The sequence below is a fragment of the Panthera pardus genome, unplaced genomic scaffold (assembly GCF_024362965.1).
Source record: "Panthera pardus isolate Hobbes unplaced genomic scaffold, ASM2436296v1 HiC_scaffold_19, whole genome shotgun sequence".
NCBI classification, from domain to species: Eukaryota; Metazoa; Chordata; class Mammalia; order Carnivora; family Felidae; genus Panthera; species Panthera pardus.
Window position 1 is genome coordinate 23321445 of NW_026526754.1, and position 69055 is coordinate 23390499.

Consider the following 69055-nt stretch of genomic DNA (forward strand, 5'->3'; position numbering starts at 1 on the left):
GCGCGTGAGCGAGCCTCGCACAAGAAAGTCATTCAATGTCATTTTCAAAGGAGAAGAAAGCATGGAAGGAAACACACACACACACACACACACACACACACACACACACTTCTTAACAGAGAGAACTTGGTTTGTGCAGGAGCCATGATTCTGAGGCCCCGGAGGACACAGTTGGAGCTTTGTGCTTGGGACTCCTCGCCGGAGCAGCCGGCCGGCTGGACAGTAAACACGCTTCTGATGAAATAACTGTTTTGGGCAGGGATTCTCTCGCCGTGAGTAACGGGCGGTGTGCTTCCAAGAGTGTGTCAGGCTGAGCGCCTTCGTCACGTGGGACGGGAGACCCTCCCAGCAATGGAACAACCCGAACAGTAGCGAGGAGGCCAGCGCTGGCGGGGGGTGGGGGTGGGGGTCCCCCTCTCGGACTCAACCCGCGGTTCGTCCAAGCCGGTGCCTCGGGCCCACCTGAGGCCAACGCGTGGCCTCAGCCAGCGGCACGTGGATGCCTGGCCTGGTGGCACCATTTCTCCTTTCCACCCGGAGTTGTTCCCGGTGAAACGCTGTGCAGCCAGAGACACTCGCACCCCTGACGCACGCTGCTTTTAGAATAAACCACCCGCATGTTTCTATTGATCAGCCAACTAAAGTCACCTCTCGCAACACCACGGACTAGGGACTCCATGTGACCACATCTGTCGAACGTCTCTCTGCGCCCCCAGCCCAGCCCGGAGCCACCAGGAAAGCCTGGATCCCAGAGCCACCGCGGGATCGAATGCCCGTAAAGCACCTGGCGTGCGTGTCGTGAAGAGGGTGGGGTGGGTGATGCCCCAGAGAGAGGCAGGCCAGTCACGTCAAGCAGGGTCACGGCATCCGGTGTCACAGGCGCCTGGTCTCTGGCATGCCCAGGCAGAACCCCCATTTCCTGGGGGAGACGGCGCAGGGCCAGGGGCAGGAGACGGGGGGGGGGGGGGGCAGGACACGGCCTGCCAGCACCAGCTCAGCGTCACCGAACTGTCCAAAGCTTCTCGCCACGCCTGCAAACACCTCCGGAGGTAGCCGTGATGCCCAGAGGCCAAGAGAGGCTGTGGCACCCCTCCCCTTCCCAAGGCCTAAGACCACAGGGACCCCAGGACTCCCTGCGGTCTCTGGACAGTGCAGAAGAAGGGGGGTTAGCACCCCAGAGCAGTGGGGAGGTCGCCCTAAGAAGGCAGGGACAGGGGTCTGGTTGTGTGTGTGTGTGTGTGTGTGTGTCTGTGTGTGGCAGGGGGATCTACTCCAGCCCCAACACAGCCCGTACCTATCTGGCAGGAGCTCCCAGAACCGCTGGCTGGGATGTTCGGGGAAGGATGGAGGCTGGTATTCTTACAGCCCAGGAAGGTGGGCCTGGGGGGAGGGGGGCAGGAGTATCTGCAGCCTCTTTCCTCTAACACACACCGGCCCTGCCTGGAGGGGCCCGTTAGCCCTGTCATTAGTTTTCCCCCACCTCGGGGGCCACGGGCAGGCATCTAGACCGGGGGGCTTTTGTCATTTGTCCAAATATTTGTAGCGTGTGGGCCATGCGGTCACTGTCCAGAAGGCTGAATTTGGGGTGGTTCTGGACCAAACAATCTCCCTCCCCCCAGCACTGCCGAGCTGAGCGTCCCTGGTGGGTCTGGGAGCTCCTGGGGACATCCGGAGGCTGGGGAGGAGAGGCAGGGAGTGAGACAGGCGCGGGCTCCTCCTCTTACGCGCTGCTTCACGCTGGGGACCCTGCCGCTGCTCCTCTACCGGCTACCCGGCTACCCGCAGCCACCCCCCACCCCAGGCAGGCAGCGCTCTAAGGGGAGGGCCCTGGGGCCGAGCAAGCTGGTGGCACCGCTGGGGACGGCCTGAGCCCCACCGTCTCGGTCTGTCTCCAGTCTCCTCCTCAAAGGGCTTTCCTTCACCATCCAGACCAGCAGCTCAGAGGCCTCTATCATCGTGACGTTGCCTCTGGCTGCCACGTACTGAACTCTTCCCCAGATCAGGAGCTGGGCTGCAGCCTTCATGTTAATACCGGATTTAATGTTCCGGAGTCTCCTGGAAGGGGGTCCGACTTCTCCTCTGTGTTACAGATGAGGCTACTGCGGTGCACAGAGGTTAGGTAACCCACCCAAGGCTGCACAGCAGAAGCAGAGCCACTCTGGAAGCCGAACGTGCCGCACCCGCCATGCTCCAGAACACTCCCCGGCCCGGCTGCACGCTACCCGCCCCCCCCCCCCCAAGAGGCTGCCATTGGCTTTCAGGGGGCAGACCAACGGGCTGGGGGCTCAGAACTGGAAGCCTAGACCGGACACGGTGGCTACTGAGCGCCCCTCGTTGCCGAGAAGCAACATTCCTCCCCAGTGGTGCCCTTCTGGGCCTCGGGAAGTAGCGCGGAGGCCACACGGGTGCCAGGCCGGGAGCGGGGGTGCAGGCGAAGCCGGAAAGGGCCTGGAAACCCGGCTCGTCCTGCCTGGGGTCGCCGGGAAGCCTGAGCCTGTACTTAGTTCTCCCTGCTAAATAACAGCTCTGGTTTCTGCTAAAAGGATTCATTCCCAGAGCACAATAATTTTCATCTCCTCCTTGCTACAACCCGTAGTTTATGGCTAAATATACGCCATAATGAGCCGCTGGCCTGATAGTGTCGTTAAGGAGATATTTGACCTCAGGTTTAATTGCAGGATGGAATAAACGGCTAGGCCCGCCAGCTCGCAGGCAAGTTCAGGGCTCCGCATGCATCTGGCATCTGCTAGCCCGGAGGACAGCCCTGGAGAAAGTGATGCGGGCGGAGAAAGCGGCTCCTGAGCCCCCCGCCCCCCCCTCCGGGGCCCTGGGCCGGACAGCGGTGGGTGCCTCGGGGCTGCCTCTGGGCCGTCTGCTTGCTTGAATGAACCAGGGCGACCGTGGACCCCTGAGAACAACAGTCCACACGAGACTAGCACCCCCTCTTTTCACCTGATCCCCTGCTTTCCAAAGCCCCTCGAGACAAAAGCTGCCCCCACCCCCGCGGGCAGAACGCAAGGCCAGCTGGCTGGGCGCTGGGCTTGAGATGCTCCTCACCACCAAGCTCCACAGACTAAACACGGGTTTGAAGTGTCCCCAACACAACCCTCCCGCATCTGTCGGGCTGGCTCGGGCTGGCGAGGCACGAGGGGAGCTGGGAATGAGGACGCTGGCACCTGCAGAGAGCGCGTGAGAGCTCGCTGGTGCTGGGGAGGAGCAGGGCCACGGGGAGGAGGGACTCTGCAGCGCCTGTGAGCCCAGCACCTTCTTGGAGAAAAGCGTGGCCTGGCGGGAGCTTGTGACCCCGCCCTCAGCCTGGAGGACAGGGGTGGACTGGGGCTGCAGAAGCTGAGGGTGCTGTGCCCCCTCGCGCCGGTCTCTCCTCTCGGAGTTTTCCCTCCGCTGCACAGTGTCAAGGCTACAAAACCCGTCCAGGGAACGTCATCCGAGCGCAGGGGTTTGACGAACGGCAAGTCTTTGCAAGAATGGGCCAGGTCTGTTCAGAACGGGGGTACCACTAACTGCAACTGAGGCTAGGTTTGTTGGGTCTGCTGGTTCTTACCTGGGAGGGAGTGACAGCTACGGGCTGCTACCCCCAGATGCACCCACACACCTAGTTGGCACCTGCCACCCGATCCTTTGATCCCTAGTTAAGAACACCCCCCCCCCCCCAGCTTGAACGACTCCCATTTCCTTTGTCCTTCCGGACCTACACACAGATACAACCTCCCAGCCCCTTTCTGGGGGTCGGCATGGAACCCCGAGGTGGCAGATGAGAGAGGGGGGCACAGTGTCCTTCAACACCCGTCCTCCACACATGGCACACGACCTAAAACGGGGAAGTAGGATGAATCACCCCAAGAGGAACTCTCCTGGCGGAGGGACAACTAGCTCACGGGCAGACGTCACTTCTCAGGTAGTTACCCCTAGTTTTCCTCTTCCCTTACAGACTGGCGTTTCTTGGGTTCCCTGGACTCCTTACTGCTTGGGGGCCAGGCGGATCACCACGTCAAGTCGGGGCGGGGTGGGGGGTGGGGGAGCCCGGGCTCCAAAGCGTTACTGAGTAAAGCATCCGCTTTGCGGTGATGGGGAGACAGACAGACGACAGACGGGGAACCCGGTGCTGGTGGGCCCAGCTCACCAGAAAGGAAGCGCAGGCTGGTGTGTTCCCCGGACCTCCACCCGAAACTGAATCCAGGAACTGCAGTGACGGGAAGGGTGGGGAGCAGCGTCCTCACAAGCACCGGGTGCTGAGAAGCCGAGAAGCGTGGGGAAAACCAAAATCTCCCCTGTCCGCGTCCTCTCGGGAAGTACGAAACAAGGCCTGAAACTGTCCACTGTTTCACTTTGCCGGTGGAGTTTCCACAAGGAAGCACGGGGGCACAGTGCCCCCTCAGCCCCGCTGGCCTCCCCTCCAGGTTAGGTGCCCTGGGGACTGCAGCTGGCCAGCTGGCTGGCGCTCTCTCCTGCTCGGTCTTCTCCCAGTTCTCACTGAGCTAACCGGAGGCACCGAGGCCTTTCCCAACCTTCCCAACCTGCGTGGGAGCAGCTGGCCCTGACAGGCAAAGTGTCCCGGGACGGGGGGACCTGCGGCTCACGGACAGCACGACAGCTTCTCCCCAGAAGGAAGTCCCGGGCCAGGAAGCAAACGGAAAAAGTTGGGGCGAGTTATGTTACTTTTCAAATAAAGAGGAGGCGAGGGAAAGCCGGGCGCTGCTGGGAGAAGGGGGCTGAATTTATCACCCCCCCCCCAGTGTCCCACAGGGGTCAGGTGGGTGCTTTTCTTAAAAAGGCACCGCAGGACTTAAATTAGGGTTCTCCTCACCCAAAAACCTGATTGTGCTACTGCAGATTGGGGGAGCGAATGATTGCAAACGGAGAGTTCCCGATGGGGAGGGGGGGAGGACGGGGGGGGGGGGGGGGGGGGGGGGCTCTGCGGGGGGCGGAAGGGGCCCGAGCTTGCCCTTTGATTGGGCCTGGGACTGGGGCACCGCAAGAGCCCGCGGCCCGCAGCGCGATCGGCGGGCTGTTTGTAATCCCATCCTGTTTTCATTAACATAAACACCACTTGAACAAAAATATACACGGCCACCTACTTCGCCAGGAGAGGCAGCCCCAGCGCCCACCGACCCACACTTGCTGCCCCCCCAGCGGCGCGCCCCGGGCACCTGGGTCTACGCAGTCCACGCTGTGTGGGGCTGGCCCAGGCCGCCTTTGGATGGCTTTGAAGCCTCAGGCCCCCCACAGTTCAGCCTGTCACCCCCGCCGGGCCGGCCGGAGCCCCGCAGAGGTGCTGAGCTGTCGATTCAGCCTCGGGGCAAATTGGTTCCTCTTTACCTGCCGCCCCGCCCGCGAGCCGCCCTAAGTGCAGCCGGAGGTGGTCGCACGCGGCCCAGGCAGTGAGTTGAACTGAGCTGGAACCCGCGTGGTGGTGGCTCAGCTAGATGCCAGGCGGGGTGCAGGAAGGAGCTGGGGGTCCGGGGAACACGCTGCCTGGGACCTCCGTCCTGGGCTTGGAGGCCTCCTGCAGGGGTAGGCTTTGGCGGAGAAAGAGCAACAGTAGGGGTGGGGTCTCTGCCGTCCACAGAAGTGGCAGCTGTCTTGGTGCCCCAGCCTCCCGGGCTGCGTCCACACAGTCCCGGCCTGGGTTCCAGGCACCCCCCCCCCCAACCTCGCACACGCACGTGTGCATGTACGTGTTCCTTGGGCCTCTGCGGGATCTCCTCCCAAAGCACAGCTTCCCAGAGTCTGGGCGGTGGGGGGGGGGGGGGGGTCCTAGGTCTGCACTTTGCCCTCTTCTCCCGCCCCCCCCCACCATTTCCACTCTGCTCCCAGACGGCAATCAGCCTGGCTCCCCATGATCAGCTCCAGGCCTGTCTAGTCGGGCAGAGGCAGGTGGAGCCCAGAGCCAGTTTGCCGGGTAATGCCAGCTGCAAACAAGGTGGCCAGAACGGTCCACGTAGCAGACCTTCTGATGTCCTTTTCCTCCTTACTTATGAACAGTCTTCGGTACCCGCTATTTTCCACCACCCTATAAACGCGTCCTGGGCAATCCTCAGTTTAAGTGCACTTCCCGGTTTTGCAGGAGGAAAACCCCCCCATCCGGGACACCCCAGCTGCGCGGACCTTGGTTCCAGTCTAGGCGTCCCCCTCTAGCGGCGACCTAGGTTGCGTCCAGAGTCCAGCGCTGAGACCCTTCCCCTCCGCCCCTCTCCCTTCTTACACCCCAGCGGCCGCAGGATCCGGGACTGGCCAGTCCCACCGCGGCCAAAGCGGGGCGCCAGGCTCTGAGATGTGCACGCGTAATTGGTTTCCAGAAGGCGCCCCTCCACGAGTGCGAATGAATCCTCGGCGTGCCCCTGCGCCCCAGGCCCCCAGTCTCTCCCCTCAGAGGTGCGCGCGCGCGGGGGAGAAGCCTGAATCCGCCCCCGCCGGGCCAAGCGAGTGAGAAAGCCAGGCTCACTGCTCCCCAGACCCCTCCCGACCGTAGCGTTTCCAATTTGCAACTCCAGCGTCCCCAACCCAGCGCCCAGGCACGCACCCCCTCCCCCGGGATGGTCGGAGTAAAATAAACACCGCGATCACGCAAGCAGAACCCGTCATCAGCCCAAACCAAGGTTAAAATAATTGCTTCGTTGCAGAAGGAGAGCGGCAGGAAGCAGCCCGGTCTGCCCAGGACCCTCCCGCCGCCGGGGCCCCGGTGGACGCGGAGCCGCCTCTCCGGCTGCCAGCCAGGACGCGGAGTGGGGACGCACCCAGAGCCCCGTGGGGGCCCAGGGCCGCGCGAGAGACACGCGCTCCCTGCTCGCTGTGCCGCGGGTGCAGCGCCTCGGCCGAACGCCAGCCCCCGAGAGTTCTTTTCTGGGAGGCGACGTGAAGAATGCTGGAGTCAGACTCGCCAAAGCGGAGTGAGTCTGGGCTGCTTCAAAGGAGAGAGACAGAGCGAGAGGGAGGGGGAATGAGGTTAGGGGCAGGTAGGTGTCGGTGAAGGGCTTCAGAAAATGCTCCTTCGCAAAAACCCGGAGAAAAACGTGGGCACGGTGGGCGGTGGGGTTGTCAGGACACTTATTACTGGTCTCTTTTAAAAAGAGCGATTTTGATTCCTAATTGAGTTAGCTTTCATGGAAGCTGTGCCTGCCCCCCCCCCACGTGGACCTAACTCGTTCGCAAACTTTCACAGCAACAAGGGCGGTGGGAGAAGTGAGATAAAAGCGTCGACTTTGACCTTGGGAATATAACAAAACGTTTAAAATATTTTCAGATTTACGCTTTTAAAAACAGCAGAGCTTAAGACCTCTTCCCATGTCAGGAACAGAATCTTTGCAGGTAATTGCGAATTAGTAAAACACACACACACACACACACACACACACACACACACACACACACACAGGGAAAGATTAATCGGTGCCTGGGTAGAGAAAGGAGGTGCATAATGGAAGCCCAGACCCCCACGGAACACCCTGAGCGCCAGCACTGTTCAAAGATTTGGAGTATTTCAGGCATTGAGAAAATCTGTTTCAGAATAAAAGCACTCGAAGCTTTGACTGGCTACTTTGTGGTTTTTTTCTTTTCCTCCGTTGGATTTTTAAACCCTGTAGGGTAACAGCTGCCCCTTGGGAACAAGCTCAGGGCGCTGAGAGGCCAGAAGCAGTAACAGTCAAGAGGAACAGTCAAGCGTATTTCGGGTGAAGGAGCTCTGCAGGCGGGCGCGGGAGGCAGGAGAAGCCGACGCTGGAGGAGGGCAGCGCTCTGGAATCTCCCCTGGGAAAGATCTGGTGCCTGGGCCGGTCGGGACCCCACTCAGAGGAATCCCCTGGAGGTCCGCTCCTGGGGGGAGGGACCCCTTGGCGTCCCAAGAGCTGAGCCGGGGCCGCTCCCTTGCCAGCCTCGCCCCAAGTCCTCTGCCCGGACTTCGTGCCTGCACACCCTGGAGGAAGCGGTCTAGGGGCTAAACGGGCCCCTACGGCCAGCAAGACGGCCGCCCTGGCAGGGCGCTCAGACCGGGCGCCCTCGGTGCCGGGAAGCGGGGGTGGGGGGGCCGCTGCAGGAGGCAAGGGGGTTTGCCCCCTCCTGCACTCCCAGGTTTGCCTGGGGGTGGGGGCGGTTACAGGGCAGGGATCCCAAGGCGGGAGGCTGTTATTTTGCTGTTTGGGGTGGTGGAAAGTGGGGGTGGTGACGGTCTCCCCTCTTCTTCCAGATTGGCCCATGGAGCCCAAAGTTGGGACCCCACACGTGCCCTCAGGGGAGGGAGGGAGGGGTCCTTTAATCAATGCCACATTTACGGAGCCCTCACTGTTTGCCTGTGCTGTGCCTTGCTTTCCTGTCTGTGAGATGGGCTCCACGGCCGCATCTCCTCAGCACAGCGCTGGTAAACAGTAGGTGCTCAGCGGTTTCTCTGCTCTTCCCACTGAGTCTCCCCTGGGGGGAGATACCTTATTCTCACCATCATGCAAATGTAGAAGGGGGCCGGAGAAGTTAAGAAACCCCCCTGAGGTCACACCGCGGGCTGGCTCGGCAGGGAGGCGGGGCTGCTACCCAGATCTCCAGCCACCGGGTGGCCGCACCCTGAGGGCAGGGAGCCCCTGAGGGGCCTGCTGACTGCAGAGGGTGCTGGCGGTGTGGGGAGGGACCCCCCTGAGACCTCATCACCGCTGTGGATCAGAAAATCGGCCCCCAGCCGTCAAAGGGCCAGAGGCAGCTCCCCTCCAACCCGACGCTCTTCTCCCCAAGTGGGTGCCAGGATCCCGTGCACACTGCCCGGCGGGGCCCGTTTCAGTGATGGCAAAACGGAGCCGGCAGGAGGAGGAACCCGTCCAGCCACGTGGGCTCACTCCCTACTTTGTGTCCACTCCACCAAGTCTCTGGTTCTGTCCAGCCACGTCCCTAGGCTGGGGCCCCACAGCCTTTGGGGACCTCCACGATAAGGGGACAAGGAATCTCGACCCCCTACTTCCCAAACACCAGGGAGGAGGGAGCAGGGGTGCTCCCACTAATAACGACCATGGATCTAATCTTCTCAACTGCTGTCCCTGGTCCTGCTCTGCAGGTGAGGAAGCCCTAAGCACAGAGACGAAGGCCACCAGCACCCTCATCACACAGCAGCGGACCCAAGTCTCAATCTGGCACGACTCGTACTCCCAACAGCTCTCTCTGCCTTGGTTCTCATTCAGGGGGCCCCTCACCTCACCCCCAGACCCCACAAGGGCCCTTCCAGGCTTTCTCATCTGGTCCTCAGCCAGCTCTGTGGATGGGCACTGACCTCATCCCCTTTCAACACGAAAACAGACACTGAGGCACCCAGAGATTAAATCATTTGCGGAGGTTGTCTGTTCTGTTCACCTGCGGCCGACTCCAAACGGCCCCAGGGACCCCAAAAGGGCCCCCCAAACGACCCTCCCCACTGTCCTGGGAAAGCCCCATTCCAGGGCTAAAGGGAATGAGGTCTGTGACCCGCTCCCAGGAAAACCGGACGACGCAGAGAAACTTCCATGCCCAGTGGCCACTGACCGAGTGCAGGAGAGAAGGGGAAGGGTGCCCCAGCCTCTCGCCCTCCCTCCCTCCCCATCTCTGTCCCTCTTACACAACACTCCTCACTGCCTTCTGCGGCTCCCTGCCTGACCACCACCCCCCCCCCAAGGCCCAGGGCCACTGTGTTCTAGATGCCCCCCTCCCTAAGCAGAATCTGTCCGTCCACCTGAGTTCTGTTTCTCTCTCTCAACCTTGGCTTTGCTCTCAGTCTGTTCCTGTCTCTCTCCGCGTGTGAACCGATTCTCCCGCAATCGGAATGTCTCTTGAAGTCTTGCTCTGTGTCTCTGACTCCAGGTGTCTCTGGGTTCTGACGACCACATGTCCTCGGGCCCTTCTCTGAGGAGAGGAGGGTGTCCATGTGTCCCGGGCAACTGCACCTCCCTGCTCTACGTGCCGAGGCCAGGCTGCCCGGCACCCCACGCGGCTCTGACTGCCCCGGGGACCCTTCGTGCAGGCAGCAGGCCCAGGAGAGCCCTGTGCCTTCCACGCGCGCCCACGCACAGACCTCTCCAGGGTCCCCGTGCCAGCAGAGTTACAACCCGGCTGGGACAAAAGGACCCGGCCAGACCGCGGGGGGGATGCATTCGTGGAAGGAGGGCGTCACCTCCGTTTTCTCAGCAAGCCTGGGCTGCGGGCCGAGCCCTCAGGCTGGTGAAGCCCCTTCCCCCGTCCCTCCCTTCCAGGCGGTGCCGCTGCTGGGCCCATTTTGTCGTCTCCCTAAAAATAACGCTTGTCTCCACCACTGCCGACGCCCCGAGTGGGGACGCACAGAGCACCAGCAGCTGTGGTGGAAGCCGACAGGCAGGCACGTTCTGAGGGCTCTCTGGCGGCTTTCTGGGAGCAGACGGGGCTGCTTTGGATTAAGGAGCACATCTGAGCACTGTCTCCCTTCGTCTCCCCACCTGGCCTGGCCCCCAGCGCCTCGACCTCATTCTTCTGACGCCCCCTTCCCCACTGGCTGTGCTGCGTGGTGTCTTAGCACTCCCTAAATCCCGAGAAAATACAAAATACCTGGCCCTTGAAATTTAATTTATATTCTCCTCTGGGGTGTCTGTCTGTCTGTCTGTCTGGTTTTGGAAACTCGCACAGAATTCATTTGCGTCCTCCCACCGCACTGCCCCTCCCGTCTCAGGAGGACCGAGCTCTGCCGGGAGCCAAACCCCTTCCTCTCTGCTGCACCGTCTGGCTTCGGTCTGCCCCCTTCCGTGTGGGTCCTCTGTTGGAAAACTAAGCCTGGGAGGCACCCCATCCCCCTCCCGCGGGTGCGCACACACACACACACACACACACACACACACACACACGCACGCCCGTACGCGTGGGAAGGAGCATCTTCGCCCCGTCTTGCTGAGCACGGCTGCCCGGCAGCCAGGGAGGCCTCTGTGGGGAGACCAGAGCTGCCGGCAGGCCAGGCATCCTGAACAGAAGCCCCAGGACGCTCCGCGACCCGGGAGCGGTCTCTGCTTCGGGGCGCAGCCTGCACTGCTGATGCCAGAGAACCCCCAACAATCTCGCAGGGAACAGAGCCGCCAATTCCTGGGCGTCAGTGTTGTCAAATACCTCACTGAGGGACGTCATGGAAAACGCGCGCTCTGGGCTCAAGTGCCCACACTGGGGCAAGCTCAAGGCCGTGGCCCCAAGCCTCAGACTGTTTTCTTCTTCTTCTCTTGACCAAAACGTGAGCGTGGGGGGGGGGGGGCCTCTGTGTGTCCCCACTCAGGGGGAAAACTACCCGCCAGGAGAGTTGGGTGTGCCGACCCTCCCCACGGCTGCTCCCCCGGCACGGCCCTGGTGGTCCCCGTGGGTGGGGCTCCCAGGCCCCAGCTGAGTGGAGGCCAGAGGGCACTGCCACTCTCTCCTCCTCACCTTGGGGTCACCTAGAACGACGCGTCTCGGAGGCGGGGCCCGGAATCAGGCTGGCTGCTCACCTGAGAGCAACACAGGGCGCTGGCGGGTTTGGAGTTTGGACGCGCAGAGATGGGAACAGGTAGGGGAGAGCACCCCAGAATGCGGTGAGCACTGCGATCAGATCAGCTTTCCCGGTGGCCCCAGCACGCCCGGGGAACCGGGGCTCCCGTGATTCAGGGCCCCCCTTCCAGGGCTCCTTCCACACGGCCCTGAGCCCACAGCCTCTCCGTGACCAACACAGAGGCACCTTGTCCCCACACCTCCGTCTGCCCACCCTTGCCAGGACGACGGCACAGAAAAGTCACTCTGTGGTCAGAAGAATAATGCAGGAGGGTCACTTCGCTGCCCTGGGACCTGAGCCGAAAAGAGACTCCCCTTCCAGAGTTACGGCTTTGCTTTGCGAGCTAGCGACTGGCCCGGGCACACAGGCCTTGTGGTCACTGCAGCTTCGTTCTGTGCGTGAGCTCTCGCTCGGACCCCGCCACGTCCTTCCGTTCACGCTGCCTGGGTCTCCCGGGCACGTGCCACACCAACCCCTCTCCCACGATGGTCTGGACACGTTTTACGTGTTCGCGTCCACGACCCATGAGACCATACACACACCCCGCAGCAGTCTGTGAAATTCTGTATCGCAGGGTCCAGAGAGCCTACAAAATTCCATTAGATTGTGTGCACGCCCCGGACTGGTGTGTGTGTGTGTGTGTGTGTGTGTGTGTGTGTGTAACGTGCTGTGTCATACACATCTTGTAATCGTCTGTGTGCGGAACGGCTCACGGCGTAGTCGAATACTCTATGCGCGTAACGAGCGCCGCTGACTGAAGCTTACGGCCCTCGTTAGTGGGGAGCGACTGTACCACACTCACATCCTGTGACGTTGAGACGGGAAACAAGTCACACGTGCAGCCCTCACCCTGTTCTGTGCACACAGACCTTGTGCCATACACCTGCCTGGCACCACAGTGCCCACAGGACACGTCTCCGTGGGCCTCCTCTTACCCTACTCCCTCTCGATGTCTCGCGGGTTTTTTTTTTCCCTTTTTCAGTCAACTCTGTGCCCAACGTGGGGCTCCAACTCGCGACCCCGAGATCAAGAGCCACGTACTCCACCGGCTGAGGCAGCCAGATGCCCCTACTTCCTGTGGGGTTTTTTTTGCCTCCTGGACAATATCCTGCATATTGGCCTGCTACGTGTGCACATCCAGCATCTGCGGAGAAATAGCCCACGTATTTTGGGCACAAATCATCCTATAAGGCAGGGAAGGGGGGGGGGTGCCTCTCTCCTGGCCCTCACATTTCTCCCCACAGTCCCCAACCCCAGGGCCACATTTTCACCCACATACCCCACCACTGCCCCCTCGGGCCTCCCTACTGACTCTCCCAGGCCAGGCAGCTTTCCTGACTGCCCAGCGCCCACCTCAGGCCTGGGGTCCAGCCTGCCCTACCTTGTGTCACCTTTGGACATCATCCGGAAGGGGTTCGAGGGAGCAGGGATGAGGGAGGCTGGGGGGGGGGGGCACGCTAATGCAGAGCAGGGGTAGTGGGGGACAGGGCGGCTGCCCTCTCAGTGGGTGGTCGGCTGCCGCCTTAGCCCCTGCCCCCTCCCGCTCAGCAGGCCCGGCACAATCCGAGCTGGATCTGGTTCCCTGCTCGGGTTACGGCGCACTCTCACCCCCCGGGCGGCTTCACTTAGCAATTAGCCAGTAAAAATACCTTGGGCTTGGGGAGTGGGAGACAGCACAGGCGTGTCTGTTTTTACACTCCCCCCCCCCCAATTTAGGATTCCTGGGGCCAAAGCTGGGGTGCAGATTTGATTTGGGATGGAGGGGGTGTCTTTCTGGATCTTTAAGCTAACTAAGAGCAAAATGCTGCACTCACCCCTGTATTTCCTCCGCCTGTCCCATGGGCCCTGGGGGTTCTGTTTCTGTCTCTACGACAGCCTATGTCTATGACTGCCCAATGCACACCACAGCCCTGAGAAATAGCGGCCATTATTTGTACCCCTTTTTAGATGAAAAACCTACACCTCATGATGATTACATCTAATAATACTGTTTCACATTTGAAAACGATATGCAACATACTTGAACGTTGCTAAGAAAGTATATCTTAAATGCTCTCACCACACAAAAGAAATGGTAACTATGTGACAGAATAGACGCAGCCCCCCCCATCATTTTGCAACACATAAATGTATCAAATCAACACATTGTACACTTTAACTTTACACAATGTTATGTGTCAGTTACAGCTTAATAAAGCCATTAAAAACCAACTGATCAACCAACAACTACCTCCCCCCAGAAAAAACTAAGGCATAAATAGTTCAGGCAACATCCCTACATGGTGAATGCTGGATTGGAATGTGGCCCACGATCATCCCCGGTGCACAGGCAGAGAGAGGGTCTCTCCGCCTTTCCCGCTGCAGACCCTTGCCCTGTGGCCTGGGGCTTAATTCCTGGTTCTGCGGTCAGACCTGGATTTGCAGCTGGGCTCTGCAGGATGACCCAGGACTCAGAATAACCTGGCGGGATGGGGGGGGGGGGGACCTCTCTAAAGGGAGGGATAACGTGGAGCTGGTAGCGGCTTCTGTGAAGGTTAAACAGGTACCTTTGAGGCATTTAAGCTGGGTCCTGGGTTCATGGGTGGGAGGTCGTGGGTTCATGGATAGGCTCCAGGTGTTTGGTGGGACCTTGAACATCATTCTATGAATGTCACTGGTATGTGCCTTTTGGAATGGGGGAGGGTGGACAGGATACAGTTTTCAGTAGTTTGTCAAAGGGATTCACAGCCCTTAGAAAGGTTAAGAACATCCAAGGGGGTGTTTATAAGGTTGGGATCAGCACCTGGAGAGAGCCAGCGGTTGAGAAGTCCTGATGTTATCACTGTGTCGGTGACAGCTGCTACTCTCTTGTCATCACCAGATTCCCAACTGGTCCCTGGGCCTGTGCGCCTGGGAAGCAGGGGCCGTGGGGCCACAGAAGCATTTCTAAATTCATTGTCTCCACTCTCGGCCTGCACTGAGGCGGCTGCGGGAGGCTCAAATGCAGTGATGGTCTGTCTTGGAGGGTAGAGAGAAAAGATGGAGAGGCGTTCTCCTGGCAGCGCTGGCTGATCCAGGCCAGGGCCTTACTGGGCCTCGGTTTCCCCACCCCAAGGCGCAAGGTCAAGCGAGGCTTCTCGGGCCAACGTAAGAGTCGAGAGGCTAGTCTCCGGGGCATACAGAAAAACCTTCCTTGCTATGGATGTGGTTTTCCCTACAACTGGAGGGTCCCCTCCAAATTACAGAGCTGGGGGCTCATTTCATCTGCCCTCTTTCTCACACCCCCACCTTTGCCTCCCTCCTGGGTGGAGATTAGGGAGAGCCTCCATCTGCAACATTCCTGAGGATCCCGCCACAGGCCCCCTCTCCCTGGGCAAGGTAACCGCTGCGCTTTCCCTGCAGAGTCCAGTTTGCTGTCAGAGTCTGAGGGGTAAGTGGAGGCCAGGTGGGGCCCCAACTCCACACTTCCTCCCCGGGAAGGCATAAGCTCCCCTACCCCAAAACACCCCCAGAGCCCCCGGAGGAGCCAGTGAAAGATCTTGATTTGCAGGAGGGGGGAAATGATTGGCGGGGTCGGCCAAAGATGGCATCTGCAGCCCCCTCCCAACTGGAGAGCACCCGGGAGGGAAGGGGCTAGTGGAAAAAGTGTCCCCCCGACTTCAAGTTCTATAGACCCCCCTCTTTGAAGGCGCCCCATCAGCAAAACAGAGGCGTTACTATCGCTTTCTGGGAGCCGCTGGGTTCGCGCTGGCTGCACCCCTAGCTGGCTGGGGAGTGTGACAGCCTCCCCCACCGGTCTCTCTGCTGAAAGCCAGATGTTCTCCCAGCAGCTGGCGGTAGTGACCCCTTCTTGGGAACTTCCCTCCCCGCACCGCTAGGGCCTCCTAGCCTGCGGCTGCTGTTTGGTCCAAAAAAAAAAAAAAAAAGAAAAGAAAAAGAAAGAAAAAGAAAAAAAAAAGAAAAAGAGAAAAAAAAGAAAAGGAAAGAAAAGAAGAAAAGAAATTTGATGGAGAGAGGGCCAGAGAGAACTAAGAACGCGTGTGCACGCTAATGGAGGAGCTGCGCGAGCCACTGCGGGTGGACACGCGGCTGGCTGTGCGTGGGCAAATGCGCAGCGTAGGGGTGTGTGCACTCAACGGGAAGCGTGTCCTCTGCGGTGGGCAGGCCTGTGCGTTGGTGCGAGGGTTGGGGCGCCCGAGCTGTGCGAGGGGTGTTGGATGCCCAGATGTACCGGAGGCTGTGCGGGATGCTCAGGGTACCCGTGGCCTGTGGATGTCGGCTGGGCTGAGTTCAGCGGGGGTGGGTCTGCCTGTGCGCGCCCACCTGCGCGGAGGTACAACCACACACAACGTGGTCACGTCCCCCACACCCTTCCCCTAGGCCGGGGAGCCGGGCGGAGACGCAGCACGGAGAAGGGGACTCTCTCCTCTCCCGCGAGCGCCACTCGGCCTGGGAAGGCGGCGACCGCGGGGCACGCTACGCCTGCGAGCCCCCAGCTCCTCGCACGGAGGTGCCAGGCGCCCCGAAGGCGACGAGGAGGCGTCTACGGCCGAGGCTGAAGGCGTCTGAGCGAGGAGGGGGGGGGACAGCGGGGGACAAGGAAGCCAGAGGAACCCGAGAGGACGGCGGGCTTTGAAAAGCGCCGCGGGGCGGGCGCACTCCGAGCCCGGCATCTGTCTTTGGCCCCAGCTCCCGCCGAGGCGAGGCATCCAGGCTCCTGGCGACGACCCGCGAAAAAACACCCCTCACCTCCCTCCTCTCGGCCCAGGGCCCCGGCCGGAGAGGCTGGGCTCGGCGCCCCGCAGTCAGCGCGCGAACAGCACTCACCTGGGTCCCCGCTTGCCGTGTGCTGCGCCCAGCTCCTGCGCGGTCCCAGGCTCGGCGCCACTGTTCCCCACACCCCCCCTCCGCCCCCGGCCGCCCCCACCAGCCCCAGCCCCCACCCCGGGACTGCGAGGGACAGCGTGCGTGCGTGCGAGCCCCGTGCGGCGGACAGCCTGGCGCGAGAGGGCCGCCAGGGCCTGTGCTCCCCGCCCGCGCGCAGGCTGCCTTCCGGAACCTGGCCTGGCGCGCAGTGTCAGAGGCCCCGCGGCGGCGGCAGGCCGACCCACAGGGGCATTAGGCCAACTCCCCCCCGCGCACGCGGAATTCTCTATTATTATTAAAGAATCCCCAGAACGTGTTTACGTTGAGCCGTATAAACTTCCTGCCAGGGCCTTTACCATCTACGAGAAATCGGAACCTGTTCTTGGAAAGCGGGGAACACCGACGCTGCGGGGCCAACCAGGCGGATTTTCACTGTGTGCGTGTGTGGGAGGGGGACCCCTAGGAAGCATGTGGGTTCAGACTGGAACTTGGCTAGCGTACACGTGAGCGAGAGTAGGTGCGAATTTCAAGCCCCGTGGGCCTGGTGTGTGTGCGCGCGCGAGCGAGCGCGTTACTTGGGTGCGCACATGCCTGAGCAAGGTGTGCGTGAGCGGGCGCTCACGAATGGGTGTGAGTTTGCACGTCCGGAATTCTCATTTCCAGGGTTTGCACATGCACCAGTGTATGCACGCGTGTGCCTGAGTGCGTGGATGAGAAATGAGCGGGGCCGCTTTTTCGGAAAGCCTGTGCGGTTTTGGTCCCCGCAGGCCCGGCAGCTCTCACTCGCTCCGGCCGGGCCGCGGCGCCTGAGACAAAGCGGCCGCGACCCGCCCTGCGCTTTCGTTTTCCGCGGCTGCCCGCCTGCTCGCGCGCTTCTGGGCGAGTCCAAAAAGTCCCGGGCGCAGCGCAGTCCTTCCCGGGGCGGGGAGAGCGGGTAGGCGGGCCCTCACGGGAACGGACGCCCGCTGGCCGCGGGGACCCGTGGCTGAGCCGGCTGCGTCCGCGGTGGCCACGGCCTGGTGCCCGCTGCCGCCGCCGCCGCAGTCTGCGATCTGCCGCCGGGCTGTACGCGTCGGGAAAGGCCCCGGGTGCCCGTGCCTCGGGGCCGGGAAGGCGGGGGGTGGGGGGGTGGGGGGGGGTGGGGGGGGGGCTGCGCGCAGCGGGGCCGAGCCGCGGGGCCGAGGGCGCATTAACACTTGCTCGCCAGGTTGGTGGAGGCGGGGCGGTTCTGCCGGCGGCCCCCGGGCGGCGAGGGTGGGGGCCCTTTAAGCGCCCACCAACGCGGGGCTCGGAGGGGGGCAGGGAGGGGAGGGAACTCCTGGAGGGTCTCGGTCCGGCCCGCGGGACGCCGCGGAGAGAAGACGCAGTGAGGGCGGCCTGGCTGGAGCCGTGGAGCCGAGCGCCACGGGTGGCGGGGCCCGGGAGCTGCTCCCCGCGGGGGCGCACGGCCGCAGGCCCCCGGAGGTGGTGCCTCCCCCCAAAACACGGGCTGGGAGGGGGCTTCCTCGCGGCCTCTGCCGGGGCTGCGGCAAAGAGGCTGCCCTCAGCCTCCGCTCGGCTCCTTCCCTAGTGGGAGGGCGAGAGGGAAAGAGGGAGGAGAGAGAGGGGGGGAGGAGGGAGCTGGAGAGAGGGGGGCCCCGCGCCAACCGCCGGCGGATCCAGCCGCTCCTCGGGGAGGACGGGCGGGCGGCCGGGGGAGGGCGCGCCGAGGCCCGCTCCGGAGCAGTGGCCGCGGATGACGGCAGAGGCGCAGCCAGCCCCGCGCGCGCAGCCCCCTCCCCCTCGCCCTCCTCCCCCCCCTCCTCTTCCTCCTCCTCCTCCTCCTCCTCCTCCCGGCTCGTCGGCGGCGCAGAGCAGCGGCGGCAGCGGCGGCGGCGGCAGCAGCAGCCACCCGATGTCTTCGGCGCCCGAGAAGCAGCAGCCACCGCACGGCGGCGGCGGCGGCGGCGGCGGCGGGGGCGGCGGCGGCGGCGGCGGCGCGGCCATGGACCCCGCGTCGTCCGGCCCGTCCAAGGCCAAGAAGACCAACGCCGGCATCCGGCGCCCCGAGAAGCCGCCCTACTCGTACATCGCGCTCATCGTCATGGCCATCCAGAGCTCGCCCACCAAGCGCCTGACGCTCAGCGAGATCTACCAGTTCCTGCAGAGTCGCTTCCCCTTCTTCCGCGGCTCCTACCAGGGCTGGAAGAACTCGGTGCGCCACAACCTCTCGCTCAACGAGTGCTTCATCAAGCTGCCCAAGGGCCTGGGGCGGCCCGGCAAGGGCCACTACTGGACCATCGACCCGGCCAGCGAGTTCATGTTCGAGGAGGGCTCCTTTCGGCGGCGGCCGCGCGGCTTCCGAAGGAAATGCCAGGCGCTCAAACCCATGTACAGCATGATGAACGGGCTGGGCTTCAACCACCTCCCGGACACCTACGGCTTCCAGAGCTCCGCGGGCGGCCTCTCGTGCCCGCCCAACAGCCTGGCGCTGGAGGGCGGCCTGGGCATGATGAACGGCCACTTGCCGGGCAACGTGGACGGCATGGCCTTGCCCAGCCACTCGGTGCCACACCTGCCCGCCAACGGCGGCCACTCGTACATGGGCAGCTGTGGCGGTGCCGCGGCCGGTGAGTACCCGCACCACGACAGCTCCGTGCCGGCCTCCCCGCTGCTGCCTGCGGCCGCCGGCGGGGTCATGGAGCCGCACGCGGTCTACTCGGGCTCCACGGCCGCCTGGCCGCCCTCAGCCTCTGCCGCGCTCAACAGCGGCGCCTCCTACATCAAGCAGCAGCCCCTGTCCCCCTGCAACCCCACGGCCAACCCCTTGTCCGGCAGCCTCTCCACGCACTCCCTGGACCAGCCGTATCTACACCAGAACAGTCACAACGCCCCAGCCGAGCTGCAAGGTGAGTGGGGGGACCAGGGCTGTCCCGGTCCCGGGGGCCTCCGACATCCTTTCAGCGCGCTGCTCCCGAGAGCCGGCGCCCAAACCGCCGACCGCCCCGGGCGAGAACTCTCGGCCACTTCCGTGGGGTGCCGGCCCCGGTGCTTGGGGGAGGCAGCGGCTGGCCAAGCTACGTCTTGGCCGGACCTCCCCCACTTTGAGGGGTGAGCGCGGGGGGGAGGGCAATTTGGGCCACGATAATTGTTGCTTCTCATTTTCGGTTCCAACTCCCCGCTGCTGGTAGCCCCCCAGTCTGGCCAAGTAGGCCCCTTCCTCGCCAAAAAAGACTCAGACCCCGATGTTTTACATCCCTTTGGGTCCTCAGCCCCCTCACACACCTCAGCAAGTTCCCAGGATATGGAGCGGGAGCCCGGCCCTGGCCGCCTGGCTCCGTAGTCCCCACCGGAAAGCTGCCTGGGCCGAGAGGGAGAGTTAGGCCCCAAGCTGCCTGGGCCGGGTGTTCAGAGGCCCAGCACGCTGGGCTCCTGGGGAACCAGGCCTGGCCTTGGGAATGTCGGGTTGGGGCACATTTTGTGGTGACAGAGGCACACAGGGGCTGTGGCCAGGCCCAGACCAAGAGTTAGAGGTGCAGGCCCCACAGACTCTTTGTTTCAGAGCTCTGGGCTTTCTGTTCCCCAGATACCCTCCTCCTCACCCCTCCAAGGAGGACGCCTCCAAGGAGGAACAGTTTCCCGCCCGGCACCCTCCTCCGGCACCCGCCAGCCTCCCTGGGTCTGGTTCTGGAAAGGGCTCGGAAGAGCTACGCGGGGCCTGTTAGGGCTCAGCTGTCAGCCACCCAAGGGAGGCAGGAGCCAGCCTGGAGGTTGGAGGGCCACCCCTCGGCGGGGATCGCCCTGCTTCAGACTCCGGGCTCTGGCTGCCTCTCTTCACCCCGAGGCAGGGGGCAGGGGGCCCTTCTCCAAGGGGCTCTTCCCCTGGAGAAGCCTCCCGTCGTGTACCAGGGCCTCGCAGCCTTTGGGGTTGGGAGGCGGGTGCCCCAGCACCGGGCACAGGCCTTGGGCTGGCCCTGGAGGTGGAGGCCAGGCTGTCCTTGCGGTCTCCTGGCCCGCGGCGGCCCCCTCACCCCTTCCCCTGTGGCCTCAGGAAGCCCCAGCCCCGGACTCGGTGACGGAGGCGGAGGAGGCCCAGGCCTCCGGCACCCAGGAAGCAGTGGTTGTCCCTGGGGTCCTGGGATCTTCTGCTGGAGCACAGAGCCCGGCCCGAACCCCCGGGGCCGCCTGGACCCGCCTGAGGCCAGAGCTCTGGGACTCTGGCACCTCGGTGGGGCGTAGGGAGGCAGTGGGCCCCTGCGCCCGGGCCTGGAGGCGGCCTTCTCCTCCTGGAGCCCTGGGCCCCATCCTAACGCTGTGTTCCCTGCTCTCCTGTCCCTCCTCTGCAGGCATCCCGAGGTATCACTCCCAGTCGCCTGGCATGTGTGACCGCAAGGAGTTCGTCTTCTCCTTCAACACCATGGCGCCCTCGTCCATGCACTCGGCCGGCAGCGGCTCCTATTACCACCAGCAGGTCACCTACCAAGACATCAAGCCCTGCGTGATGTGAGACCACAGCCCGCGGGGCCCTCTGGGCACGGGCGGCCTGGCACGGGGACCCGGAACCCGTCGCAGAAACTGCTCTATTCTTGAGGTATAACCGTAGGCAGAAGACAAGGGTCTGACCCCTACCCACCCGGATTATTTGGAAAGGAGTCCCCAAGGCAAAGACCCAGCTCAGCGGTGGTCGGCACCTCCTCCACCCACTCCCTCAAAAAATTAACAAATGGTGGCTGAGGGGCCTGGTCTGACCGCAGCTGTTGGTAAATAAAAATCTATTTTTGAACCAGTTGAAGCCGGCTGAGAAGGTGCTGTGCTGGGGGAAACCCTCGACACCCAAACAAGAAAGCAGCTGAGGTCTCTCCCCGCCTTCCCTCCAGCGGCGAAGGTGGGGGAAGGCTTTCGGAAGAAAGGCAAACGTGTGAGACCATCATTATCAAATACTTTTATATTTTGGTTGAGTATTTATCTTTTTACTTTTACTTTTTTTTTTTTTTTTTTTTTTTTTGGAAAGAATGTCTTGGAACACACAAGTCTCCTCTCAGAGCCGTGTTTCCAGGGGTGGGGGTGGGGGGCAAGAAATCACGTCTCCCTCCCCATCTCAGAAGCCCTCTGGCGACCGCAGGTGGACCTTGGTGCGGACTTGCATTTCTGAAGCCACTGTTCTTCGTACAAAAGGAAACCAGAAGGAGCCCGATGCAGGGCTCGGCCCGTCCCCTCCGCCCTCCTCTGCCTTCTCTACAGTCCTTTTGGTTTTGTCTCGAGTTGCATTTCGACTTTTTCGGCGGGGGTTTTTCTCACGAGACCCGACTGTCTCCTGATCTCTACGATCTCTACTGTACTGCCTGCCCGGTGGGAGCGCGAGGGGAGCCCGGCACGGCGCGGGGGCAGGGAAGGCCGGTGAGCGCACAGATTCAGGATCGCGGTGACACAGGAAGGTTAAGGCACTTTTTAAACTATAGCAAAAGGCTCATTCTGTTATTTATTCTTCTCTTTTCCCTGATAATCGAAACACCGCATAGGCTCCTCCGTTTATCAGTATTAATGGTGTAACTTTGTTGGCAATATTTGCCGCATAGAATTTTTTTTTTTTTTTTAGAGATCCATTGTAAATTTGAAACAAAGTCCGATCTGTGTAAAAACAAATTTCCATATGTTTATATAAATATATATATAAAATGAAGGACTACCCCTCCTTTTTTTTTTTTTTTTTTTTTTAGTATTATGGCTGCTGGGGTGCAGCATTTGTGACCGTATTTTAAATTTCCTTCTGCACTGTAGAAAATGACAATTTGAGGATGTTTTGCCTTTTGTGTATTTTTTTCCTAAAAAAAGAACAAAAATAAAAATGTGTAACATTTGTACATGGCCTTTAACATTGTATCAACCAGAAATAAAATCGCATGAGTATTTTATCGGGATTGGGATTGTAGAATATCTTCCAAACCCCAAAATCTACACAGAAACCAGCCTGGAACCTCTAGACTTATTTTGTATTTAAAATATGGGGGATTCTGAATACTTTTCCCCCCTTTTCTCTCTCTCTCTCTCTTCTATTCCTCCTCTTTCCATCCTTCACTTCACATTGAAATGAAATCTGGACACGAGGAACTATTTTTCTTGGCCTCTGTTTTTAAGAAGAGCCTCTCCGCTCTAAATGTCATTTCTCGTTTTAAAGAAATAATCAAATGTTGAAAGAAAAACTGTACTCTTTCTTCTTCCCCCAGGGAAAACCATACATATATATAAGTAGATCTGTGATATGCTGGGTTTTGTTTTTTCACCTTTTTTTGCCACCAATGAGAGTTTTACTTCGAGTGTCAGACTTTAATGTTCCCATAGTCAGGCTGTTCTAAATTGTGAGACAACTTTAAGGCTTTTCGTAGGGCTTTTGTTGTTGTTTTTGTCTTGTTTGGTGTTCTACACTTGGTTTTCCCCAACTGAGAAGTGAGTAAAATTTAAGCCAGAAAAGGGCCATTGCTGGGAGAGCAAGGTGACAAACATTTCCATTCGCGAACATTCCCCCTCGAGTCACTGGGGGGTGGGGAACACTGTTTAAAAACCTGTGTCTCCAGCCGACCACCCTCTTTCCACTGCCGTCCCTGCCCACCTAAGAAAACAAACACAATAAAGTCCCGTTGTCGGGCGGCCATGCCAGGACCCACCGCAGTTTCTGCGCGTCGTGGGGTCGCGAGCCTCTGAACCTGGTTCTTCTCAAATTTGACATTTTGGACGTGAGGGTAATTTCTCCAGTGCTCGGTTACATCAAAATTATCAAACTCGCCCAGGCGATTAATGTCCCAAACGAACCGCTGTCTATAAAATGAGATAAAGGGTACAGGAAAAGGCCGGCGACTTCACCCTGGGGCTCTGGTGGGCCGAAGCGTCGGGGGTCGGGGGTCTCCCCCGGCGGCACAGCCCTCTGTCTCCAGCACGCGCCTGGCCCTGCGCTGCGGGAGTGGGTGCCCAGCGAGCAGAGAAGGCACGGTCCTCCTGGGCTGGAGGCCACTGGGGCAGCCACCGGTGCCTGAGAAAACGAGGCCGGGCCGGAGAAAATCCCCCGGGCCTCCAGCGCAGGAATGTTGGGCTGCGTTCACATCCAGGCAACTTCCGCAGGCAAGAGCGGGTCTCGTCCTCCCTCCCGCGCCGCGCGCCGTGGAGACTGCGCCCCAATTAGGACCAAGGCTCCGGGAAGCGGGGCTGATTAGGAGAAACCCAATGCCAGCCCAGCCAGCGAGCTCCCCAGTCTCCGGCCGTGTCTCCAGCCTCCGCGCCCACTCATTCGGTCCCTTGGTGCGCCAGAGACCTCGTGCGCGCCGGCTGTGCTTGGCTTTGGCGCCTCTGGGCCAGAGGCCGGGGCGGAGGTGAGCCCCGCTTCCTGCTCACCTCCCCGAGGACACCTGTGTCTCTACAGGCCCTCCCAGCGCTCCCACGCCCCGGGCTGGCTGCGGGGGAGGCACGCAGAGGGGACTGTGCAGGAAAACCGGCCAGGGAGCCCCAGGATGGGGCCTGGCCTCTGTCTCCCAGTCTGACCAGGGGCCTGGGGGTGAGAGAAAAGCCTTCCCAGCGAGGAGAGCTGGGCCCAGAAAGGGCCCGAACACTGCAGCGAAACTGTCTCCAGACCCATGTTCGAGACTGCACACCGCCCTGCTGCTACAGGTGACTCACGGAACGGGCTTGCTTGGCATCTGTCCCCCCTGCCCCCGCAGGGCCCATTTCAGCCCCGATGTGCACAGGGGCCACGGAGCTCCCACGTGCACCCCCACAAAAGCGTGCGTAGGCAGGTTACAATCTTAAACTGCAAAGGCGTTTCTGAGCCTGGTGTCAAACCACCCCCGCTGCGCATGTAAACAGCCTCCTGGGTAGAATTAATCCAGACGACCCTGAAGCATACCTCAGGGGGGCGGTCCTGGACCCTAAGTGCATGAATTCCCCCCAATATTAAAACACCTGGACGTGGGGAGGGGGCAGGGATTACGCCATAATGTTTCTGTTTGTGGGTCACACATCGCAGGGACTCCAGGGTTCTGCTGGGGGTGGGGGGGCTGGCGTCCTGGGCGCGCCCAACAGCCTCCTGGCGGCCCGGTCCCAGGCAGCAGGAAACTGCAGACCCAGCCGGGCAGGCGTCACCCCATCCCTGGAGCTCGCCTCTGATCCACATCTGGCCCCCGGCCTGAAGGCACTCAGGTACGCGCTTCTGATGGGGGAAGGTGCCTGGCCCACCAAAGCCCATCTGTCCCAGTTTTCTCTTCCCTTTGGGGCTGGACAGCTGGGGACAAGGAGGGGGTGATCCACAAGGGCCTGGCTCCCCAGGCTTCCAGGCTCCCAACAGCCATCAGGCATCCCAGAGGGAGCGGACAGAGAGAGCTAGAGTCCCTGTTCTGCCACCATCTAACCCGGGCAAGGTGCATCGCCTCTGAGCCTCAGTTTCCTTATCTGTCCTCACGACCCATGAAGGGCAGTGGTTGATGAGATGATGGTCCTCGGGAGCAAACGGACTGACCTCGCTCTGTGGTGCCCAGACGGGAGTGACCACGAGCCCCACGCGTGGCTCGCCCTGCTTCCTAGAGAACCCGGGGGGCAGGTGGGGGTGGGTGCCACTCAAGATGCAAGAGTCCGTACTTCACGGGCCCTCTGCTCAGGGGTTCCCACTGAGCACCCCGTTCGGGAACCGCTGAGCTCCCCATCTTCCAGCATGCGCCCCAGGACGGACTGTCCGCCCTTCCCACGGAGGACCTCCTAACCTCCAGGCCAGAAGACCCCCAAGCCCTGCGACTGCATTTCTGATGGAGACTCTGAGTGTGGAGCCGCCCTCATCAGAAACACTTGGGGTGTCTGCTGAAACCACGGGTCGGCGGGGGGCGGGCTGACACCCACTCGATTCGACTCTCTGGAGGCAGGACCCAGGATTTTCACAGATTTCCAGGGGGTCCTGGCGAGTGCCGAGTCTCAGAGTCTCCTCTAGTGTCTCTGGGCTCCTGAGAAAAGCCTCGGTGAGGTCGGCTCAGAGTGGCCTCTGCTGCCCCCTCCTGCCCCGAGAAGGCAGCGGCTCTGAGCCCCAGCAGCGGGGAGGGCCGAGGGCCGACGCCCGACGGCGGGAAGCGGAGCCCAGGCAAGCAAGCCCCCTTCCCACACGCGCCTGGTCCTTCTTGGGGTTGGAGGTCCTAGGACGACTCCTGCCTTGCACAGCAGAAACCGGTCAGGGGGCTTGCTCCAGACCCCGCTGACAAGAGCTGGAATCTGGACTCAGACGCAAAGCCCACGTCCCTAAAGCACCGTGCTCCATGGCTCCCGGGCACCCACTTTCCTCCAGCCCCCAGCCTGGTGCACAGGGGCGAGTTGAAGTGTGGTCCGTAAGCAGCCTCTGCTGGGGTCTCGGGACACCCCGTGCCCGGCGCTGGGGGTGTGGGTCATGCGGATGGGGTGGGGGGAGACTGGCCCAGCAGCACCAGCTCACGTCTCTGACATCCAACTCCCTTCTGGTGTAACAGACTTGGATCTCATGGGTTTCCACCCCACACCCCCCACGGCAGCCCCCTTCACTTCCCTGGCCCCCTGCGCTTCTCCGCTCTGCTTCTGGAATCTTCTGGGCTGTTTCAAGGAGGGAGGTCTTTGCTGGCCGTCTCCGGCAGACAAGCCTTGCCCATTCATGAAGGGACACGGCTGGATTTCAGGACTGAGGCAAACCACAGGCCTTTCCCAACGTTGACACGTGTGCTCCAGGGATGGGGACGTCTACAGGTGTGACAGGAAGACCACCACAGACACTGGGCACCTGCGTGTGTCTGCCCTCGCCTGGGGCTAGATTCAGTGGCACCTACACCCCGGTCATCACGGGTCCGCAGCACCAGGACCCTTGGGGTTGTGTCGACATCCTGAGGAGATGCCACCAAGGCCGGGGCACCCCTGGGCCCCGAGCGGAGGCAGGAAGCCCCCACTGTGAGCACAGTCGGCGAGGGGCCCGCTCCAACTCTCAGAGTGTAGGCTTTCTGCGTGGTTGTGCAGCGAAGGTGTAGGCCATACCCGGTAGCCTCGGGACAGTGGTCTGGGGAGAGACAGTGACAAGCCTCTCCCAGCATCTTATTAAAACTACCACGCCATGGCGGGTGCAGGGACCACGTGTCCTCCCGTGTCTGGGGCTTATGGCCACAGAGAAGCGAGCCAGGTCCTCAGATACCCTCTGAAAAAGGGTAAAGACGCTTCTGTATTGGGAAATCCCCCCAAAGCAAGCCACGCAGCAGCACACGTCTCTGGGCCCTGCTGCAACCCCACGTGGTCACGGCTCGCGTGCAGCAGGGAGGGCTGGGCCATCTGTGTCCGAACGGCCGGAGGCCTGGTGAGGGGGATCCGGTTAGCTTTCCAGGGGTCTTCGCCAGGGTGCCTTCCCCGGGGGGAGGGTCAGGGGACCCTCCTCGGAGAGGAGAGGCGGCCGCCGGCCCCAGGAAGCGACCCCTGACCGTTTCTCCACGGGGCGGCAGCGCCACCTGCCGTTCACCGCGCAGAGTCTGTGTTGGGACAGCAGCCGGCCTCCCGACAAACCCACGGAAAACCGATGCCACCGGATCGTGGGCAGCAGACGTGCCCCCATGAACCCGATTTCGAGGAGTCAGGCCCTTTGATCTGTGTTAAGGGGGACCTGGCTTTGGGGAGGAAAGGGCCAAACTAAACCAAGGAGGTCTCTTCCTAATCACAGGAGTTGTTTAAAACCAACCAACCTTGGAAAGGTAAAAAGAGGGAGCCAACGCCGCCTCAAACCCTACCCCGAAGCAGCTGTGCCGGTCCCGAGAGAGGGCCCTGTACGCACAGACCCCAGGGCTCCTGAGAAGCAGATGGCGAAGGCTGTGGCTGAGAGGGCGGGAGTCAGAGGGCCTGAGTTCAAGTCCCGACGCTCCCTCTTCCCGTGAGTGCCGGCAGGCGCTTCTGCTCCCCGTGCCTCAGCCTCCCCACCCGTGTGGCGGGGGGTGCTGGTAGGAGCACGTCTCTCGAAGCCCTGGTGGGCAGCTTAGGTGAACTAAAGGCCGTGCAGAGCTTCCGGTGACGGAGAGGGAAGGCGCGTCACCTGAGAAGGCACAGCTGCGCCACGTCAGAGCTGCACTCGCCGCCAATCCCGTGTGCCCGGCTTCACCCCCACACGCCTCAACCATGAAGTCATCTCTCTGGGGTCCCCACGAGCCACCGTGGCTTGCAGTCCCCCCCGGGGCCCTGCTGGTGGCCAAAAGGGGATCCAGCTGCGTGTCCCCAGGGGACGCGTCCGGCCTCGCCCTGTCTCCCCGACCCGGGAACGGGGAGCCTAAGGGTACACGCCTCGTGGGGTCCTTCCGAGGGCTGAACAAGTTAACCCGCCCTCTGAGGAGGGGAGGCGTGTGTGGTTTGCTCAGAACCCGGCACTTGGGGCCTGAGTTTATTGCTTCCAAACCATCCACAGTGCAAAGCGTCCACGTTACATGGTCACAGGTCAGCTCCCATTTTAACCTTTGTGATTTAGGGACACCGAAAACAAAGGGCTCCATCCACAGGAAGGAATCCTGGCCCGCCAGAGGCACGGGAGGGTGCGCCCGTCTGCAAGGCCGTCCAGGCGGTCTCTGGTGAGAATCCAGACGACGACAGGGACCGGCCAAGTGGCCGGGGCCCACGGGGGCCGGGGGGTCCGGAGGGGCTTTGCCGCACACCAGCAACGGGCCGCCGCTGCCCCCTCGCCTACCAATGCCGCGAGGCACGGGCGACTCCGGGCAGCAGAGGCCGCGCTGGCTCGGCGCCCATCACACCAGGGGCTCGCCACGGGTGGGGGGAGCTGCTTAGTGACGCGCAGATGGGCTCCGAGGGCAGCAGGAAGTCTGGACACGGAGGCACGGCACCCGGGCCCGCACGCTTCCGGACTGAGCAGGCCTCCGACATGCCGCGGGGAGATCACACCTCCCCCGTTCCCCTTCCGGAAAACGCCTCGGGTGACCAAACGAAGGCGGGCCACAGGCACGGAAGACGCACAGAGGGCGCTGGCATAGTCTGTGATCAGTGCCTAAGACTCCACCTCACGATCCGACCAGCGGGGGGCTGAGGGCAGGTGGATTCCGGTCTGTGAACAGGGGCCCCCCCAGAAGCGGTAGGGAGGACTTAGTGAAATTCGGCATTCGCTTATCCACGCATGTAACTTGTGTTTACAGATTTTACCTTCGATGACACGTGTGAATACGTAGAATCTATATACGAATATCACAATACGAACATTATACAACTGACTACTCCGAACAGCAGATAACCCTCCAAACTTGAAGCGGCAAAAATCCCCCGTCTCGCTCCCGCCTGCGATTTGGGCAGGGCTCAGCAGAGCGCCCGTCTCTGCCCCAGGAGACGACAGCTGAGCCGGCGCATCTGGGGCCGGGGGACCCCCTTCCAAGGTGGTGCACCCGCACGGCTGGTGAGGGGGTGAGGTCAGTTCCTCTACGTGTGGGCCTCGCCCTGGTCAGCCGGGGACTTCCTCACCGCATGGTGGCTGGGCCCCGACAGCCGGTGTCGGCCTCCTCCTGCAAGCTGGCAGTCACTCCTGCCACAGCCTATTAACCACGCTGTCCCAAAGCCTGGACTCAAGGGACAGACACAACGGACACTTCTCTCAATAGGAGGAGTGTCGGAAAAACTCGGGGCCACATTTTACAACTTTCACAGCATTTAAAACAGCTCAATATGGGGCTCCTGGCTGGCTCAGTCGGTAGAGCGTGTGACTCTCGAAATTGTGGTTGTGAGCTCAAGCCCCATGCTGGGGGTAGAGATCACTTTTAAAAAATCCTTAAAAAATAAATAAATAAATAAATAAATAAAAATAAAACAGCTCCATCAATTTGAGCCATTACTAGGAGGGCAATGACGCAGACAATATAAGCCAGTGAGGATGCTGTCCCCTTCCTCAGCTGGGAGAGAAAAGGGGGAAGGGGGACAGGTAGGCAGCAGCCATTGAAGAATGACCTTGGGAAGTGATTGTGTCTTCACCTACCCAGTAACCTCCTCCTCTTGCTTTTGTCTGGGGTTGTGTGTAGGATTTATTTTGAGGGTTCCCTTGGGACCCCGCCGCCTTCAAAAATTGCTTTTGAAAATGACTAGAGTCCTTAAGCGTTAGGACTATTAGGGACACTGGTTGGATTAGACCCAGATAAAGGGGAAGGGAGTTTAGCAATCCCTATTTCTGCTGGGGGCCGGGGGTGTGAGAACCAGAATAAACATTTTGGAAACCGAGTCAGGTGCAAGCCAGGTGCTTCCTGGGGCCGCGGGGTAAGGCAGAAGAGAACACTGCTCCCCGGGAAGATTAGAGGTGGCAGAGGGAAGGGAAGGAATCCTCACTTGCGCTCCACTCTCTCGTGCCCAGTAAGATCATCCGGCCCTGGCCGCTGGCGTGCAGGGGGAGGTCTGCCGTGGTGCGAGCGCGGACGGAGCGGCGGGCCCCAGGCGGACCAGCCCTGGACCTGGTTAGCGGTTCTCTCTGCTCTCTCCTGACCTGTCTCCCCTCTCCAGCGTCCCGTCGCCTGTGCTGGCTCTTCGGGCGCATCTGTCCTCAGCCCTCTTACCTGCGGTCCTGTGTCATCACAGGTCTCCTTCCCCTCAGGTGGTGTCTGGGGTGAGGCATGTGCGGGTCACGGGATGACAAGCACCGAGGGGCCACGTAAGGCCCCGGGAGGGTGGGCAGGCCCCTCCTCCTGAGGGCTGGCAGGACGGGCCGCTGCCCGGCGACCGGGGCACAAGCCGCACTGTCCTAGCGACTTCCCTTCCCCTTTTTAGAAGTAGGACGAAGTTGGGCGTCTGGCCCCAAACATCACCGAAAGGCAAAGAATCTTCTGTTTTATCAACTCCGCTTGGGGGCAGCTGGACTCACGGGCTTTCGAGCATTTAAGAGGCCGTCTGGCAGCCTTACAAAAGCTACTCCTACTCAATACGCATGGGTTGATCTTGCACTTGGGGTACTCCTCAGAGAGCTCCCGGCGGACGGCGCGTCCGGACTCTGTACGAACCAGGACCCGACACCCCAACTGGGAGCAGAGGAGTAGGTTCCTCCTTCCACTCGGGGTCTGTCTCTTAGGACGCCCCCCCCATCCCGACACTACGGGTGGGAGAGCACACGCTCTTGAATTACCCCCGGATTCTCTCGCGTTTCCTCCCACGTTTACATCTCCGACTGGCCCGGGGCTCCCTCGGCAGGGAGGTGCGCCTTCGAAACCGCATATCCTACGCGAGTCCTCCCTCCCTCTGCAGTTACTCTCTCGCTGCTGACTCCCACCTGCTTCAGAACTTTCTGTTCCGCTGCTACGAGGACTCCGTGCTGCTCCCCTCCCCTCCCCTCCCCTCCCCTCCCCTGCCAGGCGCCATCAGGGACAGGATATCTCACCAGGGGGAGAACTCTCTTTATACTACTGAACCCTGTAGCTATAGCACACAGCGTGTCCTTTTACTCAGACCTCTCCTCTTTCTTTCAGGAACCTTTTAGAATTTCGTCATCTGGGCACTGGACGGCTCATTAGGTGTGTGCCAAGCACTTTGGTTTTGCTGTTGCTGCTGCTGCTGCATCGAAAGGCGCTCAGGAAGTCACGGTCACTGTGGGGGAAGGCCACGGATTTACATGCTTCCGTTGGCTTCGCCTTTGAAGACTTTCTCCAGGCGAAGTCAAATCTTTCTTCAGCTAAAGAACATTTCGGTTTATTTCTCCCACTGTTTCGTACTTCCCTCCCCTGTTCCCTCTGCACTGGTGTCAGGAGAGTCCCGTGCCTTAACCTTCCGGCTCGTGTGAGCATCTATTCTGACCTTAGTTGGACTAAGCTTATGATGTTTTCATCGCTAAGAACTGTTTCTTGTTTTTTTTCCCTTACCGGCTTGCGGGTTGTATCTATCATCTATCTGTCTGTCTATTTAAAAGAGGGTTCACGCCCACGGAGGAGCCCAGCTTGGAGCCTGAACTCAACACCCTGAGATCAAGACCTGAGCTGAGGTCAAGAATCAGACGCTTAACTGACCGAGACACCCAGGCACCCCCAGTTTATTCTTTTAACGGATAAGACGGCTTTCGAACCACCTTCTGATTCCCATGCTGGCGGTCGTGCAAGGGCTGGATGCGGTTTCGAGATGCCGACCGCCCGCAGACCACCGGGGCCTCGGGCACATGTCATCTGTGGCGGCCCCCTCTGCTGGAGGGCGCACGTGCGGCTTACCTGAGCGGGGGCTCCTCAGGCGCCCGGCCACAGCCTCTTCTCCTGTCCTCCTGCCTTCTTGCTGGAGGACTTTCTCCTCCAGCTCACGTCTTCCAGCACAAAATTCAATGCTAAACCAGGTGTCTGCACTTTTAAGAGACATCTTCACCTGTCTCACTTGAGAGCAGAGCGGAAAAGGGCAAACACTGACGCGACTTTTTCAAAGGAGCATGGAAACCGTTTTCTCAGATCTCCCAGAATGGAGCAGGTGCTGCCTGGGACCCGCTTGCTTCGCGGAGTGAATCTGTCCTTCACACCTGACCTGTCAGGTCCCTCCACGTGGAGACAGCCTTCCAAAGGCCCTGTGTTCATCTCTTTATTCACCTGAAGTGGATCTCAAACGGGAGGGACTGTTCCCAGCACAATGATCTGGTCATCTGGAGGCTGGGGAGGGGCCTGGCCATGGCTTCTCAGGCCGAGGAACATAGGTCGCGCGTGCCTTCCTCTGTTCCAGGGGGAAGCCCGTAAGCCAGGGCCAGACCACGCGACAGCTGGCCGCCTCCGGGGCAGAAAGAGCTGCTTCTCCCGGGCCTTTCTAGCTGCTGTGCCCAACGCCCCTCACAAAGGTGCTCTCCGGCAAGCTCAGTGTCGCTGCCACCCTGCCTGCTTCCGCTGGTCTCAGCATCCAGGACTGTCGCCTGGGATGGCTCCTGGGACAGCTCTAGGGCCGTCGCCACCATCACTGATACCCGAGCCTCGGGAACAAGAGGCTGGGACACTGAGCACCCGCCTTATACTCTGAGTGCCCTTCCTGGTGGCCCTGAGAGACTGGCACTGCCAGGTCTGCCCTCAGCAGGAGGAGGAGAAAAGGCGTGTAGGCTGCTACGTTCAGGGTGCTTCTATTTCAGGCACTTGGGTCTTGGGTTTTGCTTGTACTGATCTATTTCCCACAAATATAAAAATGGTGAACTCACTTGGATTATCTGCATTTCAACGTATCTGGATTATTCTGGATGCAACGGACAGAGAAGCCAAGCAAGCTGGCCTAACTGGGAGGGATGATGCCATAGCCCAAGGCAGGCTGGTGTCCAATTGTTGTGATCAGGCACGTTCCTCCCCCAGCCCACCACCCCCCCCCCCCCACCCCCCGTTGGCTCTGACGCACCCATGCCCGTATCCCATGTCTCCCAGGCTGCGTATCCCCCAGCTGTCCTCACGGCTGGGACACAGCACGGGACGAATAGGACAGCCACACGCTCAGCTCCCGGTCTCCTGGAGCACTGGTCTAATGGTGACAGATCGACGACAACAAAGTCCACGAGGACTAAACGAGAATATGTCAAATACAGGGAAAATTTATGGAAAAAAGACAGGAGAAACAAGGCAAAAAAGCAAAACAAAAAACCGTGAGGAGTCAGACGACCAGACTGCTGCTCTGGGTGAGGGGGTCAGGTTCAGCCTCTAACATCTGAGCCGGGCGCTGGGTGACGAAGCAAAAGGCAGCCACAAGGGTGGGGTGGGCGGTACAGGTGGGGAGAGAGAGCCCAGAAGATCTTTCTGCCCTTTGTTTGATTCCTGACGCCTTGGGAAAGGAGCCTACATTTACCGAGCAATCTCAGGGCAGGCTTTTCCGACGTCTCCACGGTATTTTCGTTGTAAAGCCAATGAGAAAGTGCTTTGGCGAGGGAGACCGAGTGCCTCAAGGTTTTCTTGAAAGCACACGCAAGCCAGGCCCTCCTGAGGTGTAACAATGTGCTTGCAACGTGCCCAGTACGACCTGCTGGTGAAAAAACTAAAATTTCTCACATGTATACATTAAAAAAAAAAAAAATCTCCATGTAAATGCTTTCTTTGACTTTTTGCCCAGGATCCATTGCAAAAGTGCTTCTGTTTAGAAAGCATAGTTCAGCCAAAATCCAGTTTGCTTTTTAGGAAAAGTGGAGGGAAAAAAACCAAGAAACGTGGGGCATGAGGCAAATCGGCATGAGCGTCTGTCGCTGTCTGTGACACAGGCTGGGACAGCTCATTCTCCATGGCGGGTACCTCCTACAAGACCATGTGGAGTGGAGGGTGTTCTCCCGGACGGAGGGGTGAGGCCGGAAAGGCAAGGAGGGCAGAGCAGTGAGGTGTGTACCACCCTCCAGTCACACGGGCTCTCCGTCACGGACACCAGCGCCAAGTTGTGACAAACCGCTACACCCAGGAGATCGCGCTTGTTGGCTTCTGCGATCTGAACACGGCTCTCCCCCTGCGGTGGTTCCAGACCCAGGATCCCAGGACAGCAGGGCGTGCGCCTGCCCCTGACCCCCCCCCCCCCAGGGCCTCGCCCCTTACTCCCCCTCCCCCCAACCACAAACCCCTGGCTGTCACCGTTTACTCGGACTCGGTCCCCTGCGGCCTCTGAATAACCAGAGAAGCCAGTGTGGTGGCAACACCCAGCAGGTTACGGGACGCAGACACAGCAGGGCCGGGACGTGTCGGCCGTGAGCTATTGGCTGACTCTCTACTCGTCAGGAGGTCCTGGGCAGTGACACAAGGCTGGGCCATCCTGGAGAGGACTGGGCCCAAAGCCGCTCACACAGCAACGCTCTGCCGAGTCCTGCTGCCACGCCCCTCAAGTTCCACGGGGACCGGAGCAGCGCCCCATCACAGGTCGGCGACGGCCGGGCGACAGTCAGGCTGTGGCTCCTGCACGCGGCCGCCCGGCAGGTCGCTGGCCCTCTGCCGCCTGGCCAGTGCCACGGTCAAGGTGGCCGCCCCCAAGCGCAAGCCCTGCAAGCGGGAGACGGCCTGCTGGGCGGAGGCCGGGTTCTGGTAATGCAGGAGGGCCCTGCCCCGGGGCCCCTGCCAAGTGAGCCTCTGGGGGACCGCTCCGAGTTCTCGGAGGGCTCTCTTCAGCTCGCTCACTCGGGCGTCCCGGGGAAGGTTCCCGACGCAAACGGTGCCAGTGGGCTCGTCCTCCCCCTGTGCAGGGCAGGGTTCTGGCAGGGGTGGGTCCCGGGGCCCCCGGACGGCGGTCAGGTGAGCTGGCTGCTGGCTGCTGGCTCCCAGGAGGCGCCGGGGCTCGTCCCGGAGGGTGACGTCTTTCCCAGCCTGCTTCTCTCGGTGACGAAGGCTTTGGAGTACTGGGATTTTCCCCATCACCTCCCAGCTGATCTGAAAGAGGAAAGCAGTCCCAGGTGTTCTCCGGGGGTCCCAACACGGTCACGAACGGAGGAGAAATCGAAGTCGCACGGGGGCCTCTGCCGCACACGCTCAGGTAAGCAGTCTAGGCCATGCTGCCCTAGGGGCCCACCCTGGCCCTCTGGGAAGCAGGACCCCTCGGTCCCCGTCCTGCCCCAGCTTAAGTGAAATCTGGGACCCTGAAGCCACTGCAGACCGTGCCCGACGTGCCACGGCAGCTGGCAGGAGTGGAACGGTTTTCTCTACTCGGGAAGCAGAAAAGCAAAGGCCTCCTATGCAGAAGGGATAGCGGGGAAGGTCAGTGGAAAGAGGGTGACGGGTCACAGGTGGCAATCCCCCTGGTGACCTCCATGATAATCGGGGCTTTCTGCCTCCATGCCAGCCCCTCCTCCCAAGTCCCCACCCTGTGGGTGGGATGAGCTCTTTAACGGGGCTCCCTGGGGCCTCCCCCTTCTCCCCACTCCTCCACTGGAGGAGCGTGCCTCAGGGACCGAACCTTTCAACGTGTTGCCAAAAATGCAGAAGCAAGGCAAAGCTGAAACAGAACGCCACTTCTGAAAACACTTTCTAGCAACGGGTTCATCAAGCTACAAAGCAGCACTACACAAAACGTTAAGCCTCAATGAACAGGATTTCTACTTTGGCTCTTTGGGAAGCTGCAACAAAGGAGGCGGTAAAAGCACCCCGAGACAGGAGGCAGGGCCCCCCTCAAGTACCGGGATGGACAAGTGGGGTCCGCGCACAGAGGGGACTGACTCGAGCCCGCTCGCCGCATGGCAGCCGACGGCCCCTCCCTGGGGCGGCCCTTCAGTTTAGGCTGAGCCTGAACGACTGAACCCGGGACAAAACCCGTCTTCTGTCGTTTAAGGAATCACATGGCAGAAAAGGAAGAGAAAGGCACTGGTGAGCCCTTCTTAGCAATCCTCAGCCTTTACAGATGCGTTCTGTCCTGCGTTAGGACACAGAGCTTGTACATGACCAATTACAGGGCATGGTGGGCAACGGTCCCAACACGGGACTTCCCACAAACGTGGGTACGTCAGGATACATATCAGCATACGAGCTGGATAGATGTAACTTCCCTCTACAAGTAAATAGCCCACCTAGTAACGATGTTCTCTTTCCATTCAGAACCGTATGTCACTAGAGTAATGGTTCTTATCCTCGGCAGGTGTCAGACACCTTGGGAGAGAAGCCGGGGTTCCTTCCCAAGGAGGAGTCCCCGGCAATTCTGGGCGCAATTTCCCAGTCTACTCCGGGGTCTCCAAACCGCAAGGGGCACATAGGCCCCAGGGTAAGGATCAGCGATTTCGAGAAAGGGTCAAAGAAACTCAAATACCTAAGAACGGTCGAGCCCCTCCTCACAAACTTCAAGGCTGCTGGTCCTCATTAATTTGGCACCTGGTTCTCTCTCCCAGCACTAAGTGGACAACACCCCCACCTTGGCCCACCTCTCCACTGGCTCAGATCCCTCTCCAAACGGACACCACCCTTGCTCCCGGGCACGGCCACGTCAGAAGCCTCTGTGCCCGGTTCTTGCCCACTCACGTCCTCAGAGCAGCACAGAGACTCTCAGCTGCCTCAGAAAGACCCTGTCCTGAGAAAACCTCCCCCTAATGTTTCCCAGTGTCGAGACGCAAAGAGACAAGCAAAAACCACGTCTGTGCCACGGACACATGCATGAGACGTAGCTTCTCTTCTCTAACCAAAAGGGATCTTTCTTCCACTGGACTCTCTGCAATTCTCCCGAATTGACTCACTCAAAGGTGACAGAGCTCCCAGGCCAGTACCCTGGAGGCTCTGGTCCCAAGGGGTCCTGAAGATGGTCTGGCCCAGCAACCGTCCCTCCCACGCCTCCATTCTACCTTCTTAAAGAGTTCACATTCCTGTGTCCTTTCAGAGTACTTAAAAACAGATTGAAACTGGTCATAATCAGATTCTTTTTAAGTTTATTTTTTGAGGAATCTCTACACTCGATGGGGGGTTCGAACTCACAACTCTGGGATCAAAAGTCACGTGCTTTTTTAAAAAAGTTTATTTATTTTGAGAGAGGGAGAGCGTGTGCCGAGAGTGAGCAGGGGAGGGGCAGAGAGGGAGAGAGAGCATCCCAAGAAGACTCTGCACTGTCTGCCTGTGAAGAGCCCCACGCGGAACTCAGTCTCACAACCGTGAGATCGTGACCTGAGCCGAAATCGAGTGTTGCACACTTAACCGACTGAGCCACCCAGGCGCCCCAAGTCACATGCTCTTCCAACGGAGCCAGCCAGGTGCCCCCAAAGTGGTCACACAGGTTCTTCAGGATGTCTTTAAGTTACCAGATCTAGTATTTAGAAAGGATGATCCAACTCAAAGTGGCAGTTACAGTCGGAGGAAACGTGTGACTACGTACTTCCGTGGCAACGCTGAATGTCGTTCCACCCACCACCCGCGAGGCCAGATCTCCTGGTGACAGCACTTGCGCTCCGAGCGGTCCTGGCCGGGTGATCGCCCCACATGCTGAAACCCCCACGTGCTTCTGCCCAGCGAACCACGGGGCTCCCTCCGGCAGAAGCGAGCGTTCTCAGGGAACCTGACCCAGGGGGCGAGGTTCCACGCTCAGGCAGCAGAGATCCACTTAAAAACGCGTCACGTGGGGCAAAAGCACACCCGCTCCGCACCCCACAGGGGGGCGCTGTATCCCAAGCAGGCACACGTACACACCGCCAATGGCTGAACGACAAAAATGTTTTCACTGGGTACGCATTCTGAGCTAAGCCTACAGCACCGCAAACACACTCAGACACACACACACACACACACACACACACACACACACACCCCTTTACAGAGGGAAATGCCACCTGCGTCACTGTTGCCTAAATCTGCTGGTCTCAAGACAGGATGGTTTCGGGTAAGGAAGGACAAAGCTCAGTGTCGGCTCATGCCTGCACGCCCACACGTTCTCAATGGAAAAATCTCCCCGACTAAGAGGTGGCCACCTTTGCCACTTTCCCAGCTGCCTGCCATTTCTGTGCTCTTTGCGGAGCGGCTGGGGCCGACGGCTGCCCCACAGCTGACACAGAGGCCTCTGTGCGCCGGCTAGACGGGCTGGCTTCACGCTCAGGACAGTCCACGCGGTGCTACGCTGTTTTTCCTGGCTGGCCATTAGGAACATTTGTTACATGTGTGAGTGTGCCACGTGAAACGGAAGATTTTTGCCTATTAACCAAACACACAAATACATTTCTGCCTTCCAGTAACTAATCGTTCCATTAAAAAATAGTATAGCGAATTTAACTTTCTTTTATGCGCCAAAACCATTCTTCACTGACGTTTTACGAAGACCGTGGATAAACATACATTCTCTTTAAAGATTAAAAATTCTGTCCCCTAGAAATACATGCTAAATCCAATACAGACCAGCAGCCTAACTCTCAAGGCACCTGCGGCCAACTCAGAAGGAAGACTCCGGTTCTAACCTTGCCTCCACCAACCCCTGGCTTCAGAGTTTCACACCTGTTGCTTTTCCTGACTCTCCCTTTACTTGAGCAGAAGATACAGAGAGTGGGAGGGAGGATCCTCACTCTGAAATGCTAGCACACGTTTGAGCAATTGCTGGCAAAGGAACAGGAACACCATACCTATTTCTCATGTGCCATACAATGTCCACAAAAGTTAATACTGTCACACATGAGACCAACACTTGTCATTCGTGGATCGAGAATACTTTTATTTAAAAAAATTTTTTTAACGCTTATTTATTTTTGAGGGGGGGGGGGAGGGAGACAGAGCATGAGCAGGGGAGAGGCAGAGACAGAGAGGGAGACACAGAATCCGAAGCAGGCTCCAGGCTCCGAGCCGTCAGCACAGAGCCCGACGCGGGACTCGAACTCACCAACGGTAAGATCATGACCTGAGCCGAAGTCGGAGGCTCAACCGACCACCCAGGCGCTTGGATCGAAAATTCTTTCAAATATGGTGCTTTCAAATGAGCAAGGTGAAGTGACTCGAGTAACCAAGCATGCGAGAACACAGCACAGCTAATGAACGCACCGTCTTCCAAAGGCCATTCCTGCCTTGCAGCATCTGTTGGCTAATTATAGTGTCTCCTGATTATAACAGGGCTCAATTTGTAAGTCTTTTTGCACAGAGATGATCAAAGGTGTCACTTAATAGAAAAGGCCCCACAGGGCTACTCCTTTATAATTATGCTCTTACTGTGGGTGCTGAAGGACCAGGAGGGCAGTGACCGCACACCATCGCCCCATCGCACGCCACGCCCACAGTCGGGAAGAGATGGGCCGTTTGGGAGTGGCCACGGAATCACTAAGCAACACGGGGTAAAACGGTGTTTACTGGCTGGAATACATGATCACCTCCAACCCGTGCCACACATGCCAGCTTCTGTCCGCACACTTCGGTGCCTGCCCGTCCTATGCTATTTGGGGGGTGGGGACAGCCTGACAGACGAGCCCACGAGCGCAGGGAGTCCCCTCCCACCGGGCCAGTTCGGAGCCGGGTGTGGCACGCGGTCCTGCCAGGCGGCTCCGGGCTCAGCTCCACACCGGGGCGTCCGCCGGCGCGGGGAAGAGCGGCCCGTGCGGCCCCACCTCACGCACAGGCAGGGGCTCTGCACCAGCAGCTGGGGCAGGCCGGTGTCGCCCCCGCGCACAAGCACAGGACTCCTGAGAACTGGGGCATCGTCTCAGGCGCCTGTTCTTACCCCCCGGGCGCGCGGCAAAGGGAGGCTCGTTGCAGAACTGGAGGCGAGCGCCCGGGGAGAAGGCTGCCCGCGGAAACCGTCTCTCCTCGGTAGTGCGCACGGGGGGCGCGCACCCGCTGTGGGGAATTCAGAACACGGTGAACAGAAATCGGAATCCCCCTCTCGGAGACGGCTACGGTGAACGCGCGGGCCTACCCCCGCCCCTTCCTGCGCGGGTTCCAGCGCCACGGGCTGAGGACACACGACACCGCAGAAGCGCAGAGACGCGCACACTCTGCCCGTCCACCGGCACGTATCACACGAGCGTTTCCTCTCACCGTCAAATACTCTCAAAAGGCTGCGTGTACTTTAATGACAGGGTTGGCATCTGGGACCCTGACGCACCCCAGGGCCCTGCATTATACGGGATGCAGACGTCTCTACCTGAATTTCTAAGTATTTCTCTAGGACAGGTTCCTACCAGTTCAGTCACTGGGACAAATACAGCAAATCTTTTTAAATGGAAGGATCGGCCTCAGTCCCCGGCCGCGTCGTAGGTGTGGCTCAGTCCACATCTGGCTGTTACTTGCAGACAACACTGTGATGTGGGATCGGAAAGCGGGCGTCTGTGTCCCAGGACGGCTGCTGCTCACAGAAGAGGTCCCTGTCCCCAAACCCTTTTCCTCAAGGCATGTGTCATTCTCAAGAAGTCAGTCAACCGGCATGGTGACCATCTGGGAACAGCACTGCCTAACAGCTGTGGATGCTACGGAACTTTTTGTTTCTTTGTCTGTATACAAGGATGACCCTGGCAGAGCCCCATTTCCTCATTGAAGGACAAAATGAGTTGATCCGAGAAAGACAAACATCCAGACGTTGCTCAACAGAGTCCCACTGCTCCCCTCCGTTATCAGTGATAACACCTTTCCCACAATTACTGCAGGGAGCAAAGGGGCTGGGAAGCAGTCTTTTGATCTGTGGCTTTGGTGGCACGGAGCAGTCTCGCGGGTGCCCTGGGTCTCTCTGGAGCTGCAGCCACACCCCGTTGCCTGACCATGTCTCCAGGGTACCCTTAAATAAGTATCATACCCTCCGTCTACCCCATCCTAGCTCAGCAGACGTCAATAAAGGCACGGGTCTCGCTGTCCCGAGGTCCAGTCCGGTGGGGCCATGTGAGGAGAGCGGAGGTGTCAGAGACAACCCGGAGCCCCACACGCAGAGGGCCCCGTCCTGCTTTCCGGATGCCCGTCTGGGTCTAGCGGGCAGCCAGGCTCTTGGGCAGGACACTGCACTGCCCTGTCGTGACGCGCCACCTTGCAGCCCTGGGAGCGGATGGGGCTGTGCGGGGGCTCCGGCCAGAGCTAAGGCCTGCGGGTCACCTTGCACATGGCCGTCCACATCTGCCTGGAGGTTCGGGACCCACCTCAACGGCCGGGTCTCATACCGTCCACCGGCCAGCTGGGCAGAGACCCTGGGAGGAACACCTCCTTTCACCGGGTTGGACCTGCTGGGCCGGGGGCTCAGGGGAGGCAGCTTGTGGCTGGAGTGGGGCAGTCATGGCACCTTGTAGCTTAGACAGGGAAAAGTCCCCTGAGTTCGACAGGTCAGCAGGTGAGAGGCCACCCTGAGGGAACGGAGGAACCCACGTGAACAGAGCAGACGCACTTTCCAGGAGGAACGTCTCTTTCTCCTTCACCGAGAGGCAGTGAAGGGCACACGGTGATAACGCACAGCCATGGAACGACTCGGGCCAGGCCCAGTCTTGGCTCAGTGAACGTCTCAAAGGGGAACCGCGAGGACTCTGCCAGCACCAACAGCGTCCAGGCACGTTTCTCACAATTACCGACTTCCACTTCGTGCCTGTGACAGCCACACTGGCGACAAAGGGCAAGTTTAGCCGGTGGTTCCGTGCTCTGCCTGTGGGGTCAGCACCGATGCTCTCCACGCTACAGATAAACTAATGGGGGGGGGGGGGACCTGTAGAGGGTGCACCAAGGTCACAGATACAGCGACTGAGAGGCCCTACGGTGGCTGCTGAGCTCTCCAAACTACTGCGCCCCCCGGTCACCCGTCTTTAAAATCACAAAGCACTTGGGGCGCCTGGGTGGCTCCGTCGGTTAAGCGTCCAACTTCAGCTCAGGTCACGATCTCGCGGTTCGTGAGTTTGGGCCCCGTGTCGGGCTCTGTGCTGACGGCTCGGAGCCTGGAGCCCGCTTCCGATTCTGTGTCGCCCTCTCTCTGCCCCTCCCCCGCTCATGCTCTGTTTCTCTCTCTGTCAAAAATAAATAAAACATTAAAAAAACTTAAAGTCACAAAGCACAGGCAGAAAAGAGGACAAGGTGGGTCAAGGGCCCCCCCTCCCCACTGCCCAAAGGAACTACAGCTGGACAGCAGAGTCCATACCCGCTGGCCCCCAAGCGGGAGCACCACGTGCCTCTCTCAGAAGGTGGGGCAAAGGCCAGGGGAATCGAATGCTGCACAATCTTTGTGTATTAAGAACGAGTAAAAAAAAAAAAAAAAAAAAAAAAGAAAACGTATCACACTTTGTACTTATTTCGTAACCTTCATCTGGGAGGTCTACAGTGTTTAGAAAAAAACCGTGATTCCAGATATTCCACAAAACAGACGAGAAGCAAACTCGGGGATTCTAATACCCACACGACAACAGTCTACGGGTAGAATATCCACAGGAGGATATGCCAACGTGTATCTCATAGTCCGTCTGAAATCAAACCGTATCCTACGACTGAACTTCCCCCCGCCTTCCCAAATCGTCAGTGGAATTCAGGGGTTCCCAATGTCAGTGAAAATTCCTTCTGGCTGCACACAAAGCGAGGCCAGAACAGAAGCCCCAGGGACTGGAGAAAGTTGCTGCTTTCACATGACCCCGGGCAAAGGGACGCCCTGTGGTGGGAGAACTAACACAGGACCCCAAAATGAGAAATGGCCTTTTAAAAGCTTGAGATTCTTGGGGCACCTGGGTGGCTCAGTTGGTTAATGAAGCATCCGACTCTTGATCTCGGCTCAGGTCATGGTCTCACAGTTCGTGAGTTCAAGCCCCGTGCTGGGCTCTGTGCTGACGGCACAAAGCCCGCTTGGGATTCTCTCGCTCCCTCTCTTTCTCTCCTCCTCCCCTGCCTGCACGTGCTTTTTTTCTCTCTCTCAAAATTAACAAACATTAGATAGATAGATAGATAGACAGATAGATAGATAGATAGATAGATAAAAGTTTGCGATTCTTGGGGCACCCAGCTGGCTTAGTCGGTAGAGCACACAAATCTTGACCTCGGGGTTGTGAGTTCAAGCCCCACGTTGGGCGTGGAGCCTACTTAAAAAAAAAAAATAGTAAAAATAAAAACTAAAAGTTTGAGATTCTTGCTCAGGCCTCATTAGCAATCGATCTTCCAGGAAGGGGCTGAAACAGTGGGGGCGTCAAAAACCAGTAAAGGCCCCAACGCCCTACGTACAAAGTATGGCTACTTCTTTGGAATCTCCGGTTCATTTGGTTTTCTTTTACACACGAGGAGTTATCGTCACCTAACACGACCAATAACATCACCTGTTGATATTTTTCTCGTTAAAATCGGCAGAATGTGACCATGGCTATTCCCCAAGGCAACACATCTTTGTTTTTCTTCCTGGAGAGGCCGCCCAGAAGCTTCGTAATGTGGGCTGCGGTCGGCCTTCCGTCTATGAAGCGCTGTCCTCCAGGGGACCTGTAGCCTTGCTGTAGTCAGCCTCTTGTGTAACCTGCCCCGACTCACATTCTCGGCCGTGAGCCAAGGCCACCTTGCTCCTGTGACCTGTGGAGCAGCCTCCACTCAGAGCAGTGTGGCCCCAAATTCCAAGGTAAACCCAAGTTCTCAGGAGAGACACCGAGGGACATCTTTGTGCTAAGGGTGCCACTGGCTTCCCCGCGGCGCCCCGCACGCGCTCGGACCCCCCCCGGCCCACTTTCAGGTCATGCCTGCCTCTCCTGTCTGCTCTCGTCGGGCTAACCGCGAAGGAGCCCAGAAGTGCCTGGCCGTGGCGTCTGTGGGAAGGCCCACTGGGCCGTAGCATTTCATTTTGCTGTCAAGCTTGGAGGTGGAGGTTACGGGGTCTCCACGCCCAAGGGGAGGCTGCTTTCCAACTCTGGACAATTCGGGTTCCAGGGATAGAAGGTGTGGAACAAAGGCTTCAGTCCACACCGAGCCCAAGCTGTGCCCGTCTCCTCAGTAGCTCTGGCTGCTCGCCGGCAGGCGGGGCCCTAACCTGCAGGCTGGCCTCCGGGACCGACTTCCCACCGCAGACTATCGTGCCGCGTGCCGTGCAAATGCTGCGGATAAAGGTCACCGAGGCATCAGCTTACGAAGGCCACGGGTACCGCGCGGACAGCCAGGTCACACGAGACAATCTGGGACTCCCAGCGAGAAAGCCGATGAGGCAGCAGGACGCTGTGGCCAGGACGGTGGCACGCAGCCCTGAGATGAGACCCGCCAGCAAGGGTGTCGGGGCATCGGCCCTCCGAGTGGGCAGCTCTTTCTGCCACGGACAGCTGGTGCCCTGCGGCGGGAGACCTTGCACCTGCCTGCTTACCAGAATCCCACAGGATTGCAAAGTACATTCTTGGGCCCAGGCCGGGAGACAGATTCAGGAGCTCAACTGTTCAATAGCTCACGGGTGATTGTAACGCACAGACACGCCAGGCCTGGGGACAGCTGCCATGCCAAAGGACGCCACACAGGAGCGGATGCCTCTGAGCTACAGGCCACTGCCGGCCACGGCACCCACCTTGGACCACAAGATTCCCGTTGGCTTTGGGCGCTCACACCCCGTGGCAATGACTCTCGTCGGAGTGAGAACGTAGTCCACGGTGAGGTCGTGGTCCTCGAGCAGCGCTTCAGGTATGTCGATGACCTGGTCAAACAGAAGGGGGTGAGGGGGCTGGCGGGCACACGGCTCCCGTGCTCACCGCACACACAGCAGACGCACGTGCCAGGCCCGAAGGGAGAAGGCCTCACCGCCATGCTGCCAAACAGATCCGGCCCCCGCTGATCGCCACCACTCGCGACAGCCGCGGAGCGAAGGCAGAGACCACTCCGTCTCTGTCTGTCTCCCTCCCTCCCCTCCCGCTCTCTCGGGTGTGGCAGCGGCTCTGCTGGGCCCGTTCACGGGCAGCACCTGGCAGTCGTGGACGATGGTGACCACTGGTGTCTCCGGGCTGACCGCTCCCATCGACACCATCATGGCATATTCCAGATCAGCATAACCTTCTCCCTTCCCAATTCTCCAACCTAAGAAACACGCAGAGCGTCATCAGTAGTATCTCCGGAGTACATGTTTCATTAGGTCACAGTGGAAGCAGGAACTTGGACTCGATAGCCCCGGCCCCTCCTCAGAAACTGCCACAGTGAGCCCACGGGCGGGCGGTCCCCCAGTAGTGGGGTTCAGGGGACAGAAGACACTGCCATGCATAGCGGTCAGCACACAGTGACGTGAACCTCGAGCCCTTGAAACGTGTCACCAGAGGAAATGGAACCTTGTTTGTATGAGCAGAACTCATGTTTAAAAGTATCGAAAGAGCAGTTTTTAAAAAGATTAAGAACAAATTTCTACTAAACACAAAATCTTTTTAAGCTATTTCTCTTGGAAGAGAAATAAAAACCAAAATGAGGGACAGGCGATTTAAGACAGCATCACTTTGTCTTGTGAAAAGCGCCACAGGAGGGCGGGGCCGGCGGCCCTGGTCCCAAACTGCAAAGTCCGAGGTGGGGCGAGCGGAAGGCTGAGCCCGAGGCTGGACGAGAAGCTACGCGGCAGGAAGGAACGCGGCAAGACAGGAACCTGGCTCCCAAGAGGATCGACAGCGTGCCGTTAGGAAGCCCGTGACATTGCAAAAATCCTGACTTCTGCACAAGCTCAGCATCAGCATCATCACAAACAGCATCAGTGCTCATGGGTCTAAAATGCTGGTCTGTCACGCGACTCTTACAGTCACCAACGTCCAGCCATGCGTGCAAATACACGAGACAAAGACAGTTCCACGCAGAGTTGTCTGAGTCACAAAGGATGTGAACAGTCGGCACAAAGAGACAGGCAGGTGAGCAGCAAACACAAGAAATGACCACCTTCGCTCACCACGGAATGCAAATCAAGCAGCAGGTGGCACACGCCTGCTCACTACGGGACGGGTCAGCACCAGAGTGTGGTTATGCTAGTTACTGGCACGGGAGCAGGGAGGGAGGCGAGCTGCACAGGGCTGGGGATGTGAGGTGGGTTATGTGGCTACAGCCACCAGGGTTTAAAGTCCACCCTTTGCCTCGGCAATTCACTCGCTAGGATTATGCCACGGAAAGCCCTGGAAGGCACCACAGACTCAACCCCAGGACTCTGGCTCCCTTTAGTGTTATCTGTAAGGGAAAAGCCAAAACCAAACCCTGGTGACACCTTAAGTGCCCATCAGTCTGCAGGGACGGACACCATCCGGCAGGACACACGGTGCCGTACGTGCTGCTGCCCCCTTCTGGGGAAACAGAGTCAGCACAAAGCACCCCACAGAGAACGCAGGACACGTGTGACTCCCAGGCATCTCTGTGTCGACAGAAGGAACTACGGACAGTGGACGCCTGGGAAGGGCACGGGTGATGCTTTGAAAAGCGCCTGATCATCTCTGAAAAAAGGCCCTGCTAACTGCCCCTTGCCAAGAGCACGGCCCCAAGCCTGTCCCCGGGCCTCGCGGCCTCTGGGAAGCCCACCCCGACCTACCCAGGGCTGTGCTGCCCCTCCTCCTCTCCTCTCCTCTCCCGCTGCGCCCACCTCCGCCACCTGGCACATAAGGGCCAGCCCTGAGGTCGCTTCCCAGATGATGCCCAGCTCGAGGCCTTAGGGTCACTCTGCTGACCCTCGCCGGTATCAGGGCTCCCTTCTGTGTCTGGCACCGAGCACATCACGCCACGGTTCAGCCGCTGTGTCTGCTCTTCCCAGGCCCTGCGGCCCAAGGCAGAGACCACCCAGAGCTGGCCTGACACGGGGCCCACAGCAGGCACCCGGGAGACGTGTGCCTCTCGGGACCCATCCCCAACGACAGACAGAGCGCGTAACTGGAATACAGAGAAAGCAGAAGCGCGAGCGAAGCACCACGACGGCTCCCATAGTAGGGCAGAGTGAGAGACAGAGGCGAGCCCCCCGCCCCCACTCCCCGCTCCGAATGGCAAAGCACCAGGCCTCCCGGTCAGGCTCGGGACAACACGCGTCGCCCAGAGGCCGCTGCTTCCCAACGGAAACAAAGTTTAGAGCCTGACGTTTTCCCATTCACTGGAGCTTCTCCAAAACCAACCACCTACTGACACACCACACACAAATCCAGCTCTGCTTCCAGGTAGCTTAAGAACAGAGGAAATATCTCTCACCACCTGAACAGAGATGATGTCACTTTATGCTTCCTGCTAAGAAAAATGAAAACACTGTAAAGGTACTGAGTGTGAGGGACAAAATGAATGAGAGAGACAGTGGTTGCTCAGAGGACAGGAACGTGTCCAGAAACTGAGATTACTTACCGTCAGGGTCTAGGAGACGGACAGACGGCAGAATGTCAAGCTGCAGGTCAGGGTGCGATTTTAAGCTTACCTTTTTCAGAAACAGCGACGGACCCCACCACCACCAAGTCCACAAGGACCCTGGAATCCAAGCCCACGGGGCTGCTGTAGTTGCGCACAGCCCTGCGAACAGAGACGTGGGCCTGAATGCTTCCCGGGCGGCGAGCAGCTGGCCCCCCTCACAGTCCACGGGCGAGGAGCTCGCAGGAGGCAAACTCGTGCCCTACGACAGGCACACGGCATCGTGGGAGCGGCGTTTAGGATAATTTCCCACAGTTTCTGCCCCAGGGAAGATGGCGCTTTGGAAGGGACAGCACAAATGAGTAAGGCGGTAATTTCACAATACGGAGCAAATCAGAGGAGTGCCGTGGTTGGAACGGGGGGGAGTCACACGGAACCACGTGCAGACCCCTGTGCGCCCCGTGACCTCAGCAGGAGGAAGCTCTCTGACCTTCGGTGTCGCCATCCGTAAGGCAGAGGCGCTGCCCACGGCCTCGTCAGGCTGGTGTTGGAACGGAAGGAGATGGCGGAGGTGATGCACTTAGTGCACGACATGGGGCCAGCAAGCGTGTGGGGCAGACTCGTTAAGTGTGAGATGCGGGGGCCGCCACTGGCACGCAGAGCGTGTTCACTCCTGAGCTAGGACTCGACCCAAACCCAGCTAACGTACACACGTTTATACTGAGGGGGCCCGTATTTCAAGAACAGGGGGGCTGATGTGGTCCTGCGTCTCAGACGTGAAGGGGCACAGATCAGTCCGGCAACCAGATCACGGCCCCGCACGGACCCACGTCTGTGTCCCGCCCTCCACTGCTGGGCAGTCGCCACCACACGGTGACAGCCATTGTGCCACTCGGCTCTGGCAGCACAGATAATCAGCGCACCATGACCCGCATCCGTGCACACGCGCGGCCGTGAGGCTCTCTCCACGTTGCCATTTTCCCCAGCCAGGAAGAAAAGGAAAACCTCCTTCTCGGGTTCCGGTGCGTCATGTTGTAACAGAGCCCGAACTCGGTCGTTCAAACCCTACTGAAGCTCAGTCACGAGTGCTGGCCCGGCTCCGCTCGGGGCCCGGTCACACTTTCAGGGGCGCGTGTGAGGGACCGGCCATCTGACCCGGGCCTCAACCCCAGGACGGGAACTGCGCTTACTGTCCCGAACCTACGACTGCTGTGTGGCTCATCACGCTCCCCGCCAGCTCTGGGAAACGCGAGCGCGTACCCGTGGCCCGTGCTGCCAGCCGCGGACCGTCCCACGGGGTGCATTTCTGAACACCAACCAGAAGCACGAGCGTCTCTCGTTTTTCTACTTTGAATTTCCCTTTGCACTTTTTTCGACACGTGTTTTATTACCGTACTCTATTACACGGGTTTTTGTAAACCACATCAGATTCTATTTTTGGAATAAAGTTATCGATAAGTAACAATAAGCGTTCAATTTTTAAACATCAGACTTACGCGGAAAATCTCTTTTAAAAAGGAATATCTCTTAATTATACACCTGGCTACAGACACAATTAGCCCACGGTCATACACCAGGAGGAAAATCGTGTTTAGGTGACACCTCTGCAGCCTCCACTGAAATGCCCCGTGTCGCAGAGCTGCTGACACACAGCCTTCAGCCAAAACCACTGAAGGAATGAATGCTACACCATTTATTGTACGATTCACGTTTGACCAGCATTATCTGGCCAGGTGATCATCTTACCCTGCTTATATTAAAATGATGCGATGGAAAAAATAAATAGGAATATGCTGATGCCTTAGTTTTCATTCCCAATAGATTAGGAGTCAAAACGAGCGGGGGTCTATCCCAGGACTCTGAAAAAAGTCACCAAATTCTATTTCTTCATCTGCAAAACACAAGGCAAATCCCACTACAGGGCAGCCTAGGATAGTATTTACACACTTCCGTTTGACTACACTGTGAGACACTCCAGAAAAGCCCTTCCCTGAATTACTCAAGTCGTTATTCAGAACTGCTGAGGCAACTTCCAACTGAAGGGTTCTGCAAATCCCTGAGTCCCCACTTGCTCTGGTGGCAGTTCAGAAATTGCTAGATACCAGACAGTAACAGGTCAACACGGGGAGGTGTCAGAGGCCAGGTAACTTATTTCCTCTTCCTTTTTAACAGGAACTTTACAATCTGCAAACCTGTGCGAGAGAGAAACCAAGCAGCTCAAGTGGAGCCCGTGTACCTGTGGTTTTTCGACGTGGCTCCTGTATCACGGGACGGCTGGATGCTTGTCCACTTCTGCTCATCTGGCTTTGCGGAAAATGAAGTTCAGTTCTGTGGGGCACTTTGCGCCCGCACTTACCTGAGAGGTGGCGCATTTTCTCAAGACGTCCTTCGTTGCGCCGGGCGGCGGCGTGATCTTATTAAATAACCCCGTTCTCAGCCGTGGTGTTGGCACCAACAATGTTTTTTTGCTCTTTTAAAAGAAAGACAATCAACGAATCATAAAGTTAAACCCAGGAACTTCTTGTGTGCATTTTTAACGTTTCAGGCGCAGAGGCAAGTTGCTCTTACTGGCATTGTTGGGGAATGACTTCTTTGCGTGCCTGATTAAATACAAAGAGTCACTCGGGCCACTAGCCCGCCCCACAGCTCGTCATCAAACACGAATTCTAGTCTACTTGCCACTCAAAATCGCCAGGCAATGATGATGCAAATGGGCACAGAAGCCCAAGGATTCCAACCAGGCCTTTCCTGTGGCCCCTCCCCAGTGTTACACACTCTGTAGGTACAATGCTTTCACTGGGCACCTGCTGCCTGGCCTGAGCCTTCTTTCTGCCCAGCAGGTTCCAATCTCAGATCAGGGCTCATTATAATTGATATTTTGGATCGACCTGAGTCCACAGCCCCTTTTCTTCTATTTAGCTCCCAAATGCCTTGGTTCTCCAAGTGTGGTCCCCAGCCAGCAGCGGCCCCTGGACGCCTGTGAGAAATGACCGGAAGCTCAGGGGGCAGGCACACAGGTGACTCTGATGCCCAGGATGGTTCCAGAACCACTGCCACAAGCATCGCTGCAGATTATGCAGGGGCAGCCCATGAGCCAAGTGTAAACTTGTAAAATCTTTGGTGTAAAAAGAGTATATTTCAGTCTCTGTGCAGGAGAGGACAGCCTGAGACCAACACAAGACCTATAAAATCGCGGGTCGGCATACTTAAAGCCACGACAGAGGAAATATTTCAACACAAGTCGTGACCACGTGCTCTTTTCGAGTGTGAAAGAGGTCTGGGTTCATCTGTAGTCTGGAGACGCCGGTGTGCTACATATTATTCTGGCTACTCCCTCTTTTCTGGAAGCTTCTCACCTACCAGCTCCGTGGCTCTCAACCCTACCTGCGCTTTAAAACCACCTGGGGAGCCGTCTAAGACTCAGCCAAGGCCCAGGGCCACTCAGAGCCTCTCATTCAGAAGGTGAGCTCGGCAATGACTAGTTTTCACAGCTCCCTGGGTGGGGCCGACACGCGGCCGGTGCTGGCCTGGCCGGCGGTTCTCAAGGCACCAGTGGGGTATCCGTTAAAAAGAGGCTCTAGAAACCGACTGAAGGTCTGGGAACCTGTGTATCCCCGAGAGCAGGCCTCCGCGTCCCCAGGCACTGGCTGTGGCCACGTGCGCCACCGTCCCCGCCGGCGCTCAGGAGGTGTCGCAAAGCCCGCCGGTCTACCTGCTTCCCCGGTGATCCTTAAGCTACTGAGTTTGCAGCAACAGCGAGGAGCCGGCGGCCCCAGAGCCCCAGAGCGCGGGGAGCACATGTGTCTTTTTCACCGTCACATCCCCGTGCTCACAACCTGGAATAGAGCAGCTTCTCCAGCGTGGCCGTTTCTCTCCCCTGAAGAGAGAGAGACGTGGAGGATGCTGCTGCTCCGTCCGCCACGTGGCTGCGCTCCTACAGGTCGCCGGGACTAATCTGCCACCCACTCAAGGCTCTGACCTTGTGCTGAGGGGCCGACGGGTAAGAACCTCGCACACGAGCAGAGCTGGCTCTGCGGTCACGGTGCGGGTCACGACCCCAGCCCCACCGCTGCCAACGCGGGCCTCGGCCAAGTCACCTGACCTCCCAGGGTCCGGTTTCCTGCGTCACGAGGAGCGGGGATCTCCCCTACAGGGCAGCTGGTAGGATTTAATGAGGTGATACAGCCAAGTGTTCAGAGAGAGCTGTGCCCTTGCACACGGCGGGCACCCGCTGCAGGCCCTTCTCTGCTGCTGCTGCAAAAATTACCTCATTCATTACAGGGAACTCTTGTCCAGGAAAATAAGGCTGGCAAGACAGAATGCTTCCAGAAGAAGAGCCTAAATGGGGGTCTCCCCCTGGGGCTGAACCACAATCAGCAAACGTGAGGATTCCCCACACGCGAGCCTTGGAAGGGCCAGAGCAGGAGCCCCGCGGCCCCTCGGTCCCCGCAAAATCCCCTTCGGGTGCTCCCTTCGCCACAGGCTGCAGGGCGCCCCCAGGCCCGAGGCCTCGCGGGAGCCGCGGGAAGGCCGGCCTGCCGCAAGGGGCACGGCGGCGCAGGGAGCTCCGGAGATCCCTGTTCACGTTCTCCACGGCGACTGGTCTCAGCAAAACAACAGCAGCCATCACCTTGAATCGGTGAGGTTACTACCGCCGTTATCCGCATGTTACTGCTTCTACGGTTTATACTTAACTTACACGTTCATTTTGGTTTTAAGGTTGCATGGGAGCTCTGAGCATTTAAGTTTATACCGTTCTCTGTTTACACTTACTAAGCTAGTGAACTGACAGCAACCCTGGGGGAGTTTTGTTTTTTTTTTCTTTAACAGGGGCCTACATATTTTAGGAAACGCTGTTCTAATTTATATATTCTGGAGATGCCATCAGATCTCTCACTCACGGGTTATCAAAAATGTCAAAGAATTACGATATAAAAGCAGCACAAGTAAATAATCTTTCTCTTCGGACGAAGCGCATCCGATTTAACAATGCTCCAGGTGACCGTTCTGAACAGCTTTTACCTGTGGATTCACGAACACTCGCGACTTCCGACAGACAAATGAAAGACCCGTGGACGGTTCTCAAGTAAAACTCCCAGGGTGTCCTGCACTGGCGGGAGTCAGAAGCCCCATCTTCCTCAACAGAGGCTTGCACACATTTGCAGGCACCTGGAGCCCGCATTGCGCCAGCGGCCAGGGCTCTGGCTCAGGAAAACGGGGTTACCTGCAGCGCCAGCAGCCGGACGCCTTCCAGCGGTTTGTCGGGGTCCACTTTGACTTCCCGTGTTCTGGCAAAAACTTCTAGGTCTCTGATGTTTTGGCAAGCCAGATAAGAGCCCTAGTTAGGCAAACAGACAGAGGTGCACTTACGTCGAGGACGAAGAAGCGAGCGTTTGTCTGGGGAGCGTCAGGATTGACCTTAATGGTTCTGGCCATTTTGAACGCCTGCAAGCGTGGGAGGTGCTCGGCAGCACGGGAAGCACCCTGTGTTTAAATGCAATTGCACATTTACCGACAGGACGGCCGGATCCTGGGCCCACAGCACGCGCGAGCGAGCGAGCGCTCTAGCTTTTCACCCAGACAGGCGGGGGGGGGGGGGGGGGGGGGGCACTAATTCTCAGGCAATATCCAGGAGTCGCCCAGAGAAAAGTCTGGGAAAGCAGTCAGTGTAGAAAGGAGCTAAAAAAGCCAGCCTTACCCCAATTTATTTATTTTTATTTTTTTAATGTTTATTTTCAAAGACAGAGAAAGCAAAAGGGAGAGAAAAAGCGTGTGCCACAGGGGAGGGGCAGAGAGAGAGAGGGAGAGCGGGAATCCCAAGCAGGCTCTGCCCTGTCAGCGCAGAGCCAACATGGGGCTTGATCCCACGAACGGTGAGATCATGACCTGAGTGGAAATCAAGAGCCAGACGCTGAACCACCCAGGCGCCCCATCCCCAGTTTATTTTTAACTGAAATAAGATATACATTCCAAAAAGGCGTAGACATCGTGTATAGTCTGATGAATTTTCACAAAATGAACACGCCTGTGTTTACTACCGCCTAAACCAAAAAAGAGCGGATTACCACCAACTCTCCAAGTTGCTTCCTTTTTAAACATTTTTTACTGAATCTGTGCACCTTTCTCTTTCTCTGTACCTCACGGCAATTTCTCTCCCTGGGAAAACAAGCACTAAAACAAAACTAAGCAGCAACACAAATCATACAAAAAGCACGGGTTTTCGAAGCAACAGGGGCTTGTTTCCAAGAGGCCGGGGGTGGGGAGACGAGGTCCAGCCAAAACGGAGGATGACGGCAGGAAACGGCCACACATGCTTTGGGCTGACGGGGCATCGGTGTGTTTTCCAAAAGCGCTTTGTCTTTCTTGTGGAAAACGAGCCAAAATTATGAGCTGCGTATGTCTGCCCGTCCAAGTAAACTTGTTTCCTGTGAACGCTACCACACACAGGCCATCTCGGATTAGCTTCTATTCTGCACACGGGGAAACTGAGGCCTGGCGTCACCGGGGGCTGCTGAGGCCTTCCTCTCCAAAGAAACCGGCTGGGGCTCCCCTCTCAGAGCGCATCACTCGCTGCTGCTCTTAAGGAGCCACTTGTGAAAAGGCACCACAACGACACGCTTGCAGCCAGGACACGTGTCTTGCTCCCTGTCGAGGGGTGAACAGGCGCCGCAGCATCAGCTCGTGACAAGACGCCACCAACCGCCAACCCCGTGCAGAAGGGCCAGCGGCCGCGAGAGCGAAGCTTAAGTGACCGGGATGAGGGGCCTGTCAAACCAGAGGCCAGGCCAGCGGCACGGATTTCGCACCACTACTCACTGCCCACCCCACTCGGATCCACCACGAGGCAGGACAGTGACCGCATGACTAACTCGCTCCCTCGGGACGCTCCTGTTTTCCTTCTGAATGCTCCAGGAAGGCTTCAGTACCTTGAAGTTGGGAATCCTGTGATGAACAGGCCGGGGGAAATCCGCTAAGTTTCGTGATTCCATGTAGTCCCAGATCTGTTCGCGAATGTCCTGTTTGGAAACACCTATGGCAACAGAGGGTGGGGGCGGGGGGGTTAACGCGGCAGAAGGGAGTCCCGCAGAGGTGCGGCCGCTCCAGCACGCTCGCGCCAGGCCAAGCCAGCGCTTGTCATCTGCACAGCGAAAAATCAGGGTTAGTGATAAAGTCGCAACAGATTGCTAACGTCCGAAAACAGTGTAAACTCAAGACAACCCAGGTGTTTAATCCGGCCCTGCTGACAACAAAACGCAATCCAAGCCCCACGCCCTGTCCTCGCTTGGAAATGCGCGTGCCGCTGGGTCAAAGCATGCAATCCTCAGTCTGTCCAGCCTTCCCATGGCCGTGATTAGTGCGCTCGGGCTATAAATCCAGAAGGCTTGTCTTAAACCTAAGTGCTTTGTAAACCTATTATTTTGGATTACCAATTACAACCTCCGTTATTAGCGTAGGAATTTCTTTTTTCTATATCCAATTTAGGAAGGTGCATTTTTGGCAACAAATAATCTTTATTTGAGCAGAGCAGTGTTGATGAAATTTGCATTAACCACGTACTCTTCCTAAGAGTTAAGAACCGTAAGGAGCAGTTTCGGTTAGGTTCCAGCACCTTCCTACAGGCATATTTTTAAGTATTCACTTAATTTCCATTTTTGTTGGTCCAAAAGGATATCCTCGCACTTGCTCAGAAGCCTGTTTCAAGTCACTTTACCTACTACTTGATCTGTTTTCTTTAATATTTATTTTTGAGAGAGATACACAGAGTGAGCAGGGGGAGGTACAGAGGGAGAGAGGGACACTATATCTGAAGCAGGCTCCAGGCTCTGAGCTGTCAGCACAGAGCCTGATGCAGGGCTCGAACCCACGGACCGCGAGATCATGACCTGAGCCACTCAGGTGCTCCGTTGTCTGTTTTCGTAACAATCTGTTGTGTGGCCAGCACTGCGAATCATGAGGCAGGGGACTCCCCATGAGGTCATCTCCTTCACGGGTATGCTCTCAACACCAACCTGCCCTGACTGCCAACGAGGGGGAGTGCTTCCTACCCTGTGCCGTCTGAAAGTCGCCGCAGGGACACACATGCATGGTGTTTAGGGAACATGCATCGCTGTAACTGGCAGCGAAAGCCGACCTCTTCTTTTCAGAGAACTTAGATGGTGTCCCTTACAGCTGACAGGCAGTGCTACAGTACTGTGTGTGGCTGGGACACCTCTCGTCACCTTCCTGGGCGTATACCTGGGGCAGGTACAACTTCACGGGTCCTGAGTCTCCCTTAAATGAGTGCAGGCTATTGAGAAGCGACCCAAGGGAGCAGCCCAGGATCAGAGAGAACGGGGAGTTGCCTGGATGGGTGGTGGGATGGGGCTGGCAGCTGGCTTCCCCCGATAGACATTTCTGAATAGTGTGGCTTTGATTCACGTGAATCAGTTACACTCCAAAAGTTTATTTTTCATAACTGGACACTTTTAATGCAGGCAAAGGGAGCTAGACTGACAAGCCCCTCCCCTGGCCGCCTGCTGGCTACCAGGTCCCCTCCCCCAGGGCGGTCAGTGCACCCCTTGTTTTTTCTCCTGAATTCTTCCCAGGTACGTCTGGCCCCACACAGGAGCCACTTCCTGTCACCACCTCTTCCTAAGGCGGCGCATTACGCAGACAGCCCACACTGCCCCGCACACTGGTGTTTTTGCCGGACAACTGGCAGATGGGCCCATGTGGTATACGAGAGCGCCGCTGTCCTCATGGGAAGCCGCACGGTCTTCCACTCTAGGGACAGGTCAAAATTTACCCAGGCAGTCTCCTTCTGAGGGGCAACGGGTGGTTTCCAACCTTCGGTTACTGACGTGCACTTCGCCACCCGCTGCCCATTTTGCCCCCACGTGTTAACCCCCCCACGTGTAGTTCTAAGGGGTAAGGGCCACGGCCACAGGCTCCCACTAGCCTACACCGTCTGGCTAGGCCTAGAACTCCCCAGCACAGCATTCGGCCCAGTCCCAGAGCCTCTTGGGGCCACTGCAGACGCCGTTGGTGCCTCGTGACCCCAGCTGTGCCTCTGGGCCGCTCCAGAAATCAGTGCTGCAGCTGCGGGAGCACTTCGGGGCCCGCGTCTGTAAGACGCAGGCTGAGCTCACGCTGCTGTCAGCCTGGGTGGGGCCACACAGCCAGTTTCCAGCACTTGGCTGGTCTTCCCCGCCGGGAGCTCTGTCGGCAAGTTGGCTCAGCTCTGGGTCCCTTGGGCAGACCCTCACTCTTCAGGCCTCAGCTTCAGCACCACCTCCAGGAAGCCCGCCCCCTTCCACTCTGCTCCAGTGTCTGGGGATCTCTTTGTCACAGGGTCACAAGGAGCTCTGGCCTGCGAAGCCTTGCTGCGCACTTCAGCCCCATCTCCCACTATTCCTCACTTTGGGTTCAAAACGTGGCTCAAGCATTGTTGGTCCCTGGTTCCACACACCTGCCCACCTCTCTGCCTCTCAAGACCTGGTACCTCCTCTCCCTTCAGGGACACACCACATCCCCCTGGAAGTATTTCGAGGGCCCAGTCACAGACAGATGTCCCTCCTTCAGGAACTTGGAGCACCCTAACTGTCTGGTTTTTTCAAACACAATTACATTGCCACAACTATAAGATTACTACACTTAGCACTTTCACTAACAGCCCACAGGTGCTACAGTATCCCCAACACCGTGCAGGATACTGTGTGGGACACAGGAAATATAAGAAATTGTGACCCTTGCTCTGGGGAGTGCATCACAAACATCTGAGTGCCTCCCATTTAGAAAGCAATGGGCTGGTTGGGAGGTGCAGGGAGCCTGGAAGGGCACAGGTCCTACATGTGGAAGGTTACAGAAACATGGGAGATGATTAGGATAATGAAAGATGACACATATTTATGAGTGACGTGCCCGAACCCTGTTCCATAACTGCCTATTTACTCCCCTCAACAGGTTGTGGGCCCCGTCGGGTGAGCTAGGGTCTCACTCATCCTCTACCTCTGGCTCTGAGCTCAGTCCCGGCACCTGTTTACTGGGCTCTTTACATACTGCACACCTGGGAAGAGCAGAGGTTTATTTATTCCCTGACCCTGGCTCACTGTAGGCTTTAGTATTGGGTGTTATCTTTGCCAAGAAACCCTGCAACCATCACCAAAGCTCTTCTCCACTAGAGGAGCCCAGGGGCGATGAACCAAGTGTCGCCAGTGCCTGGACAGGGCCTGGTACAGTGACACCTCAGAAAACATTTAAGAGGGCGGTGATTTTTTTTTTGTTTAAGTTTACTTGTGGGGGGCGGAGGGGAGGGGCAGAGGGAGAGAGAGAGAGAATCCCAAGCGGGTTCCGTGCTGTCAGCGCGGAAAGAAAGGGGGGCTTGAACCCACGAACTGTGAGGTCGTGACCTGGGCCGAAATCGAGCCGACTGAGCCCCCCAGGCGCCCCTAAGAGGACGCTGCGAACCAGCGTTTAAGATACATTGCTTTCCAGCCCCGCCCCTGCCCCTGGAAACCAAGTTAAATTGGTTTCCGGTGAGCCGTAAGCGCAGCTCTCACAGGTGGTAGTTACGACTGGCACGGGGCCCACCGCCACCACCATGTGCACAGCAAGTAGCCCTCTCTCTCTGCTCCCCATTATCTTTACTCCGCAAGACACCGTCGGATATCAGGGTCGGAGACCACCGCCGGGTAGACCCCCCCTACGCCCCGCTGGGACCCCTCCGGGTGCCCCCGTCTCTCCGGTGGTCCCCGGCCCATCCCCTCTGGCCCCGCGCGCCTCTCCGGTGGTCTCCCGGCGGCCGCTCACCTACTCCCCACTCGGACAGTGGGTGACCCGGCGGCCCCTCACCCGCCCGCCCCGTGCCCGTCCGGTGGCCCCTCACTCGCCCCCACGCCTGCCCCTCTGGTGGGTCCCGCCCGCGTCTCCAGCAGTCCCTCACCGGTCCTCAGCTCCATGACGACGCGGTCGGCGAGCGACGCCTCCAGAGGCGGAGTCGGCGCGGAGTGACGTCATCCGCCCGCGCACTCTCCCCGCGCCTGCGTACTGACCGCAAGGGGGGGCGGGGCGTCGCCGCGGAGGCCTGGTGTGGAGGGCATGGAGTGCGCATGCGCGTGCGTCTCCGCGGGCGGGGTGGAGGGACGTGCGCAGAGAGCCTGGCTGGGTTCCCGGGCTGTCATTTGTTCACGGAGCAAGTCAGTGTTGAGCGCCCGTTCCCACGGGCGTTTGCAGGGCGCTGGGGCTACCGAGGTGAAGAAGCCCCCGGCCTCTCAGAGCCCACTGCCGATTCCAACACACCCGCCTTCTTTTCTGTTCCCCCAGAGGCCGCCTCCTCTGAGAAGGCAGCCTTGATTGCTCCTCCAGGATGCGATTCCTCTTCTCTGAGGACATACCGAGGGCATTTTAAGATGTCAGGTCGCTGGAATGGGACCCACTGCGGGTAGGATCCGACCCAGCCCGGCCGCTGAGGGAGTCCGATGTGCTCCCTAGGGCCACACTTCGGTGAACACCCCTTGGTTTCACCGTGCGTGGCCTCTGGATCTCTAGAGACCGAAAGAACGTGGCAGCCTGCCTTTGCTCGGCACATAGGGTGTGTCCGTCTAAGGGCCAGGAACTGGCTGCAGAGACGGCCAAGTCCGAACCCTCTCTGGGCTCCACCCCAGCGGGACCGAAGGAGGGTCAGTTGGCGGGGAATTCAGGCTTTAGGAAGATGACCCTTCCCAAAAGGAGGCCGTCCCAAACCAAGTCGCCAGTAGCCACCTCCCGAGTGATTGCACAACCTTAGCAGTGCGCCTCCTGCATCATAAGCTCCAAAGAAGGGGCGGCTACTTTTCAGAAGTCTATACCCAATACTTGCTAAGATCGTGGCAACTGGCAACACACTTGCAAAATAGGCAAAGCGTTTTAGCGTCCACCTCCAGATGCGGGAAGTGAGGTTCTGGGTGTTCCAGAGACTTCCTCAAGCTCCTACAGAACGGATCCTCTGCCCTTTGCCGTCATCAGAGAGAACATAATTGATGACAGTGGCAAACACTGCTCCAAATGTGCCAGGCTCCAGGCTGAGGGCTTCCGGAGTCACACCTGAATGCAGTCCTCACAGGAGCGGTGGGCAGCCGAGGCGGCATCCACAGGGGAGGAAACAGGGACTGGAGATTTTAAGGAGCCTGGCCCAGAGTCGGAGCCGGGAAGAGGCGGCACGTGACGTGACCCCACTGTGCTTAATTACAACCCTCGCGGCTCCTGGCCACACCTCTGCCTTCCTAGCGGGTGTTCGTGGCATTAATACACAAAGACATCAGCGGCCCTTCGTGCTGCGTGGGGGTGGCCGTGTCTCTTACCGGCTCCCAAAAGGTTATAAAGTACAGAAGGTTATAAAATAAAATCTCTCAGGGAGAGTGGTGTCTTTTCCCACTTTCAGGAAAACACCATAGATCTGTGGAGAACATTTTATGCAAACTGACCCGGCCCCGGCAGCGGAAATGTGTGCAAGACTCGCTGTGCTCAGAGCAGCGACCAGGGTGCTAAGCCACAGCCCAAGTCCCTCAGAAGGGAGGCCTGGAGCATCCCCCAGGCAGTAGCAAGCCACGGGGAACAAACTCCCCCCCTGGAAGTTTGAGAAAGCAGGTAGCACTCCCCGGGCCATTCCCCTTGGCTCCTTTGTTCCATGTTTCCAAATTAGAAGCGCCCCCAAAGCCCAGGCACTTGAAAGAACAGGCAGTTATGAAAGAGACACCCCTTAGAAGAAACTGGCTGGCTTTCCTGTGGAAAGGTATTCTAGAACTTTGACCCAATGCTGCAGACTCAATCATATAGGTACACTTGCCCCTGGGTCCCTTGACAGTTTTTAAAAATAGACCTAATAGAGCCATTTTGGGTTCACAGCACAATTGAGCCAAAGGTACAGAGAGCTTTCCATACACTCCCCACCTCCCTCCACAGCCCCCACCCCCCCCGCCAGGATCAACATCCCACGTCACAGCAGTGCCTTCTTCACCATCACCTGTGACTCATCATTATCACCATGGACCGAATGTCTGTGCCACCCTCCCCCCCCCATATGTTGAAGCCGGATGCCCCATGTGATGGCTTTCGTGGGCGGAGCCTTTGGGAGGTGACAGGTCATGAAGACAGAGCCTCCCTGGTGGGGTCAGGGCCCTTATATAGGGGGCTCCAGAAAGCTCCCTCCCCCCTTCCGCCGTGGGAGGACACAGAAAGAGGACGGGCATCCGTGGACCGGGAAGCGGGCTCTCACCAGACGCCCATCTGCTGTGACCCTTGATCTTGGACTTGACAGCCTCGAGACCTGTGAGAAACAAAGGCTTGTTTAAGCTGCCCAGCCTGTGTGATTTTGCCATAGCATCCCGACTGAAGGCACACTCAGAGTCCACAGTTGACGTTAGGGGGTGTTCTTGCTGGTGGACATTCCATGGGTGTGGACAAACGTATACACGTGGACCCGTCCACTGTGGTATCGTACAGAATGGTCTCACTGCCCCCATCCCGCCAAATCCCCTGTGGCACCTGTTCGTTCCCCCTCCCTCTCGTCCTTGGTGGCCCCTGACATTTTACTGTCTCCAGAGTTGTGCCTTTTCCAGAATGTCATAGAGTTGGAATCCTGTAGACGGTAGCCTTTCCAGATTGCCTGATCTCACTCAGTAATACGCACTTAAGGTTCCTTCATATCGTTTCAGGGCTGGGCAGCTCTTTTCTTTTTAGTGCTGGACATCATTCCATCATCTGCACAGACCACAGTTTATTCACCCCTTAGCTACCGGAGGATACCTGGGCTGCTCCCAGGGTGTGCGTGGGCTCGTGTAAGGGTTGTATAGCTTGTCACAGCTTTTCCTTACGTGTTCTCTCGACCCCTTCGAAGCCGGCCAGAAGGAACACATACTGAAAAAGGCAAGAGCATGGAGAGCTTGGCCATGGATCTCCGAGCTGTGTGACTTAGGGCAATCCACTCACCTCTCTGGGCGTCTGTTCCCTTTTCTGTAAAATGTGGGGGAAGGGATTCCTCCACTGGAATGGGTGAGAGGTCAGAGCGGCCGGGGACGCGGGGAGTCTGAGCACACGCAGCCCGCAGCAGGCACGCTGTCATCGTCCCATAACCATCCTGCTAGACAGACAAGGGAAGCTGTTGAGAGATGAGATCCACTGATGCACTGAGGTGCCGGGGTGTTGACAGCCAGCCCTCTCCCCGTGTGCGCCTCTGAAACGCCAACGCCTCCAGCCTAAACTTTGCGGGTACGGACTTCAGATATTAAATGCCACATTCTGCTTTCTGCTGCCCGACCTCCCCCCGGCACCGTATGCACACACACACACACACACACACACAACTCCTAAAGTGCTGGAAACAAACACAAACAAGCAGAGATAATTCTGATAACAACAATGACTGGCTCCCGGGGAGCCAGCAGGTTCCCTTCCCCCTCCAGGCATCCCTCGGTTATCTGGCTCTGCTCCCGGAGTTATGCGCCCTCTCCCATCCTGGGATCCGCTGAGGCTGTCCGTCAGCGTCTGGCATTTCAAGGCACGTTCTACCAAGGCAAGGCGAGGACGCCCGAAGTGTCACAGCGATGCCTTGCCACCACTACCCAGGTCAAGGGTGTGCCACACGACTCAGACTGCACCCGGCTCCTGTCTCCCAATTCTGTCCTCCCCCCGGTGTCTGCGGCCACTGCCTCCTCCCTCCCTCCTCTTCCTCTCCTGCCCTCCTCCTCCCCTTTCCTCTCCACCTCCTCCTGTCTCCTCCCTCCTCTTCCTCCCCCTCCCTCCCCCTCCTTCCTCCTCCTTCCCTTCTTTCCCTCCTTCCTGTCCTCCTCTCTCCTCTACCTCCTCCTTCCTCTCCCACTCCTCCCTCCCCCCTTACCCTCTGTCTTGCCCTCCATGCACCTGCATTCCCCCCTGCATAGCTTCCAGCTGTGACCTCATGAACACACTTCTCCACCAGCCTTCCAGGCCTTGTGGGGTCACCAGCTTGCACACTCAACCCCCTCTCTCAGCCAGACTTCCTCTCTGTCAACTCGCCTTGGTCCTCCTCCTTCCTGCTTTTGCGGGTGTCTCTCCTATCCCAGAAATGCCCTCCCGCACCCCAAATTGGCCCAGTGGCTAGCAGGTGGGAAGGGTGGGGCGCTCGAAGAGACTCCTCTATCAGAGCGGGGATGGGCCAACACCGCAAAGGTCCCTGGTAAGGAGCAGCGGACTCAAGAGGCATCACTTCAAGGCACAGAGGGGACCGGCACTGGGTCTAAAGCTGGAGATGCAGAGGGTGGGCGGAGTCGTGCCCGCTCAGAGCTCTGCCAGCATGGGGAGAACCCAGATGCTAACGCGAAATTTACACGCGGCTGCAGTGACGCCCCAGGGACAACCGGGCGCCCTTTGGGTCACGGTTTAAACAGCCCCCTTGCACACGGGAACCAGCCAGCGTCTTCCAAGTAAACTTACTACCATCTTTAAACACAGAGCAGGGAGGCAGAAGATCACAGCCACCCTCACCGAGGAGAAAGCCTGTTTTCTCGAGACAGTGGGTGGCTGAGCCCAAGAAGGGGCTCGCGGTCTCTGTGACTGGGGAGCGGGATGGCAAGAGGCTGCTGTTTGCGGGTGTTTAGCCGTGTAGTGCACGACGCGCACGCCTTTAAAAAAGCAGTATAATTTCTATCACACGCGGAGCTCCAGAAATCCTGCCACCTTCTCCTGTCGTGCACCTTCCACCTTCTCCTTGAACCGTGAACGTTAATGGCACGTGGTTAGTCGGCAGCTGCACCTACTGCCTCGTGGATGTAGGATCGTTTAATAGGTAAGAACTGAGAAGGTCTGCGTGTGTTTTTGCCAAAACAGAAGTTTCAGCCTGTGAGCCCTTTTCCAGGACAGCCATGGAGCATTTGACAATGCTTCCCGTTTGCTAGGCAGCCTCTGCCTAGAATAAGTGCCAGTAACTGTTGGGACTGAGTCCTGGGTTTCCGCCCCTAACTGGGGGACGAGGCCTGTGGTCACGGCAGGAGAGACGGGGTGTTTCTGAAGCCCGAGGTGACATCTATCTGTTGAGCTTACAATCCCGGAGCGTGGATTCTGTGCCAGGCACAGCAGTGAGGTGTGGGGTGCAGTGGGTGCACGAGGCAGACCAGGTCTCCCCCTGCTCTCCCGCTGCTTGTATCCTGGCACGGGGGGAATCCTGTCAGAGGATCCTGTCGGGGAGGGGGAAGCGAATCAGGATGGGGGTGGGGTGAAGGACGGGAGAAAGCAGATGGGAGGAGGTCTCAGAGAAGGAGGCAAGGCAGCAAGGAGCTGAGGACAGGGGACGCAGGCAAAAGGGACAGCACGTGCAAAGGCCCTGTGGAGGGTCCAGGTTGGGCTGGCGTTGGGAGTCCCCGGTGTGGACACTCATGTGCAAAGGCCGGGGTCCAGCAGGGGAATGTTCTTTGCTTTCATGGGATTCCTAAAGGGTGAAAAGCACCCAGGGCTAGCCACGCTCAGACTCCTTTGGGGGCACAAGTCTGCACCCCGGACTCCATTCAGTCCTTTAGAGGACCCCTGGGGCCTCCCTCGGTTACTGCCACCGTGAGACCCCGCCGTCACTTTGAGGCTCTGCTCAACGCTGCCCTGCACGGTGACCCCAGTCTGGCTTATTCCCTGGGGCTCACCCCACAGGTGAGAACCAGTCACTGCCTCCCTCTTTCTCTCCCTGCCCTTGTCCACACAATCAAGCCCTGTCTGCACCTCCCAGAGAATAGTCCGCTTTTCACAGGCTCCGATAATGAGTCATTTACCCCACAGGGTTGATGGCAGGGTTTCCAGCTGGTGATATAAAAAGGCAAAAATTTCAGGGACATTGAGTCACGTGTGTTCAGAAGTCGTGCCTTCGTGCAAACACTACTCACCATGTATATATAGTTATAAAATTATGCGTCTATTTGTTTCCATGTAGACTATTTTTATATGTATATAGAAGTTCCTAGTTTAACTTTTTAAGTCTCTTTTGACTTCCAAGGTCCTGACCCTAATTCCAGAGTGACGGGCTGAGAGATTCAGTCCTATCACTTGGCGGTTACAAGACCTGAGTCGATTACTTAAGGCCTCTCGACCGCGCTCACCTCCCGTGTAAAGCAGTGATATTAACAGTGCCCGCCCCAAAAGAGGATTAAAGGAGCAGTCAGGGACCCATCGTCCAGCACAGAGTACGCACACATTAAATTTTCTCCTATGCAGTAGGCAGGAAAACCTTGAAAAAGTCCTACATTCATTCAACAAACATTCTTACACACCTGTTACGTGCCAAGGTGTCACGCCAGGCACTGGGACTGCAGAGAGGAATTAGGCGGCCACCAAGGGCCTAGAGAGGTAGGACATGAGTGGCACACGTAAGTAAGGCTGCCCAACCAGCGTTGGCTCCGCCCACCCGCCGGGCGCCGGGCTGACCGAGCTTCCAGTTCTCTGGGGGCGCTGGGGCCATGTGACCGGCTCTGGCCAATGAGCTGTGGAGGAAAGGGATCCATGGCTCTTGAAGGCTGGACCGCTTCATTCCCAGGGCAGGATCTCCCTGTCTTGCCCCTGGCGAGGTGGTAGGAGAGACAGCTCTTGAAAACTCAGGCTCCTGAGTGACTGGAGGAGCAGAGCTCCTGTGCCAACCTGGGACTGGCCCAACAGGAAGTCACTGAGACTTGGGATGGCCTCTCACTGGGGCTACACCAGCCTCACGTGACTGATACACCCACTAGGCAAATCAGTCACACAGCAATCTGGCTAAGGGCGACTACGCAGAACTTACAGAGAAGCATGTAACGAATTCCTTTGCGAAGAAACGTATGTATACCTTTACATTTTTTTAATGCTTATATATGTTTGAGAGAGAGAGGGGGAGAGAGGGAGAAATGGAATCTGAAGCCTGCAGGGCCCAGGCTCCGAGCTGTCAGCACAGAGCTGGATGTGGGGCTCGAACCCATGGACCATGAGATCATGAGCTGAGCCAAAGTTGGACGCTTAACCCACTGAGCCACCCAGGCGCCCCATATGCATATCTTTAACATCCTGTTTGGAAAACATCTATGGGACTCTACTGGATTTCTTGCATCTTTGTGTGAATTTTGGCAATTCACTGTGGCTTGAATTATAAGGCAGAAAAGCTCCTTAGAGAATCAGCTTTTTTTTTTTTAATATAATGACCACAGGTAATGTGATTAAGCCCATGGCTGTTGACGATTATTTTTCAGAAACGTCCAGAACGCAAGGAGAAGGGACACCAGGGCCAAGTTGGTCCCCACATTGGGTCTTGCGACTCCTTCCATGGAAAGGTGTTTGCTTTGTGGCACTTTCCTTCTTAGCTTTTCAGAGTGACAGGCGTGTTTTTTCCCCATTGTTTGTTTTCATTTTGAAAGATTTCAAGCTTACGGGAAAGGTGCAAGACCAGTGCCCAGTGAATCCCCACGCACCATAGGTTAGAGATTTTGCCTCACTTGCCATTTGAGATGGGTCTCCCTTTCTCCCTCCCCCCCCCCCCCCCCGCAGTTCACTGTGTGGTACCAGTGGCAGGAAGGATGACACGAACCCTAAACACTTTGACGTGTACCTTCCAGAAACGAGGACGTGTCCTTGCTTGGCCACATGCCGTGATTACCCTCGAGAATTTTAACCCTGATACAAGATTATTCTCGAACATGCACTCCAGATTCACATTTCCCCAGGGGCTCTCGAAACTTCCTCTGTTTGCTTTTGAAATTTCCTCCGTTCAGGATCAAGTACGGCCCGTGGTTCTCCGGCTTCTTTTGTCTTCCCACCAAGGATCGCCCTCCCCCCTGTTATTTCGCACTGTCCACGGTGCCACGTGGACTTCAACTCCTGAGAAAGGCCTCGCTCTGCGAAATGGGCTCCGAGAGTTTTCATCATGGACACACCTGCTGTCCCGGAAAACAGATAATTGCTAGGAGCCGGACGATGATGGATTTTCAAGCAGCACCACGGATTCTGCCCATCCCAAGGGTTCATCAGGTCCCAGGTAGATTTGGGAAGCCTGGGACCGCTCTTATCCCGGGTCCCTTGCCTTAAAACCCAAGGCGTCTCCTGAGCCCAAGGGGAGACTTTGAAAGGACCCTGGGACAAATGTCTTGCAAACAGAGAAGGCCCAATCTCCTTTCGCTTGTGGCCTCTTTGAATTCTCAGTTGTGCCTCAAAGGCAGAAGCTGCAGACATGTTTAGGACTCTCCCTCTGGTTAAAGCCGATGCCGTCCGCACACCCTCTGGGACAAACGTTTTTCCGATGAGTCCCCTGAGATCCGCACCACGCCTTGGGCAGGAGGACAGCTGCCATGGGGAGACACAGTTTGTCCAACAGCCCCGGGGGTGGGGGTGGGGTGGGGGGCAACACGTAAACTTCTAGCCACCCGAGAGGCAAAGACTTTTATTTGCTCAAAACCTCAGCGAATCTCTTGCTCCTGAGAAGTTTCAGAGACATTCTCTGTTTTCCCCGCAGATCGTGTTCTTGACACATTGCAAAGCTATGGGAAACGTTTTCCTTTTCCTTTTTTTTTTTTAAATTTTTAATGTATATTTATTATTGACAGAGAGAGACAGAGATGAGCATGGGAGGGGCCGGGAGACACAGAATCCGAAGCAGGCTCCAGGCTCTGAGCTGTCAGCACGGAGCCGGACGCGGGGCTCGAACTCACAAACCGCGAGATCATGACCTGAGCCGAAGTCCGACGCTTAAGCGACTGAGCCACCCAGGCGCCCCTGTTTTACTTCTTCTTAATCCACCGGCGGCGGGGCACGCACTTTATTTTCAGCGTCTCTCTGACTCCACAGGTGTTTGAAGGCTTCTACTCCCGCGCTGCAATGCTCACGTGCATCCAGACGGTGGCAGCACCTCCATTGCGACCAGAACGCCCGGGTTTCCTTCTTCTTTTCCAGAGTAGTTCCCCGGTTGGCCTTCAGATGGCGCCAACACCACAGGCCCGCGGCGGCCGCGGCGTCCAGGAGCCCAACGCGTCCGGGCGGGGAGGCTACGCGGTCGGCTGGGGGGGGACGGAGGTGGGGGGAGGGGGGCATGACCCGACTCTCGCCCGCCTTCATCGTCGCTCTTCGTTCTGGAACCACACACGGCCCTCTGCGGCCCGATTCCGCTCTGGGCTCCGTGACCACTACGTGAGCAGGGGAAGCAATCAGCCATGAGTTAGGAGCCCCCGATCCAAAATACGCTGGCAGGTTAAAGCAAAGATCGGAAACATGGTTTTCGCGAAGTCCAGGTGTGTGGAAGGTGTTGTTATGATAACCTGTGCAAACATCTCGCCCGGAGTCCTACCGAGCGGAGAAGAAACCCAATTCCAGGGGCAAAGGAAAATGTCTCTCTCACCTTTTCTATCTGGATTGTAAGGGTTTCTTTCCTCCCCACCCCGCTTTTTTTTGGGGGTGGGGGGAGGGGGTGGGGGGGCAATAATAATTTTGGCCACTCAAGCAGGGGCTTTCCAGATGACATTATTTTAAACCTGGACACGCTTGTAAATACAAACTCAGACAGAAACTACCATTTTTGAATCTATTTTCCATGGTCCACAGTTATTTTGGGTTTCGCTCTGTGCTGTGATAAAGCTTTTTTTTTTTTTAAGGCACCTCATAAAAGCAGAGGGAATAATATTTCTCCAGGAAGCCTACAGACCGAGGAGTGTTTCTTGGTCAATAGTTTGCATTTCCGGTAAAATTGTGAGAAATCGAGGTGCCTGGCAGGCCGTCCGGGAGGAAGATGTATATACACACACATATATATTTATTTTATAAAATGGAGCTGAACATATTAAAAAATAATAAAGTCAAATCGTTCACCTGTGAGCTGAGGACTGGGAAACTTTATTTTACTTCGTTGCAAAAAAAAAAAAAAATTAAGTTGGAGAAAGACTCGGGGCACCCATAAAAAATATAGTGTTTCAGAAGCAGAACTATTCAAGAGACTAGGAACCTGGTTTGTGCTTTGCCTCTGATTGTGAATTCATCAGGAGAGCATACCATTCATAGATGACGCACACAAACACTTTTCTTTTGTTCCTTTATTGAAAATGAATGGCACGTCTCCACTGCCTTCTCTCGCCTCCCCAAAGCTGAGCGCCCTCGGATTCTCTCACACCCCTTTCCCGGGAATCAGGCGAGCGCCTGACGGAACAGGGGTACGGTGGGGGCCCAAACCACGCAAGTTTTATCTTTGTTCTTCCCTACCCAACCGAGGGACGACCTCCAGAAGAGTTCTGACCAGCCTTTAGCCCTTCTTATGAGCGTCCTTCCCCTTCCAGGGGAAGCGGGTAAGTGTGATCCGATCGCCCGAGGTGTTGGGGGAATAAATATTCAGTCCACGGATGAACTGACTTTCCGGGGTACCCAGAGGAAAGGGGAAAGCTTTGAAGGGCGCCGACCTCGCGTCGCTCCAGGTCAATATCTCGACCCTATCAGCTCTGGAGGTGTCCCAGCCGTTTGGGGTGGCTTACCCCGTCCTCCCACGGAGCCCTGGTGCCCCAATCACCTTATCAAGCGCCAGCCAAACAAAAAGGACCGGCGCAGAGTAAGCCAGCCTGGAGAGTCCCCAAGAGGCTTTGGCGGGAGCGGGAGGTGGGCACTGCGCCCCGGGGCTGGCGATCCAGCGGACGGGGCTGGGGGCGGCTTCCTCGCCCCGAGCGCGCCCGGCCCCGCGCCGCGGACGCGCGTCTTGGGGCGCAGCCCCCGCGGGAAGCAGGCTCGGGTTTCCCCTCGCGGGCTCTGCCTGGGCCGGGCGGCTGGCTGCATTGTTCCCGGCTTCGGGGAGCGCGGGAGCCGGCTTGTCCAAGGGAATTTATCTCTGGGAAAAGGGAGAGACACTGCGCAGCTGGACGTGGGGGCCGCAAGCGTCGACGCGGCTGGGGGATGCGGGAAATTGGCGGAACGAGGCCGCTCTGTTTCCCCGAACCCCACAAAACTGCTCACGGGGCCGCCGACGATTTGCCGAACCCGCGGCGCACTTAGAGGATTAAATTCTCAAGGTATTTGCCCCTTCCCCACCCGGACACTCCCCTGCAAGCCGGCGCGGCCTGCCTCCCCCGTGGAGGCGAGGGGCATTCATTCAGTTTCCAGAAGTTGCCTCGAAAAGCTTTACAGGTCATCTTGACGGCCCAAACCTGCAAACTCTCTGTTGATTATTAATTATTTGCTTCAATGATGACAACATCCAGGGGCG

General features: G+C 58.2%; 2 protein-coding genes across 3 annotated transcripts; one reads left to right on the forward strand and one right to left on the reverse strand.

Moving 5' to 3' along the window:
* The first annotated feature begins 17642 nt into the window (after positions 1-17642).
* Positions 17643-22242, forward strand: FOXF1 (forkhead box F1). The gene is made up of 2 exons (XM_019412992.2): positions 17643-19233; positions 20671-22242. The coding sequence occupies exons 1-2, from the start codon at positions 18081-18083 to the stop codon at positions 20829-20831; spliced, it is 1314 nt and encodes a 437-aa protein (XP_019268537.2). The 5' UTR covers positions 17643-18080; the 3' UTR covers positions 20832-22242.
* A 10581-nt stretch (positions 22243-32823) lies between these two features.
* On the reverse strand, positions 32824-58408 carry MTHFSD (methenyltetrahydrofolate synthetase domain containing). Of its 2 annotated transcripts, none has more exons than XM_053906726.1 (8): positions 57812-58408; positions 53817-54028; positions 52115-52228; positions 49230-49360; positions 46961-47052; positions 44516-44628; positions 44126-44251; positions 32824-34644 (listed from the first exon to the last, which is right to left on the reverse strand). In XM_053906726.1, the coding sequence occupies exons 1-8, from the start codon at positions 57825-57827 to the stop codon at positions 34135-34137; spliced, it is 1314 nt and encodes a 437-aa protein (XP_053762701.1). In that variant the 5' UTR covers positions 57828-58408; the 3' UTR covers positions 32824-34134. The 2 variants fall into 2 exon arrangements, with proteins under 2 accessions (XP_053762701.1, XP_053762700.1); XM_053906725.1 differs by having other exon boundaries at positions 53817-53920; positions 57812-58407.
* Positions 58409-69055: the final 10647 nt, after the last annotated feature.

What these genes read in the sequence shown, in the direction of transcription:
- FOXF1 (XM_019412992.2), top strand. Translation starts at nt 18,081, where the DNA reads ATGACGGCAGAGGCGCAGCCAGCCCCGCGCGCGCAGCCCCCTCCCCCT. An exon ending in CGCCCCAGCCGAGCTGCAAG is followed by an intron (nt 19,234 to 20,670) that starts GTGAGTGGGGGG and finishes CCTCCTCTGCAG; the next exon opens with GCATCCCGAGGTATCACTCC.
- MTHFSD (XM_053906726.1), bottom strand. An exon ending in ACAGGATTCCCAACTTCAAG is followed by an intron (nt 52,229 to 53,816) that starts GTACTGAAGCCT and finishes TTGCCTAACTAG; the next exon opens with GGCTCTTATCTGGCTTGCCA. An exon ending in CGTCGCTGTTTCTGAAAAAG is followed by an intron (nt 44,629 to 46,960) that starts GTAAGCTTAAAA and finishes CGTGTTTCTTAG; the next exon opens with GTTGGAGAATTGGGAAGGGA.